The sequence below is a fragment of the Cervus canadensis genome, chromosome 26, assembly GCF_019320065.1.
Source record: "Cervus canadensis isolate Bull #8, Minnesota chromosome 26, ASM1932006v1, whole genome shotgun sequence".
In the NCBI taxonomy this organism is placed as follows: Eukaryota; Metazoa; Chordata; class Mammalia; order Artiodactyla; family Cervidae; genus Cervus; species Cervus canadensis.
In genome coordinates, this window is record NC_057411.1 from 52,366,944 (window position 1) to 52,435,438 (window position 68,495).

The 68,495-nt window shown below is 58.9% G+C and overlaps 2 protein-coding genes across 8 annotated transcripts; one reads left to right on the plus strand and one right to left on the minus strand.

The window, feature by feature from the left end:
* Positions 1–3,297: 3,297 nt before the first annotated feature.
* LOC122428464 (proline-rich protein 36-like) lies at positions 3,298–6,584 on the minus strand. 2 transcript variants are annotated; one of them, XM_043448504.1, is made up of 2 exons: positions 5,804–6,584; positions 3,298–5,475 (listed from the first exon to the last, which is right to left on the minus strand). In XM_043448504.1, the coding sequence occupies exons 1-2, from the start codon at positions 6,439–6,441 to the stop codon at positions 3,336–3,338; spliced, it is 2,778 nt and encodes a 925-aa protein (XP_043304439.1). In that variant the 5' UTR covers positions 6,442–6,584; the 3' UTR covers positions 3,298–3,335. The 2 variants fall into 2 exon arrangements, with proteins under 2 accessions (XP_043304439.1, XP_043304440.1); XM_043448505.1 differs by having other exon boundaries at positions 5,996–6,582.
* A 23,725-nt stretch (positions 6,585–30,309) lies between these two features.
* Positions 30,310–54,108, plus strand: CTBP1 (C-terminal binding protein 1). Of its 6 annotated transcripts, none has more exons than XM_043447870.1 (10): positions 30,316–30,512; positions 37,648–37,840; positions 39,013–39,167; positions 47,185–47,329; positions 48,635–48,841; positions 50,431–50,645; positions 51,569–51,699; positions 52,251–52,378; positions 52,937–53,054; positions 53,224–54,108. In XM_043447870.1, exons 2-10 carry the CDS (start codon positions 37,834–37,836, stop codon positions 53,408–53,410), a joined length of 1,293 nt encoding a protein of 430 aa, XP_043303805.1. In that variant the 5' UTR covers positions 30,316–30,512; positions 37,648–37,833; the 3' UTR covers positions 53,411–54,108. The 6 variants fall into 6 exon arrangements, with proteins under 6 accessions (XP_043303804.1, XP_043303803.1, XP_043303805.1 ...); XM_043447873.1 differs by having other exon boundaries at positions 37,652–37,840; XM_043447871.1 differs by lacking the exon at positions 30,316–30,512 and adding an exon at positions 30,877–31,122.
* The last annotated feature ends 14,387 nt before the right edge of the window (positions 54,109–68,495 follow it).

Below are 68,495 nucleotides of genomic sequence, written 5' to 3' on the forward strand. Positions count from 1 at the left end.
CATTGGGAGCTCGAAGTCTTAGCCACTGAACCACCTGGAAAAGTCCTTTAAAAAATGGTTTTCTAAAGTACAATAAAACTAAATTTATTATCATCTGCAGTTGGATACCCCTTTTGCTTTCTAGGGGTAATTATTCATTCTAGGTTTTCCACATTTCACACTGTGACTCCGGGTTTTTGTTTTTGTTTTAGGCTGTGCTGGGTCTTCATTAGTGCTTAAGGGCAATCACCGGCTGCTCGTCACCGAGGTGCTCAGCCTTCTCACGGTAGTGGGTTCTCTTATTGCAGAGCACAGGCTCTGGGCGTGTGGGCTCAGAAGGTGCAGCCTGAAGGCCCTAGAGAGCGCAGGCTCGGTAGTTGTAACACACGGGCTTAGCTACTCTGCGGCACGTAGGATCCTGCGGGACGTGGGATCCCACTCATGTCTCCTGCATTGACAAGCAGACTCTTAGCCAGTGAGCCACCAGGAAGCCCCAGCAACTCCTTGCTTTCTGATGATATTTTCATGCTAAATCACCACTGCACTCTGACAGGCCTGTTTATTTTATCCACTTTAGCTCACAGGCAGAATTTTACTGAGACAATCTCTTTAGAGCACTAATAGTAATTTTAAATCTCTTTTTGGAATATATAATGAGACAAAGAAGGAAAGAGTTGAGCTGACAAAATAAGTCTCCCAGGTCCCCCCTCCTGTCTCCATGTAAGCCCTCCTACGTGCGCATGCACGCTCAGTCGCTTTAGTCGCGCCACTCTCTGCGACCCCACAGACTGTAGCTCGCCAGGCTCCTCTGCCCATGGGCTTCTCCAGGCAACAACTCTGGAGTGGGATCCCATGCCCTCCTCCAGGGGATCTTCTCAACCCAGAGATCGAACCCAGGTCTCCTGCAGTGCAGGCAGATTCTTTACCGTCTGAGCCACCCTAGAGAAGCCCAGGAACACTGGAGTGGGTAGCCTGTCCCTTCTCCAGGGGATCTCCCTGACCCAGGAATCAAACCAGGGTCTCCTGCATTTCAGGCAGATTCTTTACCAGCTGAGCTAGCTGGGAATCCCAAGCCCTGCTGTACTGATGGTTAATTCAACTTATACAGCCCTTTCCTGCTGGGAAAGTGACCCTGCGTCCAGCATGGTTTGCACTCTCGCTGCCGAATGGAGGCACATCAGACAGCGTGGTCCTTGGCGTCCATCTCAGGCCACGCCTGTCCTGCCCCCCAGACCCTACTGCAGATGCCCACAGCCTAGGAGCCCCATCACCCACCCTGGAGCTGTCCCGGCGCCTGGCCCCCACAAGCCGGGGGTCGGCTGCGGGCCGGTGACAGAGGAGGAGGGCGGGGTGGCCACAGAAGTGGAAGTGGGAGGACAGAGCGCAGACGCGAGGCCTGTCCGTGTGCCCGCTGCCGTGTGGCAGGACGCGTGGAAACGGAGGTGCAGCCTTGGAGCAGGGAGCGTGGGACAGAGGCCGGGGCAGAGCCTCCCTCAAGAGACTGAGGACTCAGCTCGGTCATGATGCCTAGATATGACGCCAAGCGGCAAAATGTAAAAATACAGAGATCACACTTCATCAGAGCTTAAAACTTTTGTGCATCAAAGGACACCATCAAGAAAGGGAGACGGCAACCTACAGAATGGGGGAAACACCTGCAAATCGCGGATTTGGTGTCTAGAATACAAAAGAGCTCTTTCGACTCGGTGACAAGGACAGACTGTAGTGACATTTCTCCAAAAAAGACACAGGGACAGCGACCAGGACAGCAAGGAACGCTCAGCATCGCTGGGGCGGGGCTCAGACGTGCCGCTCCATGCAGTGCGGGTCGCGTCTGAGCTCTTCTGTGTTAAAGGCACTCGAGACATGGCAGGCGCAGGAAGGGCGGTCTCATGGCCATTGTCTTTCTGAAAGCAGAGGTGAGAGCCTGTGTGGAGGACACCCTCCTGCAGCGAGAGGATACCAGAGAGGGGTGACTGGGCGAGGACTCAGCAAGCAGACGTGCATAGACACGTGAAATCTCCCCCACGGATCTTTCCACTTCTCTCCCCAAATCGCCACTCTTCTGTTCCATCTACTTAGTGACACCTAGTCCTCAGCACCTCTCAGGGCGCTGTTCTGAGGACCCCCACGCCCATGTAGAATTTTGTTATAAATAAAACATGCCTGCTTTCCTCCTGCAGAGGTGTCCTACATCCATGTGGCTGAAGGATGAGTAGATAAAGAAGCCTGACCTCCAGTTGCCAGGAACAGAATCCAAAGCCAGGAAGAAACAAAACCATCCAAAAACAAAGTAACAAGTGTCAGCGAAGGTGTGGACAAGCCGGAGCCCACCCACTTTGCAAGCGGGAAGGACACAGGGCCGCTGCTGTGGAAACCAGGCTGGCGGCTGCTCAGCAAGTGACACCGGACCCAGCAATCACTCCCAGGGGAACCCCAAAGAGCCACCCAGAGAACCCGATTCAATGTGGCCCCGCCCATCGTGCCATCGGAGGTGAGTCCTGGAGGGTGGCAGGGGCCGGGCCTCGGAGCTACCAGACCGCCCAGTCCTCTCGGAAAGATAGGTCCTGGTGCACAGCTGGAGGGACCAGAGTCAGCGGGTCAGGGCGTTTGGCTGTTGCTGCCGAGATTGTCCACAGCCATACCTCATCAGTTCTGGAGAATGAATGGAAGCCACGAGCCCACAGGCTCTGTGCCCATGACAGAGACCCCTGATGGGGGTGTGAGGCCTCAAGCCGCGGGCGTACCATGCTCTGTCGCCATGCGGACGCCTGGCCGGGCTGCAGCTCCCCTGGGCTCCAAGCTCCTTCCGTCCCAGGCCTGGCGGCTGGGCTGAGTGGACAACCCAGCAGCTCCCCCAACCCTCCACCCCCATCCTCCGTCTTGGGACTGCCTTGGGCCCCGCCCCCGGGGGCACTGAGAGCGGGCTGTCCGGGCCGTGGCGCCCCCGTGTTCTGTCCCCAACAGAGAAGCCGGCGCCCCGACCCACCTCCAGCCTGGCCTCGCTGCGCCACGCCCCCCCACATTTGCTCCCTGGAGGTCTGCGTTAGCCTGGCACCTGCTGCCACAGCGTCGAGGTCCAAACCCAAGTTCTGCCACCAACTGGCTGGGATGCCTCTGCCAGAAAGGGTCTCTGTTGGAATTCCTGGGTGCGGCCCCCCTCTGCTGGCTTCCCTCCCATCAGAGTGGCCCCGGCACTGGCTGTGAGCCTGGGGGATCTGCAGTTCAGACCCGTCTGGACCAGGCTGGCTAGAGGGTGAGGACACGTGTGGGCTGGAGCAGCCCGCGATCCTGGCGCCACCATCACGGGACACTGCCTTCTAACACAACTATTTATTCAGAACTCATGGTGAAGGTCAGGCCAGCTCCGCCCCCGCTTCCAGGCCTCCTTCCTGGGGTTGGGGGGCGCACGGATGACTGGCCATCGTACTGTGAACCTGTCCTGGGGCACAGGCTTCCAGGAAGCTCCACACTGTGAGGAAGAAGGCCTCCAGCTCTCGAACCCGCGCCTCCTGACGCCCCAGGTGCTCAGCATGTTCTTGTAACGCCTCCATCTCCTCCTCCAGGTGGGAGAACCTGTCCTTGAGCAGCCTCAGCTCAGCCAACGAGTCCTCTGTACGTGGGGCCTGAGGCCTGGGGGCCTGGGGCTCTACCGGGACAAGGCCACGGGTGCCCTGCTTAGCATCAGCTATTCCACTTGACAGCTCTTCCAGCTTCTCCTGTTCGAAGGCAGGGCATCCCTCTCGCCCTCCTGAGAGAATTCTCCAGAAGATCAAGACACCCCAGCTGACACAGAACCAGAAGAGCCAGCTAAACCTGGTCCCAGGCCAGAGGTCTCCAGGCCCGCGGCCCAGCAGCACCTCAGCACTGAGGCCCACCAGGGGAACCACACCCTGCACGGCTCCAAGCGCAGGCCACGAGGCGCTGGCGTTTCTAAGCCTGTCTCCCAGCGACAGAGCCACCACCAACGACTGCACAGACAGCCGCCTACCTGGCCCCAGTGGTGGAAGGCCGAGGCCCGCCTGGGCCAGTGGTCTTGGGGTGCTCCTGCCTGGGTGAGGATGCCTTGCTTCTTTGGATCCAGGTGGCTCTTCCGTCCCCATTTCCCAGTCTCCCGCCAGTCTCACCGAGTGATTGAACTGCTGCTGGGGGTAAGGGGCTGCCGGAGCCGGCCCTTCCCTTTCTGGGGGTTGGGGCGTCCCCGGGGCGACAGGGAGCTGGTGGGGGCCAAGGTTGCCTGGCGGCTTCTGGAGGGTTCCGAGGCCTCCGTTCTCACACTCTGCAGGCTCTGGGCGCTGTTTCTGGGAGGAGCGCTCAGAGGTGGGGCGCACAATGACAGGGATGAGGTATTTCTCTTCCACCAGGTAGCAGCCCCTTCCAGCCAACTCCCTTGGGCCCAACAGAGGCACCGAAGGCCACAGGCAGACAAGGACTCGGGGGACATTAAGGGAAAGCTCTGGGCTGGGTTTCCAGCGTGCATGTGGGTGGTGTCCTGAATGAGGGGGCTTGGGGACTGGCTGCTGCCCTTGAGGGGGTGAAGGGTCAGTGTTGGAAGGCTTGGAGGGAGGGTCTGCAGGGCTGTGGAGATGCAGGTGGGCCTCTTTGTGGGCGGGAGGTTTCCCTTGGCTGAGTGGGGAGCCCACCTTGGGAATAAAGGGGCTGGAGAATGCAGGTGGGCGAGCACACGTGGCATTCTCAGGGCAGGCCAGGGGCAGCCCCCCACCAAAGGCAGAGTCAGGTGCAGAGAGGTTGGAAGGAGGCTGTGCAGGCAGACAGAGTTTCGGGGGGCTCTTACTGTGAGGGGACTGTTGCTCTCTGCTGACCAGGGAGTGCTCGGTGCAGACCCCAGCTTCACAGCCCATGAGAAGATGAGGGTCTATGGGCTTCTGTCTGCTCCTCCTGGATGGCCCTTGGCTGAGAGGAGCCTCAACTGCAGGCAGCTTGGTGGGTGGTGGGCAGGGGTCTGCAGGGGCACTCTCAGCTGGATATGAAGGTGGCCCCTTGTCCTGGGGGGAGACTGGGCCAGAGACCTTGGACTTTGGTTCCCCAAGCTGCCGGGCACCCAAGGGCCTGCTGGTGCTGGTGAGTGGCAGTCTCCTACTCAGCGGGGCATCCAAGGTGGGGACCCTGGACAGAGAACATGCAACTGCCCAGATGTTGCAGAATGGCTGACCTTGGGATGGGGCTTGTCCGGCCACTTGAGGACACTCAAGCACAGTGAGATGAGGTGTAGGGCCCCCAGGCTCAGTGGGGGCCAGGAGAATCCCAGTGTGCATTAGTGGTTGACCTTTGCCCGGCTTGGAGTCCAAGGGGACCTTGGTTTTAAGGGTCCTGGGTGGGTCACGACACAAGAGCCTGCGACCGCTGGTCTGTGGCTGCCCTCTGCTCTGCAAGGAGCCCACTGTGAGGTTTGCTGGCCGTGGGCAGGAGTCCCAGAAACTCTCCCTATGAGTCAGCAGCTGTCCTTGGTGGAGCAGGAAGTTCCAGGTGGAGACCCTGTGAAGGAGGAAACATAACAGGCTCTATTGAAAGCAGGACTCCATCTCGGGCCGGACTGTGGACTTTGAGCTATATGCCCAGTATCTATGGAAATGGCATACCAATGGAAAACCAGACCCCCCCCTAGATGAAGGAGCCTTCGGACTTGTACCTAGACTCTCCTCGCCCAAAAGAATATACTAATTATCTCTAACAGAACAAAGTTGTAAATCCCATTATGCTTATCGGGGTATGACCACAGGCCTATTGATAAATGTCCACTGTTTAACTATCTAGGCTTGTGACACATGAACCATGGGTTAACCTCGATGGTATCTCTCTTTACCTTTTCCAGACTAGTTTCAAGGGATTTGGGGAGGTGGCTTTGCACACGGACACTAGTGTATCTAGGTTTTCACAGAAACTGGTCGGGTCCTTGGCTAAGAGGAGACGGCCTTGGGCCTGCCTGTGTGTAACTCTCCACCATCTGCATTGTCCTTCTGAGTGAGTTGTTTCCTGGAACGGGTGGCTACCACACCTGGACCTGTTGTACGGCGCTGCTGCAAAATCGACGAGCCTCAGAGCTGGGGTTGGAGGCCGCCCCGTGCTCAGCGCGGAGCTGGAGGCCAGGCGCGTTTCGGGGGCGCTCCGCTGGCTTGTGCGGAGCCGGTGTGCGACCCCGGAGGTCTCGGGGTCCCCTGTGCTCCGGTTCTCGGCGCCCGATCTCCCGCTGCGGGAGGGGAACACCAAGGCGAGGAGTCGGGCCAGCTCTGTCGGCGGGAGCGGGTGCGCTAGGCGCCGCGTGCGGATGCGCGGACTCGCAAGCCCGCAGAGAGGAGCGAAAGCTGCCGCGAACATGAACGTGGAGTGCACGGTATGGGCCAGGGGCCCGGGGCAGGAAGAATGGACGCTGGTCGCCAGAAGGGCGGCCGAAGAGGCGGCGAGGCAGAGAAGCAGCAGCAGCCGCCGCAGCACAACCGCCATCTCGCCTCTCCTCTCTCCTCTCCCTAGGAGACTGGGCGGTGCCCCGAATTTATACTCGCCCCAGCGTCACCCCGCCTCCCTGTGACGTCACGCACGCCGCCGGCCAATCGCCAGGCGGATTCCACCGCTACACGCCGCGGGCCAATTGTGGGGCGGTTCTCGCCTTCCCCCTCAAGATCTGGCCCCGCCCCGCTCCCCGCGTTTTCCCTGAGACCCTGGGGGGCGGGGCGGTGCATCTGAGAGCCGGTCGGTGGAGGGCGCTCCAGGGGTTGCCATGGTGACACTGAACCGGCCTGGATCCTGACGCTCCAACGGCTCCCTTTGGTGTCTCAGCTTCTGACAGCGTCTGATAGCGGATGGAGGAGAGGCGGTCAGCGAAAGAGAGGTGGTGTGCAGGGGGATGGGCTGAAGGAGGTGTGGAGAAGGATAGAGGAGGTGAGATGCTGGGAAGAGGGGCGGGGGCTCACACCAGAGGGTCCGGGGCAGCAGAGGAAACAAACGGGTGGCCCATCTGGTCAGGCGGGTGTGTGCTCCCTAGACGGATCCCAGCACTCCGGTGCAGGTGAGTCTGTGTGCCCCTGGCACAGCGAGGCCAAATGGTACCCAGTCCTCAGAATCTGGAGCAGATAAAGGTTTATTGCTGCACGATGCTAGGAGACATGTGGCTCCCACCTTAAAAACCCCAAACTTCCCAAAGGTTTCAGCAAAGCCCTTTCCTGGGAAAAGTGAGAGAAGGCGTGGTAAGTCGTTGCAAACTTCCTGGTGTCAGATCCTTTGTTCTTGAGGTCAGGTCATGGTCAGATAACAGTGTTCCTGTAAATCTCTACCAAATGAATGCCATCCTCTGTTATGACAAGAAAAGACAAGGTCTCAAGGCTCAACTTTCACCCTCCAAGGTCCAGGTCCTGGCTAAGAGGAGGTAGTCCCTGCTAGGGCCGGTCACCCTGCCCAGGAGTCTTCATCCAGCACCCAGTCTGGGTCCTCCCACTAGCTCCCAGGCTGGGCTGAGGAGGCAGATCTCAGCTGGTGCTGCCCTTGGAGCCAGGTCCCCAGACCCTGTCCAGCTGTCATCTCTGAGGGAGCCAGGCACCCAGGACCCAGCTGGTCCTCAGGCCCTCCAAACAGCAGGGGGTCAGGTCTCTTGCACGGCCCACCAGGCAAACTGCTGCTGCCCTTCGGTCCCAGTGTGGGGACTGGGGAGAGCTTCACTGCGGCCTCTCAGCCTGGGCCCGGCCAGCAGGCAGCATTGGCGAGGGCTCTGGAGCCCAGCAGGACAGAGCCCCTAGCCTGTCCCCCACCCCCATCCACTGGCCTGAGGCCGGGTGAGCAGGAGGGCTCCGGAGTGAAGGCTGGGGTCTGCCTCTTACCTCCCTCCCTGCCTGAAGACCACCACCCCCCTGACCATTGGCCTAGCAGTCCTTTAATCACCACCCCGGCTGTTTCTCAGCAGTGGCTGCCTGGTGACTGCTGCCTGGTAACAGTAGTTGTCCTGGCGCTGCACCCATGCCTGTCCCCACCACACACTTGCCCTTTCACTGTCACGCACTCATCCTTGGAGACGTCAGCCCCACTTGCTGGCACCGCGACCCTCCTGTCTGTATTTTCCACCTTACAGTCTGTTTTCTACTTCGGCTTCTGGTGCTTGAACTTCTTGCCTCCCATTGCAAACACTGCTGCTCTTTCCCCCAGCAGCTGTTTCTTCTATGCCTAATGCAATAAATACTAATACATAAAATGTCAGCTGTCCTGGTCTCCTGATGAAATGGGCTCACAGAAAGTAGGCCCTTCCCCAGGGGATGAATCTTGACTGGAGGAAAGCAGGCATGGCCCTCTCCTTCCTCTGCTGGAATTGGTGGGGGTGGGGAGAACACGTGACCTAGTTCTGCCCAATAGAGCTGAGAGAAGGCCTGTTTAGGAGGCAGATGGTGTTTGGGAAAGTTTCATCTCTTTAAAGGAAGGCGGGTGGTGGAAATCAATCATCACCATTTTCCTTCGACCTGGTAGGGAGAATGTGATGGGAGGAGATGTAGCAGCCAAAGTGAGACCGTGAGGAAAGAGCTAAGGAGAATCCCAGAGGAGCTGGTGCAAAGATCCGCCCTTGCTGACCAAATAAACTAATCAACCCCAGAGCCTCTGGACTCTTGTTGGCAAGATCATAACTGCCTGCACTGAAGCCATGTTGGGTCAGAAGTTCTGTTATGGGATCCATTTTGTTCATTAATTCAGAATAATCTAAGTATCTTGTTAAATATTTCTTGTGCTGATTCCACTTTCTAGCCAGCAAAATCTGACATGCACAGAGATGATGAGGGCCAGTGGAAAGGATGAAGGTGCAAGAAAGAGGTCCCGGAGTGGGCAGACTGTAGACACAGCCTGAGGACACGCAGACCCAGGGTGCCGCAAGGGCCCTGAGGTTCTCTCCAGTGGGCTCGGCCACAGCTCGCTCACGGGTGGGAGAGACGCTGGGGGTTGCTAGATGGGCTGAGATGGTGCTGGTGTGGTGCACCCTGGGAGAGAGACTGGGGAGGGTCATCGGGTGGCCCTGGAGACCAGTCCAAAGGCAGAAGATCGGCAGCCTCAGGGCCGACCCTTCAGGGCGCAGGTGAGGTTCTCTTTGGTAAGAAGCCCTTTCCAAGTCCACCCATGAACACTCCTGCTGGTATTTCAACCCAATGCAGGCAGCACTCCTCCCTGCCCTCCCTGCACTGTGCCCTCCAAGCATGTCAGCCTGGTCCTCTGTAGACCCCACGCAGGGCCTAGCGGGGGTCAAATGACCACATCCTGCCCACCACTGCCAATGCCTGGCTAGGAAGAGGCAAGAGGTCATAGCCTTCATTTTCCATTGCCATTTCACCCCCTCCTGTCTCCTTCCCCCTGGCTCCATTCAAAAAACTAAGATCATGGCATCCAGTCCCATCACTTCATGGCAAATAGATGGGAAAAAATGGAAACAGTGGCAGATTTTATTTTCTTGGGCTCCAAAATCACTATGGACAGTGACAGCAGCCATGAAATTAAAACATGCTCATTCCTTGGAAGAAAAGCTATGACAAACCTAGACAGCATATTAAAAAGCAGAGACATCACTTTGCCGACAAAAGTCCATATAGTCAGAACTATGGTTTTTCCAGTAGTCGTGTACGGATGTGATAGTCGGACCATAAAGAAGGTTGAGTGCCAAAGAACTGATCCTTTTGAACTGTGGTGTTGAAGAAGACTGTAAGAGTCCCTTGGACTGAAAGCAGACCAAGCCAGTCAATCCTAAAGGAAATCAGTCCTGAATATTCATTGGAAGGATCGGTGCTGAAGCTCCAATACTTTGGCCAGAAGAGCCAGCTCACTGGGAAAGACCCTGATGCTGGGAAAGATTGAAGGCAGGAGGAGAAGGGGACGACAGAGGGTGGTTGGATGGCATCACCGACTTGATGGACATGGGTCTGAACAAGCTCCAGGAGCTGGTGATGGACAGGGAAGCCTGGAAGCCTGCATGCTGCAGCCCATGGGGTCGCAGAGTCCAACACGACTGAGCAACAGCAACGCCCCACCTGTGGGGACGAATTTGTGGGGGTGAATTTCCCACCAACGTACTTTAACCTTCCAGCTGCCCACAAGAAAATCTTGTCAAACACCCATCTTCTCTCAGCCCTCTTTATCCTCCCAACAGCCCTCAAAGAGGGGATGTCCCTGGCAGTCCAGTCCTCCGCACTTCCACTGCAGGGGGCACGGGTTTGATCTCTGGTCAGGGAACTAAGATCCCTGAACTCCCAGCTGCCCACAAGGAAGGTGCTACTGCGGCCTCCACTGCCACGAGTGGAGAAGCAGGCTCAGAGACCGTGAGCCCCTGGCCACACCTGCTGCTGAGCGGAGGCCTCAGAACCAAATGGGCACGGAGCCCTGGGGCCCATGTTCCACTCCTGACAACAGCAGCTTTCCACAGGACTCAGGAACGTGGACATGGATATGTCAGAGACGCCGGATAACCAACTGGAAAGGAAACCGGAAGTTTATCTGAGCAGAACCTAGGAGCTGAGAACGGGAGCAGAGATTGGAGGTGACAGCATGAAAGGCCTCCTGACCAGCGAGGGATGCAGAGGACAGCACTTTCCAGGGATTTCATCTGGATGTGGGCTCTGCTGGGAGCAGCCGGCGGACCCTGGCTCATCCATGCTCCGTCCCCGTCTGCCCACCGGAGGAAGAGGCCCTCTCCCAAGCCCCGATGTCCACTGGTGCCGCCCCCAGGGCGGGGGAGACGGCGGCATCTCCGGCTCCCGTGTGGTCAGCATGTCTGGTCGCCTTGGTTCCTCGGGTGCTCAGCACCGTGCAGAAGGCTCAGATCTCATCTCACTGAACAATCTAAGCTTGAAATGGGGAAGTGAGGGTCTAAGGAGCCGGGGAAGCTTTGTTGACCCTCCCAGCAAGGGTTTCCGGGGGGAGACAGCAGCTCCCCTGAGCCTGTGGAGTCGCTTCTGCGCCTGACGGGGTGGGGGCAGGGGAACCCAGGGTCTCCCCATGTTCATTCCCGAGTCATGGCCACAGCCATCCCCAGGGACCACCACCCCACGCTTCCTATTGGAGGAGGAGAAGCAATTTCTGCTCAGTGAGAAAGCTTCCCCGCCCCTTACCCTCCCAGCAGACCAACCGCAATGGCACCCAGAGGTGCTAGAGGCCTCTTCCACCCTCCTCCCTTTTGGCCAAAGCCTGACCTGCCATCCACCAGCTCCAGAAGCTGGCCCCCTGGTCAGAGGCCCTGTGTCCTCAGCCTGCCTGGGCCCCTCGGGATGGACTGTAGTGGAAACAGGCCCTTTCTGGGAAGGGCCAACTCCGAGGAAGGCCAGGAAGGCAGCAGGAGCTGCACAGAGGGCTCTGCAGGCAGGCGGGTCCCCGAGTGGGCAAGTAAGTTGGCCAAGACGGATGGCGGGGTGGCTCAGAGGGTGTCTGTGCCGGGGATGGGGGGTGAGGGAACGTGGAGCCTGGAGCAGGAAGGGCCCGAGGAGTGCCAGGCCAGCGGTCTCTGTGCGCCTTCCCCCAGCTTGAGGGGTCTTCCCTCAGGTGGGCCGGGGGGGAGCAGTTTTGGAGAGACGGTCAGAACCCAGCAGCTGGGGACCCTTGGGGTTGCAGGCATGCCCATGCCACAAGGGCTGGCATTCTGGGTGCTACTCTGCACCCGACTCGACCCCCATGCCCTAAACACTGTGTCAGCAGGAGGAGTTCTGTCTGCAAAACAAGAGCAGCTTGGCGTGGGGAAGAATCCATTACCCGCGGAGATTACTCTCTTTTAGGTTAAGCTGGGTTGATTGGAAAGTGTTGCTGAGCAGCCAAGGAGCTAGCAGCACAAGCACACAAAAGTTTTTCTGGAATCCAGTACTTGGGGATAAACAGGTAAGAAAGCAAGAAGGACAAATCAAAGAGCAGCAGCATTCACGCTCTGGCAGCGCTGCAGGGGCTGGGCGGCGCGAGTGGCAGGACCCAAAGGGGCTGGATCCTCCGGAATCCTAAGCCTTGACCAGCAGGCTGCAGGGGCCGCTGGCTGAGCAGGGGGCAAACTGCAATAGAGCAGAGGGGCGGGGGCAGCCCTCGCCCTCCCTCTCCACAGAGGGACACCCTGCACGCCCCACCTCCTCCCGGAGCTGCTCTTTCCTGGCCTTTCTTCTTGGCCCTTGTCAGCGCCTGGCGTTATGGGATCTGTGGTCTGTGCCCCGTGGCCTGGCAGTTCCACGAGCCAGGCTTTGTCTTTCTTGTTGCTGGCCACGTGCCCAGCCCCTGGAGCGGCCCCAGCATAGAGGAAGTGCTCAATTAATATTTTTGAATGAGTGAATTGTGGTAGCATATCCCGTCAAAAAAGCCACTAGAGATCAAAGTCCACTGCCCACAAATGAACAGTAATCTCATTGACAGCAGACTTCTCCTCAGCACCACTGAGCGGTATCTCCAGATGCTGAGGGGAAAGAACACGCAGCTGGAATTCTACGCCCAGCCAAGGGATCATTCAGGACCGGCCAGGAGACGCCTTGTTTCCTGGCATACAAGGATTCCATTTAATGCTCAAGCTCTCTGAAAGAATCATTAAAGCGAAAAGAAAACCAAATCTTGCATACAAGGAGCAACGATGAGCAAAAAATTGCTGTTGTTTACAGTTGAGTTTAAGGGTATGTTAGTGAGCTGGTGGGTTTTAAAAATAAAGTTTTAAACAATTATCTGTGCCTTTAAAAATAATGACTTTGATTTTAATAATGATAATGATTATAGATGATATCAACATAGAAGGGGCACGTGAGCAAAGGTCATGGGGGCAACCCTACATGCATAGAAAGCGCGTATGAACAGTGGACCCCCAGATCGTCTTGCAGTGCTGAGTCGCTGGCCAGTGCCCACCCTTGGACTTCTCCACACCTGGTATCTTCGGCTGGGGCCGGGGACATCTCCACCAGCTCTGATGGACAGCTCTGGAGGAAGATGGATCTGCTGAGGAAGTGAGAGGCCCTCTGGCATGTTGGACCCCAACCAGGTACTGGGGGTTGAATTGCACCCAGCAGTGAGATATGCTGAGGTTCTAACCTCCAGGAACTCGGGAAGTGACCTGAATTGGAGACAGGGTCATCGAAGATACAATTAAGATGAAGTCATACCAGAATAGGGTGGGCCCTTGGTCCAACATGACCAGTGTCCTTATAGGAAGGCAAGAAAGACGAGAGCATGTGTGGCAATGGAGGCAGAGACTGGAGTCTGCAGTGTTTATCCAGGGAACTGGGACTCTCAGAAGCTGGAGGAGGCAGGAAGGACCCTACCTGGGAGAATGCAGAAGGAGTGCGGCCCTAAAGCCACCTTGATCTCAGGCCTCTGCCCTCCTTGACTGCAGGACAATAAACCTGTGTTGTCAGAAGCCGCCTGGCTTGTGGGTTCATTGTTATGCTACCCACATACGGTACCCTGGACTTCTGGAAGCAAACCTGAACCCTCCAGCCCGTGTGTGGTAAGCCCATCCACGGCCCCAGTCGTGGTGAAGGAAAGTGCAGCGTTTATTGTCGGGCGCCCAGCACGGAGCCCCCAAGGAGAGTGGGCAGCTCGGTGGGGGCTGCAGGCTGCCTGCTGAGCCTCTGCATGTTCTCTGATTAGTAGGGGGTGAGGCAACCGGGAGACGTTTCCAGGATCTCAGCGATCAGTTTTCTGATTCCAAGCGGCCTGGGGTCTGCAGTGCATTTCCTGGTAAGCAGGATGTATAACCTCTCCCACCTGGTGGGGCGTTCAGTGTGGGCATGACAGCTCAGAGATAGGGCTCAGGGTGTCACCTGCAGCCTTGGAAGAAGAACTCAAGTTCCTCGACTTCACATCTAAGCTACTCTTATTTTGTCTTGTTGACTGTTTTTGTTTGTGCATTTTGTCACTTCAGTTAAATTTGCTCTTTGGAATTCAGGGAAGGCCTAGGAGGCTGAAGCTTGTCTATAAACAAGAGGCAGGCCAGGGATGTGGCCTCCCCGAGGCCCAGAAGGACCCTGCTTGGTTACACTAGGGAACCAACACACCAGGTCAAGATGGTTTTCTCTCAAGATTTTTGAATCAATGAAATAGCACAAAACAACACTTAGCAGTGAGAAAGAGGGGCTTCTGTGGGCGCTGGCTCCCGAGCGACCTGCTGTCCTGCCCAGCAGCATGCTCCACACCTGCAGCTCCCAGGTCTGTCCAAGTTCTTTAAATCTGCTCAGATAGTACTGTTCTTAATAAAAAAATAATGCAATCTTATGATAGCAACCCAGGAAACAGGGAAGTATCAAACTTCCAAAAGCAGCTGCCAGCTCCTCACCCGCCGTCCGCCTCTCACCCGGTGAGGGTCCTTTTGGATGGCACTAGAGCCCATGTTTAGGGGGCGAATAATGCTGAGGAAAAAAGAGGATGAAGGGGGCAGATAAAAACAGAAGTGACTCCATCACAAGACTGTGGCAAAGCAGGTGCTAGTTTCATAGCATTCATTTTTGTTTTCCATCAAAGTAACAGAAGAAAAAAAGCAAGGGGAATGTAACAGACTGGTGAAAGGCAGAGGTGGGTTTTCTACTACAAAGAGATACTTGTTTCCCCAAAGCCCCTCCAAATTAAGAATAAAGATGATGAAAGGCAACAGGAGAGTGAGCTCTCTGCCAGCCCCCCGCATCAAAGCCACGCAGCGGGGGCGCTCATTCAGCTCCGGGCCCAGAGGTCAAGGCCCCTAGCGGCTCCAGGGCAGGCCCTTCCTGCCCTTTGGCTTCCATGTGCCTGGCGGCCTGGGGCAGTCCTGGGCTTGCAGCCATGGCCTTCCTATCTCCGGCCCCCTCCCCACATGGCTTCTCTGTGTCTGTCTACGTTCCCTTCTGCTCATAAGGACATCTGTCAGGTTGGCTCAAGCCCTCCTAAGGACCTTGTTTTAACTTGACATCTGCAGAGACCCCAGCTTCCAAAACAGATTGCACCTGCCGGCCCACATTAGGTAGAACGTGCCTTTACGGGGGACGCAGGTCCACGCACACCAGTCACTCTGGGTGCCTCTCAGAGCAAGTTTCTGGTGTGAGCCAGCACCTTCCACACTGCCTGGAACCTGTACCCCCCCACCCCCACCCCCGCCATCCTCGCCCCCTCCTGCGGTCTGGGCTCTTTCTAATTTGCTGGCTTCGGGGCCTCCATAGCCTGTGCCACCCCCGTGACATGGCAGCTCTCTGCCGTTGGTTCTGTGCGTGAGTGTTTGATTTCACCTCAGTCCGCTCCCGATAACTCCTGGGCCCGGAGATCCTGAGCTGATCCAGGCCTGCAAGGCCGCCCCACCGCCCTGGGGAGAACCGGCTTCCTGCCCCCGGTGGGTCTGGGGGTTCCTGGGGCACCTGTGCTGGGAGAGGAGCTTTGCTTGCTGAGCCGAGGCCCTGGTGACTCAAGTTGGTTGGGCTCTGAGGAGGGCCCCGCTTCGGCTGCCACCGCCCAGTTCTCTGCGAACACCACCTTACTAGGAAATGCAGTCTTTCCTTCCCTTTGGACGAGCCCTGCTGCAGGAGGCTCAGCTGTTGCTGTGGTGACAGTTCTCGCTCCTCCGCCCTGCAGGCAGGACCGTCCACCTGTCTCTGAAGACCGTCTGTCTTCAGAGCTAAACTGTCTTCAGAGCCGCGGTGCTGAGACGCTCTTACACCCCAAGCTCCTGTCACAGAGGGAGGGAGAGGGGAGGCAGAGGGGGAGGGGGGTGGGAGGAGGGGACATATTTAGCATGATTTTTGTAAAAAATAAAAATGGAGTAGCTATGGTCCAGGTTGGAGGAGGAAATGGCAACCTGCTGCAGTATTCTTGCCTGGAGGATCCCATGGACAGAGGAGCCTGGCGGGCTGCAGCCCGTGGGGTCACAGCGGGTCAGACACGACTGAAGAGACTGAGCCCAAGCACACACATGGTCCAGGCACCCACAGAGCAGCCAGGCGTCCAGTGTGGATGTGGTTCAGACACTTCCTGCATCGCCGAGAGCTTGCAGGTCTCTGAGGCGCGTCAAACTCAAGGACACCACCAGCCCTCTTCGCAGCAGCACCTGTGAGCAGCTGCCAGCTGCAACCTTGCAGCTTCAAAGTCCCCACCCACACTCACTTCACTTCTTCCAGCTCCGACCTGGATTCTTGGGAAGCATTTTATGCCACCAAGCCATGTGCTACATTTCTAAGCCCTCATCTTGTAGGCTGCAGGACACAGTTCCAGTGCTTGGATCTGGGCTGCAAACCCCAAACAAACCCCAAATAAATGCCTCCTTATTACAACCAGGCCTTCATTCTTGGGTACCAGAGGGAAGAAACAAGCAACCATTAGGGCTTTCAGTCCTGGGGGGGCTGACAGCTTTGGCTTCGTCCTGCCTTCTTTTTGGCACTGGGCTGTTTGCCATGGACGTGTGTGACTCTGTGTGGGGTTGAGATTCGGTGTCAGATGATGAAGGAAGCGCATCAGGGAAGCCCCTCCTCCCCTTCCCCACCCTGACCCTGGCCCTGGGAGGACCGCATGGTCCACACACTTGTGACCTGTGACAAAAACAACATACAGGGGTGGGGATGGGATCAAGTAGGAGCCAAGTTCTGTAAGCTATTGAAACTGTGCATATTAATTCAGACTAGATTATTGTAAATTAAGATGTTACTCATAATACACAGAACAACCAATAAGATAGTAAAAAATATATGTATACATTCCCTCCTCCCCAGAACAAAAATACTTAAGACAAATAGAAAACGAGTAGCAAAGTTGGCAGAAGGAAGTCCTTGTTTATCAGTAATTACACTAAATATAAGTGGATTGAATTCTCTAATAAAAAAATAAGCCAAAAAAGTGGAAACCACTCAAATGTCTATCAACTGATGAAGATAACAAAATGTATATCTATACAAGGGAATTTTATCCAGCCAGAAAAGGAATAACACACTGACACATGCTACAGCATGGATGAACCTTGAACACATTATGCTAAGTGAGAAAAACAGACACAAAGACCTACGTATTGTGTGACGCCATCTAGATAAGTTATTAATACAGGCCATGAAAACCATATAGCCTGTATTAGGCTATTGGGCCATAAAGAAAGCTGAGCACTGAAGAATTGATGCTTTTGAACTGTGGTGTTGGAGAAGACTCTTAAGAGTCCCTGGACTGCAAGGAGATCCAACCAGTCCATCCTAAAGGAGATCAGTCTTGAATAGTTATTGGAAGGACTGATGCTGAAGTTGAAACTTCAATGCTTTGGCCACCTGATGCGAAGAGCCAGCTCACTAGAAAAGACTGTGATGCTGGGAAAGATTGAAGGCAGGATAAGAAGGGGACGACAGAGGATGAGATGGTTGGATGGCATCACTGACTCGGTCACAAACTCCATGGGGTCCATGGGGTCAGACACAATTGAGTGAACAACAACATCATTAATATAGGCAAATTCATGGAGATATTAATCTGCAGATTAATCTGAAGTTGTCAGGATCTGAGAGGAGGGGGAAATGTGGAGTGCCTGCTAAATGGACACAGGGTTCCTTATCAGTTCAGTTTAGTTCAGTTGTTCAGTCATGTCCGACTCTTTGCGACCCCATGGACTGTGGCACGTCATGCTTCCCTGTCCATCACCAACTCCCAGAACTTCCTCAAAGTCATGTCCACTGAGTCGGTGATGCCATCCAATCACCTCATCCTGCCTTCAATCTTTCCCGGCTTCAGGGTTTTTCTAATGAGTCAGTTCTTCACATCAGGTGGCCAAAGGATTGGAGCTTCAGCTTCAGCATCAGTCCTTTCAATGAATATTCAGGATTGATTTACTTTAGGATTGACTGGTTTGATCTCCTTGCAGTCCAGGGGACTCTCAAGAGTCTTCTCCAAAACCACAGTTCGAAAGCATCAGCTTCTCAGACAGAGGTGTCTGATACCAGGGAAACGACAGTTGTGTGGCCCCTTACCCCACCCGCTGGCTCTCCATCCTCACCCTGTGTTCACTCCCTGGCCCTGGCTGGCTGTTCACAAGCCCCGTGGCTGTGCATTCCCTATTCCAGCACCAGGACGGTCTTCCAGGATTATGGCCTTAATCTTGGCCTGAACCATGGCTCTTCAAAGGGACCCCAGGAGAAGATGATTCCACTGCTTTTACAGAGAAGCACATCGGAATGTTGAACCCTGGGTGGATGGGCTAGGCCTGACGTGAGATCATCAGATTTATATTCTTTCCAGATGAAATGTGGAGCCGCTAGCGACAGGAGACCAGAGATCAAGCCCTGAGCCTTTGGACTGGGAGCACTGACTCCAGGACCTGAGACCACCAGAAAACTAACCCCAGGGCATGTTACACAGTGAGAACTCCCACAAAGGAAACCACGTCAATACAAGACCCGGCATCACGCGGCCCCCAGTAGTACCCTGTGCAGGATGCCTCATCCAAACAACAAACAAGACAAAAAACACACCCAGTCATCAGCAGACCGGATTACCACCTCACTCAGCCCTGCCCGTCAGAGGAAAAACAAAAAACCTCAGCACAAATCTCACCCTATGCGAAGCTTACACAAACCACTGCACCAACCTTGAGAGGGCAGAAGCCAAAAGGAAGAAAGAAGCCAACCCTGAAGCCTGGGAAAGGGAGACCTCAAACACAGTAAGTTTAAAAAATAATAATAATGAAAAGGCAGGGAAGTACTGAACAAATGAAGGGACAAACTAGGAACACAGACGTCCAAATAAATGAAGGGGAAATAGGCAAACCACCTGAAAAAGAATTCACAAGAATGATAGTAAAGATGATCAAAAACCTTGAAAACAGAATGAAGAAAATACAAGAATCAATTAAGAAAGACCTAGAAGAATTAAAGAATAAACAGACAGAGACAAACAATACAATTATTTAAATTAAACATACTCTAGAAGGAATCAGTAGCAGAATATGTGAAGCAGAAGAATGGATCAGTGAGCTGGAAGATAAAATGGTGGAAATAACTGCTGAAGAGCAGAATACAGTAAGAAGAATGAAAAGAACTGAGGATAGTCTCAGAGACCTCTGAAACAAAATTAAATGTGCCAACATTTGAATTATAGGGATCCCAGAAGAAGATGAGAGAAAGAAAGGGTATGAGAAAATTTTTGAAAAGATTGTAGTAGAAAATTTTCCCAACATAGAAAAGGAAATGGTCAATCAAGTCCAAGAGGTGCAAAGAGTCCCATACAGGCTAAACCCAAGGAGAAACACACCACAGTTCGAAAGCATCAGCTTCTCAGACAGATGTGTCTGACACCAGGGGAAAAACTACAGATGTGTGGCCCCTTACTCCACCTGCTGGCTCTCCATCCTCACCCTGTGTTCACCCGCTGGCTCATACTAATCAAACTAACAAAAATTAAACACAAAGAAAGAACATTAAAAGCAGCAAGGGAAAAGCAACAAGTAACATACAAAGGAAACCCCATACAATTAACAGCTGCTCTTTCAGCAGAAACTCTGCAGGCTAGAAGGGAATGGCAGGATATATTTAAAGTACTGAAAGGGGAAATTCTACAACCAAGATTACTCTACCTGGCAAGGATTTCATTCAAAATTCATAGAGAAATCAAAAGCTTTTCAGACAAGCAAAAGTTAAGAGAATTCAGCACCACCAAACCAGCTTTACAACAAATGTTAAAGGGACTTATATAGTCAGGAAACACAAGAGAAGAAAAAGACCTGCAAAAACAAACCCCAAACAATTAAGAAAACTGCAATAGGAACACATATATTAATAATTATTTTAAACCTAAATGGATTTAATGCTCCAACCAAAATACACAGACTGGTTGAATGGATAAAAAAACAAGACCCAAATATATGCTGTCTATAAGAAAGCCACTTTAGACCTAAAGATGCATATAGACCAAAAGTGAGAGGATGGAAAAATATATTCCATGCAAATGGAAAGCAAAAGAAAGCTGGAGAAGCAATCCTCATATCAGACAAAATAGACCTTAAAATAAAGAATATTACAAGAGATAAAGAAGGACACTAAATAATGATCAAGGGATCAATCCAAGAGGAAGAGATAACAACTGTAAATATCCACGCACCAGATCATGGCTACCTACGGCTACCTTATTTTTGACAAAGGAGGCAAGAATATACAATAGGGCAAAGACAGTCTCTCCAGTAAGTGGTACTTGGAAAACTGGACAGCCACATGTAAAAGAATGAAATTAGAACACTTCCTAACACCATACACAAAGATAAACTCTAAATGGATTAAAGACCTAAATATAAGACCAGAAACTATAAAACTCTTAGAGGAAAACATAAGCAGAACACTCGATGACATAAATCAAAGCAAGATCTTCTATGACTCACCTCCTACAGTAATGGAAATAAAAACAAAAGTAAACAAGTGCGACCTGATTAAACTTAAAAGATTTTGTACAGTAAAGGAAACTATAAGCAAGGTGAAAAGATAACCCTTAGAATGGGAGAAAATAATAGCAAATAAAACAACTGACAAAGGATTAATCTCCAAAATATACAAGCAGCTCATACAACTCAATACCAGAAAAACAGGCAACCCAACCAAAAAGTGGGAAAAAGAACTAAACAGACATTTCTCCAAAGAAGACATACAGACGGCCAACAAACACATGAAAAGATGCTCAACATTGCTCATTATTAGAGAAATGCAAATCAAAACTACCATGAGATATCACTTCACACTGGTGAGAATAGCCATCATCAGAAAGTCTACAAACAATAAATGCTGGAGAGGTTGTGGAGAAAAGAGAACCCTCTTTCACTGGTGGCAATGTAAATTGATACAACCATTATGGAAGACGGTATGGAGATTCTCTTACAAGCTAGGAATAAAACCACTATATGATTCAGCAATCCCACTCCTAGGCATACATCCTGAGGAAACCAAAATTGAAAAGGACAAAAGTACCCCAATGTTCATTGCAGCATCATTTACAAAAGCTAGAATGTCAAAGCAACCTAGCTTGTCCATTGACAAATGAATGGATAAAGAAGTTTTGGTACATATACACAATGGAATATTACTCAGCCATAAAAGGAACACATTTGAGTCAGTTCTAATGAAGTGGATGAACCTAGAGCCCATTATACAGAATGAAGTAAGTCAGAAAGAGAAAGATAAATATCGTACACTAATGCATATATGCAGAATCTAGAAATATGGTACCGAAGAATTTATTTGCAGGGCAGCAATGGAGAAACAGACTTATGGACATGGGGAGAGGGGAGGAGAGGGCGAGATGTATGGAGAGAGTAACATGGAAGCTCACATTACCATGTGTAAAATAAAAAGCCAACGGGAATTTGCTGTATGGCTCAGCAAACTCAAACAGGGGCTCTGTCTCAACCCAGAGGGCTGGGATGGGAGGGAGCTTCAAGAGAGAGGGGACATATCGATGGCTGATTCATGTTCAGGTTTGACAGAAAACAACAAAATTATATAAAGCAATTATCCTTCAATTAAAAAGCAAATCGATTTAAAAAAAGCATCAACTCTTCGGCACTCAGCTCTCTTTACGGTCCAACCCTCACATCCATACATGACTACTGGAAAAACCAAAGATTTGACTATATGGACCTTTGTTGGCAAAGTAACATCTCCACTTTTTAATATGCTGTCTAGGTTGGTCATAGTCGTTTTTCCAAGGAGCAAGCGTCTTCTTATGTCATGGCTGCAGTCAGCATCTACAGTGATTTTGGAGCCCAAGAAAAGAAAATCTGTCACTGTTTTGCTTCCCCATCTACTTGCCATGAAGTGATGGGACCAGATGCCATGATCTTAGTTTTTTGAATGCTGAACTTGAAGCCAGCTTTTCCACTCTCCTCTTTCACTGTCATCAAGAGGCTCGTTAGTTCCTCTTCACTTCCTGCCATAAGGGTGGTGTCATCTGCATATCTGATGTTATTGATATTTCTTCTGGCAATCTTGACTCCAGCTTGTGCTTCATTCAGCCCAGCATTTCACATGATGTACTCTGCATTTAAGTTAAATAAGCAGGGTGACAATATACAGCCTTGACGTATTCCTTTTCCTATTTGGATCCAGTCCATTGTTCCATGTCTGATTCTAACTCTTGCTTCTTGATCTGCATACAGGTTTCTCAGGAGGCAGGTAAGGTTGTCTGGTACGCCCATTGCTTGAAAAATTTTCCACAGTTTGTTGTGATCCACACAGTCAAAGTTTTGGTGTAGTCAATGAAGCAGGTTTCTTTTCTGGAACTCTCTTGCTTTTTCTACGATCCAGCAGATACTGGCAATTTGATCTCTGGTTCTTCTGCCTTTTCTAAATGCAGCTTGAACATCTGGAAGTTCTCAGTTCAGGTACTGTTAAAGCCTAACTTGGAGAATTTTGAGCATTACTCTGCTAGCGTGTGAGATAAGTGCAATTTTGTGGTAGTCTGAATATTCTTTGGCATTGCCTTTCTTTGGGATTGGAATGAAAGCTGAACTTTTCCAGTCCTGTGGCCACTGCTGAGTTTTCCAAATTGGCTGGCATATTGAGTGCAGCACTTTCACAGCATCATCTTTTCAGATTTGAAATAGCTCAACTGGACTTCCGTCACCTCCACTAGCTTTGTTTGTAGTGATGATTCCTAAGGCCCACTTGACTTCGCACTCCAGGATGTCTGGTTCTAGGTAAGTGATCATGCCATCATGGTTATCTGGGTCATTGAGATCTTTTTTGTATAGTTCTGTGTATTCTTGCCACCTCTTCTTAATATCTTCTGCTTCTTTTCAGTCCATACCATTTCTGTCCTTTATTGTGCCCATCTTTGCATGAAATGTTCCCTTGGTATCTCTAATTTTCTTGAAGCGATCTCTAGTCTTTCCCATTCTATTGTTTTCCTCTTTCTGTGCATCGATTCCTCTTTCTGTGCATTCATTTCTTATCTCTCCTTGCTATTCTTTGGAACTCTACATTCAGATGGGTATATTTTTCCTTTTCTCCTTTGCTTTTCACTTCTCTTCTTTTCTCAGCTATTTATAAGGCCTCCTCAGACAACCATTTTGCTTTTTTGCATTTCTTTTTCTTGGGGATGGTTTTGGTCATCACCTCCTGTACAGTGTTATGAACTTCCGCCCATAATTCTTCATGCACTCTGTCTACCAGATCTAATTCTTTGAATCTATTTGTCACTTCCACTGTATAATCATAAGGGAATTGATTTAGGTCATACCTGAATGGTCTAGTGGTTTTCCCTACTTTCTTCAGTTTAAGTCTGAATTTTGCAATAAGGAGTTCATGATCTGGGCCACAGCCGGCCCTTAGGGTGTGATGAAAATGGTCTAGAATTCTATAGTGTGATGGTTGCATAGCGCCAAATGTACTAGAAGCTACTGAATTGTCCACTTCAAAATGATTGAATTTTCTGTTATGTCTATTTCCTCTTGATGGAAAAATAGTGTTTGTTAGATTTTATAAATGTTTCTTGTATTTATTGTGATGATTCAATGAAAAATTTTCACTCATTGTTAATGTGTTAAATGTTAATATGTTTTCTAATGATACATCACTCTTACTTCCCTGAAATAAACTTAATTTGGTGCAATTATTTTTTATACATATTGACAGATTTTATTTGTTAATATTTTATTTGATAATTTCATATTTCTGTTTCTAAATATGACTAGTCTGTATTTTTAAATTTTTCATTGTAACATCTGGGTTTGATGTCCCAAGATTATTTGAGTAGCTTTCCTACTTCTTAATTACCTGAAAATTTATAAGATTTGGATTACCTGCTTGTTAAATATTTGATAGAACTTTTCCTTAAGCCATCTGCACTTTCGGATGGGGGTAGATCTTTAAACTGGTAATTCATCTTCTTTGCAGTTATTGGGTTATTTGGGTTTTCTATTGTTTCTTGAGTGAGTTTTTTGCTTTGTTTGTTTTAGGGTTTTTTTTGACGCACAGCTTGCAAGATCTTAGCTCCCCAACCAGGGATGGGACCCACACCCCCTGTGTTGGAAGTATGAAGTCTTCAACCACTGGACCACCAGGGAATTCGCTGAGTTTTGATAAGTTTAATTTTTAAGAGAATATTCTGTATTTGATTTAAGCTTTGAATTTGTTGGCAAAGTCAGTTATAGTATCTTCTTTTGATTTTAAAATCTCTGTTTTGTCTATGGCATGTCTCACTGTTCATCCCTAACACTGCTCAGTAAGGCCTTCTTTTCTCACCTCTTCTTCAATCTCGCCAGACTATGACTTCTGTAGCTCATATTAGTTGTCAATTGTTGTGTAACAAGGTTACATCCAAACTCAGTGACAGAAAATCGCTAACCAGGGTTATGAGACGATGGCACCCCACTCCAGTATGATTGCCTGGAAAAACCCATGGACGGAGGAGCCCAGTGGGCTGCAGTCCGTGGGGTCGGTAAGAGTCGGACTCGACTGAGCAGCTTCACTTTCACTTTCCTGCATTGGAGAAGGAAATGGCAACCCACTCCAGTGCTCTTGCCTGGAGAATCCCAGGGACAGAGGAGCCTAGTGGTCTACGGGGTCGCACAGAATCAGACGCAACTGAAGTGACTTAGCAGCAGCAGCAGCAGCAGCAGGGTTATGAGATAGCTGGATTTGGTTTTCCTTATCCAATCTGACAAGCGATTTTTTTTAAAAAATGGCCAATTTTCTCTGTTTAATTTTATTTATTTATTTATTTATTTTTAATTTTTGTAATTTATTGTATGAGCATACTTCCAGTCTTCTTTTTTTTGATGCCATCAAATTTTGTAGTAGCAACAATGGGAAATGAAATTCATTCTATTTCCTATAATAGGCAGATTCTTGAAGAAATTGGTCTCATAAACTGCCTTTCTTTATGGTTACACAAAGAAGAGAAGGATGAAACAAATCAATGTTTAAAAACATAACCCCTGGTTATTGTACCCTAAGCACATGAAAGCATCAAATAAAAGTTTGGTACTTAGTATCATGTTTCTCTGTTTAATTTTAATGTGATTATTGCTTGTTATTGCTCTTGTTCAGTCCCTAAGTCGTGTCCAACTTTTTGCGACCCGGTGGACTGCAGCATACCACACTTCCCTGTCCTTCACCATCTCCCAGAGTGTGCCTAAACTCATGCCTATTTAGTCAACGATGCCATCCAATCATCTCATCCTCTGTTGTCCCCTTCTCCTGTCCTCAATCTTTCCTAGCATCAGGGTCTTTTCCAATGAGTCAGCTCTTTGCACCAGATGGCCAAAGTATTGGAGCTTCAGTTATAGCATCAGTCCTTCCAATGAATATTTGGTGTTAGTTTCCTTTAGCATTGACTGGTTTGATCTCCTTGCTGTCCAAGGAACTCTCAAGAGTCTTCTCCAGCACCACAATTCGAAAGCATCAGTTCTTTAGCACTCAGCTCTCTTTATGGTCCAACTGCAACAGTCCAACTCACTCAGTGGGACATGACTGAGCAACTTGAGCGTGCAGCTCCAGCAAAGCCTGAGCCCCTGGTCTCAGCAGCCCAGGCCCACGGGCCTGCTTTGAGTTCCTCCCAAGGGCGTCCCCCATGAGGGCTCTTGTCTCAGGCGGGCCGGCATGGGTGTCAAGGCTGACAGCCTGAGGTTCTGAGAGCAGCGTTCCGGGCCTGTCCATCCGCGTGCACTCTGCTTGTGTCTGGCTTCCTCATGAGTCGGCTCCATGTTTCGTCTCTGCAAGTTCTGCGGCAGCAGGTCCTCGTCATGGGTAATGTCAGAGCTCCAAGTCTCCTTTGCTTTACTTCTAAGATCACCCTCTGGTCTTCTCTTCAGCACGTTCGCCATTCCTCTCTGTATGGGCTTTCTAGGGTTGCCATATCAAAGCACCGCAGACTGGCTGGCTTACAGAACAGACGTTTGGTGGCTCAGCTCTTGAGGCCCAGGTGGCAGCAGGTGGTGCCTTCTGAGCCGTGAGGAGCGGAGTCCGTCCCGGCTTCTCCCCTCGCTCTGGGGGGTGCTGGAAACCTTTAGCTTCACTGATCTCTGCCCACATCCTGACCGTGTCTTCTCCTGGGACGTCTGTCTGGTATCTCCATCCTCTCTTCTTATGAGGACACTGGTCAGGGCCCACCTTGCTGACCTCACCTCTCTCCAAATAAGAAACCACTTGGTGGTATAAGGGGTTGGGACCACAGCATGTGACCAGCGGGCCGGGGCACAGTTCCGTCTGTAAGTGTCCCTGTCACCCAGACTCAGCGGATAACTCATGAGTTCCAGGTTTTTGCTGAATTCACCCACGGGACATTTCTCAAGAGGAGCTGTACGGCGGGAACCCTTCTCCCTCACCATCCAAGGTGGCATCCCCACACTCAAGGAGAGCCTCCTCAGGGCCGGGAGCTGGGCAGGGGGCTTGCTGTGGGTGGGCCCTCCACATGCCTCGCACACCAGGGCGTTAGAAGCAGCTTTGGGGCAACACGCCATGTTTCGTGGAGTACTAGCCAGCCTGCCAGACTGCCAATTTTTACCCCCTTATAATCGAGGAGATGGGCCCTGTCTGGCAGGGGAGAGCACCACCCCGTGGCTGCAGCCCTCCCCCTCCTCGCCCCCGTCCACCCCCGTGGAGCCCCCTCACAGCCGGCAGTCATCCTGATGGGAGGTGTCACAAGCTTCTTCCTCTCACGGCTGAAACCCCGAGGCTCGTGGAGTTACACAAGTTCTGGGGCGTTTTTCAGGCTGGATCACAAGTACTGCAGCATCTGTTTGTTTCTGCTTCAAGTGCACCTGCAGACTGGCTTTGTTGACCTGGCTGGTGTCTGGCTCGCAGCCTGGTGCTCCCTTCCAGCAGCTCATTGAAGTTTCCAGGCCCTGCATCTGTGGACCACGAGGTGATGCCGAGGCGGTACGGACCAAGACAGCTGAAGCCTAGGGTGCAGTGATGGGCCCTGGGGCAGCGCTGGCCTCGGGAGGTTGCTCAGGCATCGGGAGCGAGGATGCAACGTCCCTCCTGGTCGGCTCCAGGGTGGAGTGACCAGGAAGGGAGTGCGGCTCCCACACATGGCCGGCACAAGTATTTAAGTTGAATTCAAGGCTGTGGGAGTGGGATGTCCACGACAACCACGAGGTCCACCTGGGCCTCGTGATCACAGCTGTGGGCACAGAGTGGGGAGCCCAGGGCTTTGGGGCCGGAGCCGCAGTGCAAGAGGTGCTCGGGACAGAGGGATGGGGTCAGGAATGCACCCCTGGGCGCGGGTGGAGCTCAGGGACATGCGGCCTGTCTCAGCTGGACCTGGTCCCTGGTGCTGGAGCTGCAGCATGGAAGCACGGTGAAAGGGCCCCTCCTGCAGGAGTCCAAAGTCCACTCAGGCTGTGGGAGCCTCCGCTCTCTGCTGCCCTCTCCCCGCTGCATGTGCAGGGGCTGCGGTTTCTCCCCTGCTGACCTGCCGGCCCTCCAGCTCCCGGTGGAGGCAGATGGCCTCCCGACCCCAGGGTCCCAGCCCCAAGTCCTCCAGGCCCTGCTGCCTGCAGCCTTGGCCGGCCTCTCTCTCCCGCTGCTCTGGCCTTCTCCTGGAGGGCCGGGCGCGGCCCCTGCCCTGTGCACCGCCCCTCCCATCCAGGAGCAGGAGCCGGACCCAGGCCCCAGCCTTGCGAGGTCTCCTGCCTTTCCCAGCCACGCCCTGCCTCCTTTTCTGCACTGCCTTCCCGAGATTCCTGTGGGGCTGCCCCTTCTCTGCCGCAGACACCACACCTGCCCCCTCCTCCCACCTGCCACAACCCTCTGCACGGCTGTTTCTGCTGCCTGCCCTTGACCCGTACCCTCCTGAGCCCACTATCGGCCCATCAGCCTCCAGGTCTGCTGCAAGCAGACCCTCAGGCACACTGACCTCAGTGGTGGTAAAAGTGGGGAGCCGCCCGCGTGCCCTGATGCTGACAAGAGCAGCCAGAGCCACTCCTGTTCAGCCAGGAGCTGCATCCGAGCCTGCCTCTCAGGCCTGCCGGGGACACAGCCTCCCTGGGGGCGCCCACGACGCGCCTGCAGGGATCAGAGCCCAGGGAGAGTGGATGGCCCACAGCAGTGATGGACACGGGGCGCATCGCTGGTGTCCACGCTGCCCACTGTTTTAGAAATTATGCAAGATCTGAACAATGTTCAGTGACTCAGAGACAGGGCCTTTTCTTGTTCACAGAGAGAAAAGTAAAATATTAACTTCTGGCATTAGAAAAATTCTAGCATTAAGAAGCCCGGACTGCAGGGGCAACCCCTCTGGTGACCTGGTGGGGGGGGGAGGGGTCTGGTCTCTTCCTGAAAGAACCAACATATTCCAGTCTTCCTAGGCCCACCTCTGTGGGGGGCACAGTTAGGGAGGCAGAGCTGAAGCCCCAGGACGTATTCTGGGTACACACGCGGGTCCAGCTGAAGGGTTGGGGCTCCTCCCGGGCCCTCCTTCCAGGGGGTGAGTCCTCCTGGGAGGCGGCTTCACCAGGAGGCGGCAGCAGAGCTGGCTGGGTGGGGTGGGTGCTCTGTCTTAGGTCCAGGCCCGCCCTGCACTGTGGGGATACAGGTGAGCTTCTCCAGGCCTCTGTGCCCACCAGCCCAGCCTCGGTCTGCAAGGCGGTTCTCTGCAGGCGATTCTGGGTCCTTAGGGCCATGCTCGAAGCTGGGGAGGGGTGAGGGGGCTGGCGCATCAGAGGTGGGAGCCTGTGGCTTGGGTGCCCTGGACTGGTCCTGAGGATGGAGGGAATGCATGTGGGACAAGCACGTGCGGAGGGCTGGTCAGTTCCTCCCAGGCCTCCATCCAGAGGTCTCCTACCTCGAATGCAGAAGGGCGGGGGTGCAGACCCCCTGTCCTCAGGGCACTCTCAGGGCAGCGGAAAGGAGGCCCAGACAAAGCCGAGTCTGATAGCAGACACAGGACGTGGAGGAGAAACTGACCACGGGAAGCGGGGGACGGGAAGGCAGCAGAAACAGCAGAGGCTGCGGCAGGCGGGAGGAGGACACAAGGATGGAGCACAGGGCGGGCAGGGAGAAGTGCCTGGCCAGGGGACGGAAGGAAGGCTGGGGGAGAGGCAGGCGGCCGGCCCAGGGCTCTCTGACCAGCCCAGTGCGATGAGAATCCAGCAGGGTTCTGAGCAGGGCACAGTGGAATCTGATTTCTGTTCTCACGCTCACTGTGCAGCTTGCTAGGCTGGAGAGGGGCAGGTAACCCCAGGCTGGGGGCCGGGGACAGAAGGAGAACCTTGATCTCAGACAGGAGAGGCTGGAGGAGTCGACTCAGGGGCCCCATCCCTGGTTAACTGAGAGGAGAGGGGTGTGCGGGCCAGACACGTGCTCAGGTCTGGGGTTCCGGGCTTTCCCTTGTGAGTGGTTTTGTGTCTGTGTTCAGGAAAGTTCTCTCAGAGACTCGAATTTCACTTAATCCTGTTTTCTCATTTTCCCTAAATGTTCTAATTAATCCAATGTCGGAGATAATCTCACAGGTGAGTATCAACTGCGAGTTTAAAAGCATGTTTTGTGGATAGACACCCAGTTCTCCTATCATCGTTTATCAAACCCACCCACACTTTCTCCCTGGCTTGTGGATTTGGAGGATGCAGAGCCAGTGGACCTCAGGCTGGCTCCTCGCGGTTCACCAGCCCACTGCTGCCCTGTTCAGTGTGCCCGTTACCTCTGAAGACAGTGGCACTGCCCGTCCTCAAGGCCACCTGACAGCATTCTCACTGCCAGGACACCCCTGCCCTAGGCATCACGGTCTCCCAGGGTCAGCCTCGGTCCTTGCCCATGTCCAGAGCACTTTGACCTTGGGGCCTGGCGACCTCCCACCCTGGAGAGCCCTGCTGACCCTCGAGTGCCAGGCCCCCTCGGGAGCTCTGGAACGAAGCACAGGTCGCTCGCTGGGGCTGGGGGTGGGGGTGTGGGGGAGGTCGGATTTACATCCACTTCGGCCACACACCTGGCCGCTGCCAGGGACCACCTCCACCGCCCCGGTCTCGGGCAAGCCGCCCCGCCCAGGCCTCTGCCCTCATTGGCCCCTGGATCTCAAGCACAAGGGCCAGTTATCTCAGAGGAACCCTCCGGGGGCGGCTCCGCTGCCTCCCCCGACCTCGTGGCCGCAAGGAGCCCAAAGGACCCTTAAACCCCTGGTTCGCAGGCGCCGCTCGCTCGGCGGCCGGCGTGTGGGTGCGGGATGGAAACACGAGGGAGGGTGCACGAGGGGCTCAGCGGGCTCCAGGCCGGGGGGCCGCGGCGTGAGTGCGCCCGGGCGGAGCCCGCGGGGAGGCCGCTGGGAGGCCGGCAGGTGCGGCCGGCGGGGCGGGGCGAGGAGCCGGGTCCGGGGGGCGGGCGGGGCGGGCGGGGCGGGCGGGCGCGGCCTGCAGCCGCCCGCGTGGTCTGCGCGGCGCCCGCGCCTGGAAACAGGAGGCCGCCGCGCCGGAAGCCCCGCCCGCGCGCGCGCCCTGTCCCCGCCCGGTGGAGCGGCTGCTGGCGCGGCGCGGCGGCTCGGCACGGCGGCGCCCGGGCGCAGGCTAGCGGGCGGAGCGGCGGACGGCGCCCAGGCCGCGCCACGCGCCGGGCTCGCGGCGGAGCGCGTCGGACTGGTCGGGGCCCGCGGCCGCCCGCGCCTTTCCATGGGCAGCTCGCACTTGCTCAACAAGGGCCTGCCGCTCGGTAAGGCCGCGCGCGCGCATTTCCGGCCGCGGGGGCGGGGCGGGGCGGGGCGGGGGCGGGCGGGGCGGGCGCGGGCGCCGGCTTTGTGTGCGAGTGCGCGTGCGCGCCGGCGTCCGCGCGCCGGGGGCCGGGGCCGCGGGGGGCGCCGTGCGCATGCGCAGGCTGCTGCGTGCGAGTTGGCCGCCGCTCCGCCCGGCGGTGCCGCCGTGCGCGTGCGCGTGCTGCTGCGCGCGTGTGCGCGCCGGCGTCCGGGGGGGCGGGGCCGGGGTCAGGGGCGCCGTGCGCGTGCGCGTGCTGCTGTGCGCGAGTGCGCGTGCGCCACCGCCCCGCCCGCCCGCGCAGGTGACACAAAGGGGTGCGGGGCCCTCAGGACCGTCGCGGCTGGGACTCCGCGCCCAAGGCGCGGGCCCTGTTGGCCTGTCCGCCCTGTGGTCCCGGCTGGCGGGGTTCCTGCCAGCGAGACTCCGCAGGGAGGCCGGGCGCGCCGGTAGCCCCTAGTCCTCTAGGGCCGGGCCGTCCGGGGCTCTGCGCCCGTGGGCGATGCGGACCCGCTGTTGAAACGTCTGACTTGATGGGGCGGCGGGGGGCGCCGTGCCGGTCACCGGCGGAGGTGACACCCGCCCCTGGCCCGTGTCCGTCCGTGACCGGATGGTTGTGGCCGCGTCCGTCTCACCCTGTCCCCCCTTGCTTTGTCAAGTGTGGGGGGCAGGCACCCTCCGTGCCCGGGCGGCGCCCCGAGCCTGCGACCGGGGGACGGCCCGCGGTGGTGATTTGCTGGCCGCCGCGCTCCGCCCCCGTCGGGTCGGGCCGTGTCCACCTGTCGCGCCCCCCGAGCAGGTCTAGCTCCCGGCCGGGGTCCCCTCGCGGTGGGGGCGCGTCCGGTCGGCAGCGGAGGGGCCGCCCCCGCGGCTTCCCGCGCCCCCGCCCTGCCCCCGGGAGCCCGCAGACCGGGCCCCGGGCTGCGAGGTCTGTGGACGCAGGAGAAGCCGCGGGTCCGGGCAGGGCTCCCTCTGGCCGGTTCCTGGCCGGTTCCTGCCCGCCTAGGGGCCCGTCGGCCCTGGGCTTGCCGGGAAGGCGGCCTGTGGCGGGCAGCCTCTGAGCCGGGGAGCTTGGCGGGCAGCCTCCTTTCCGGTGATGATCTTCTCTGTGGTTGGTTAGGACAGGCTCGCTGTCGGGACGTGCGATGGGATTGGTTTTCTTCCGAGTCCGCCCTGAGGAGTGATACCACCCTTCCTGCTTCTCTGCATGACTGGACAGTTGGGTCTGCACATGAGGGGTCCAGAGTGGGGTCTGCAGGTCCTATCCCATGCGGGCACCTTCTCCCTCTCCAGGACCCCCTTTCCCCACCCCGTCTCACGTGTATGTATGCAGAGACGGATACTCAGGAGAAAGCCTGTTTCCAGCAGTGTGGACGCTTGGGGTGCCCTGTGGGTCAGCATCCCTGAGCCTCTGGACGAGTGGCCGCAGCGGGCAGGAGCATTGGCCTGGCCCTCAGGGCACACGCGCTGAGCCCCTGACCGGTGCACAGTCGTGGACTCCTGGCGCTCCTGTGTCATGGCTGTACAGTGGGGATGGAGCGTGAGAAGTGGGGTCACGTGACTGAGCGGGTGCCACCTGTCAGATGGAGGGGCAGGGCGGGGGACGGGGAGGGTGCTAGGGCCTGAGGGGCAGAGGGCAGGGGGCAAGCTCAGGGTCAGGGTCTCTGGAGTGCAGCACTGTCTCTCTGGAAGGCAGGAAGGTGACCTTCGGAGTCACGGTTTGCATCACAATGAACCTGCCCCCCCCACCCCGTGTTCTTTGATGTGGATGAAGTTCTTCCTGGGACTGTGAGCAGCTTGAAGGTAGCAGGACACTTGCACACAGGTGGGCACGGGGGAAGGTGGTGGAAGAGGTGAACTCGCGTGGGGAAGAGTCTTCGTGACGCACTCACGCCTCTTATCATGGCTTTTATCTGGCACATGTACACCTTTTGGTTTCTGAGGAGTTGAGAGGACACTGTGGTGTGAGGCTGACTCTGGCGGGTGGTCCTGCTGCGGGTGCTGTGAAGCCCTGCGTGCCCGGGGGGCCCCTGACCTTGGCTGCAGGGGCTCGGCACCCACCAGAGGCAGACCTGGCCTGTCGGTATGGCCAGAGCCCTGCCCAGACGGCTGTGCTGGCGGTGGGGGTGGGCTGGAGAAGGCCTGGCTGCTGCTGGCGCGCAGACAGCGACGGGCGGGCCGGGGGCCTCGGTGTGTCAGAGCTGTGGCTGATGGTCCGCCAAAGGGCACGTCCTGACCGATGGGCCGGCTTCTCAGAGGAGGATGGGGAGGTGCCAGGGGCAGCGACGCGCGCATTTCCTGCTGCTGAGGCGTGGGCACGGGACTGCGGTGACCAGGGAGCCACAGTGTGCAGGCCGGAGGCCTGGTGGAGCGTGGGGGGCGCGGGGCCAGGGAGATGGCCGGCGGACTGGACTTGGGACCAGGGACCCTGTTCGTGGCTACAGAGTTTGGAGCTTGAGTTTGAGGAGGCAGTTCCTGGGGCTGGAGAGGAAGCAGGGGCTGTTTCGTGGTGAGCTGTGGGTGTGTTTACTTTGCAGTGCTCGGTAGCACTGCACCAGGAGGTGTGAGCCAGCCCGTGACCCTGACCTGGTGCTGTGGGAGCGGTGAGGCCTAGGGCCGGGTTCTCAGGAACCCTAGGTGTCCTGCAGATGCAGGGATGTGCTGTGATCAGTCTGGAGGCTCAGCGACTCCGGTGACCCTGGAGTCTGCCAGCCACAGCCCTGGTCCCTCCTAGAGCAGCCGCACCCTGGGGACTGTGCCCGAGGACGCAGCTCAGGGCGTGGTGGCTGGGGTGGGGCGGGGCAGAGTGGCCGTCCAGCGGGGCGCCGCGCGACCAGCGTGTGGAGCCAGGCAGGAGTGAGCGCAAGACGGTGCAGGGTGTCTGTCCCCCACACAGCTCCCCGCTGTCGGCATCGCCCCTCAGCATGGCTGTCAAGTCGCAGCCTGAGTCCCCTGCCATCCTCTCTGGTCCCTTCCATTCCTCCATCCCCTTTTGCTGCTATGTGGTGTCGCTCCAGGGCACCATCTGCCTGTCCCAGGGTCTGGGAGGGGTGTCAAGGTGGCTGTCTGCTGGGCCTTCAACAGTGCCCTCCGTCCTGTTGGGCCCAAGCTAGGCAGCGGCTGGTGTGGACGTCCCCTCGGCCCCGCGGGTTCAGTCATCACCCTCTCCCACCATTTGCCTGGGAGCCGGGGGAGCTCAGGGCCGTGTCTGGCTCTCGGGGGGCTTCCTCTCTCACCGGCCGCTGCGTCCCCTGCCTCTCACCGTGCCGCTGGATGCAGGCTTGCGCGCCGGGCACTGCCCCCGGGATTGGCTCCTGGCTCCCGTGGCCACGCCGCCCGCGCGCCTGTCCTCTGTCTTCTGCCGTGGGGCCAGTGCCGTCCCTGCGTCAGGCTGGTCATCAGAAGTCCCTCCCTCCCCACGTGCTTACCGAGTGCCCCCAGCAGCCCCGCCCGGCAGAGCCTGTGTCCTGCTCTCAGGGCCCCAAAGATCAGCTGGCACCTGCGCCCATCCCTGAGCAAAACCAGAGAGGGCAGGAGGGGACCAGGGAGGCTGGGGGGGGTGGTGAGACTGGGAGGAAAAGGAGAGCGAAGTCTAGTGGGGAGGCTGCGGCCCAGCAGGTGCGGCCCCTCCCCCCAGCAGGTGCGGCCCCTCCCCCAAGCAGGTGTGCCTGTCTCCCTGCCCCCACCCCTCCCCCGGGCACACCCACCCCGAGCGCCCACAGCACCTCCGCGGTCAGCAGGTGCAGGGAGTGAGGGGGAGGGGGCTGGGCCCTGTACCCAGGGCCCTGGGTCTGGGGCTGACCAGGACGGCGTGTGGGTACCTGGGAACCCGGGGCTGTCATGAGGTGACCCGCCTGCCCCTCGGCTGCCCCGCCACTGAGGGGACAGAGCCTCTGCCTTGGCAGGTGCCCTGGCTGTCAGTCGCTTGCCACCCAGATGGCCCTTCCCCACGGTCACTGGAGTCACCCAGGGGGCATGGGGCGTCCCCATCGCCTCTGTCCCCAGAGTTTCTTTGCAAGGAGCCAGCTGTGCATCCCACCTCCAGACAGGGCCCAGTTTCTGGAGAGGGTGAGGGGCAGGTGTGTCTGGAATCTGCAGAGTGGGGGACCTCTGGCCATGACCCCTTCCCCTGAGTGTCACTCCTACCCCTGCTCCCCTGGCGGGGAGGGGCGCAGACCCCCGTGGCTCTCCTGAGATGGGCGGGCGGAGAGCAGGAGCCCCTGAGACTCGTCCAGTCAGGGTGGGGTCGGGGGCCTGGCAGGACAGCCCTGCACCCACAGGGGGTGTGGGACGTGTCTTGGTGCCACGCGCGGGGCCATGCCTGCTGGCTTCGCTCCCTGCAGGCGTCCTCCATCCTCTTTAAAAGGGCGCCGTTTCCCCGGAGGCCAGGGGGCTCCTGGCGGGGTGCACAGGGCGGGGTGACTGGGGGGCCCTGAGGCTAACTGCTGGTCTGCCCCGGGCGTGACTGCGACCCCCAGCCTGTCCCTGCGGCCCTGTGTTGGGCTGTCCCGTCAGTATCCTGAGCTCTGAGGTCACTTATGGGTGCTGTTTGCCTGTTTCTGGAAACCAGGTGGGGCTTAGCGTTTTCACCCCACGAGCGTGCCCAGCGCTAGCCTGGAAGTTTTTCTCGACCATGGTCTTGCATTATTTCCAGCGCGATTGGACAGTCGAATCCCCAAGTTTCGGCCGCTGAAAGCTGCCATCCTGCCCACAGGGTCCTGGGGCCAGCACGGAGCAGACTTGCGTGGTCCACCGGAGGGCGCCTCCGGTCTGCGTTGGGCCTTAGCTCTGCCCGGGGCTCTCCGCCTGTCCAGATTGGCGCCCGAGCCCACAGTGGGTGGACACCCCTGCCCCGCGGGGAGGGACGTGCCAGCCCCTTCAGGCTGCTCAGCACAGCAGGGCTTCCTTTTGAGGCCGTTTTCACTGCGGGTGGGCTGGCGGTGGGCACAAGAGCCCAGGGTCCCGGCTGCCGCAGCAGGGCCAGGAGAGCACTGCGTGGGGCCTTGCTTGAGGGGCGGAGCCCGGCCCTCGGTGGGTGGGATGCAGGTGACTGGGGGCCCACTAGTGACCGTGTAGGCCCATCGGGCACCCCCCGCTTCCTGGTTTCTCTGGGGTTTAGGGAGGAGGCTGGGGGAAGCCTCCTGGCAGACGGCTGGCTGTAACCCCCCTGGAGTCCCACCACCTGCACACGCGGGTCTCTGTGGGCAGAGGCAGCACACAGGCTGGCTCGACTCGGCCGTGCGGAGGTGACCGCTGTGTCTGCCCCATGCCGCCCCTGCAGTCTGGCTGGCTGAGTGTCCTGAGTGCCCTCTCCCGGCCCTGCCTGTCGGAGCACGGGGTGGGGCAGGGGGCCATCGCAGCCGGCAGAACACCCCCTGCCCCTGGTTGTGATACCATCATTGGGCGTGAAGCTGAGGCCCCAAGGCAGCTCTGCTGAGCCTGGGACACCCCAAGGGGGGCCAGCATCCCTGGCAGCCAGCTTGCCACCTGGCTGGGCACCCCCCCACCCGTCCCTGTCCCCGAGCACCTCCTGAGAGGCTGAGGCCCGGAGGCCTGGGGGCTGGCGGTGAGGTTGCGGTGGTTCTTTGGGGTGGTGTCCTGTCCGGGGCCGTGTCTGTGGTACTGGGGGGACACCTGCTGTCTGACAGCTGATTGAGGACAGTTTTCACGGAGTGAAGTTAAGGCAGAGGAGCATCGCCGTTTGCACCACGGAAACACCGATTTCCCGTGTTTTGTGGTTTCAGAGAGGAGCGCGGCTGCTCTATGTGAGGGGAAGCCAGCGTGTGTCTCAGGCTCAGGTAGCACGGCCCTGGGGCACCGAGTCCTTTCACGATGGGGCTGCCGTCCAGTATGCGGGGATGGGACCTGGACCCAAGGCATCGTGACCCCCACTTGTGGGCATGTGGCAGGTGGCACGCAGGACCCAGGTGCAGGGGGGCTTCAATCCATGCGGCCACGTGGGGGTGACCCCCAGGCCACACGGGAGCTGGTGATGGGAGCGGCTTGGCTGCTGGACACCCGTCAAGTGGTGGGCCCAGAGGGGAGCAGGCTGCCGACGGAGGGGCTGTTGACAGTGGGTGGCCCCTGCGCCACGTCCTGGGTTCGTGGCCTGGCCGGCTGGCCAGGACTTCTTGGGAGGGGCTGGATCGGGACGGACTCGGGCACACCCAAGGTGTGGGTCGTGACTGGTCGTCCTGCCCTCAGAAGGGCTGTGCGCAGATGGGAGGTGGGGGTGGGGGGCCTCTGGATGTCACTGTCCGCGGGGCCTGGAGCCTGTGGGGCCGGCCTCGTGCGGCCCGCCACAGCTGTACAGCCTGGGGCAGGGTGAGAAGGCCTGGGTTCGTGGCCTGGCCGACTGGCCAGGACTTGTTGGGAGGGGCCGGATCAGGAAGGGCCTTTCCTGGTGGCTGGTGTGAGGGGGATGGGCGCCTACGGTCCGCCCCATGCTGGGGGTGGCCTCACCCTGAGAAAGTGGGACGGGGGCTGGGCGGTCTACGCTCACCCCCATCCCCTGATCCTCAGCCCACATCCCCGATGGTGTGTGACCCGCGTGCAGGCCCCATCATGGCCCAGCCATGCCCCTTGGGCAGGGGCGTCTTGCCCCCTGGAGCTGTTTGGGGAAGGCCGCTCCTGAATCCAGCCCGAGCCGCAGGACACTACCCAAGGGGGCCGATGTGCACACTGGCCTGGGGAACCCCCACCTCCAGCTGTGAGGGGGGTGTCCAGGTCGGGGTATGCACCCCGGGGGCTCTCCCCAGCAATCTCCATGGAAGCCCAGTCTGCTTGCCCCATCCCAGGCCCAGGAAGCGATGGGCCCCATGAGACAGAAGCTTCCAGAACTGGCCACAGACCTGCTCCCTGAGCCATCCACCCTCCACCCCTCCCAGCTCATGCACAGGGTGACGTCCGGGGGGGTCCCGGGCATGTGGATGCGACCTTCGGGGTGAGCCTCTAGCCTCTGAGTCCTGGCCGTGGCCGGCCGGTCGCTCCCACGCCAGGTGCTGCCTGGTGCCGCGGGTCGAGGCCGCGGGGACCAGGCTCGGGGGTCCAGTTGGGTCTCAGGAGTGCTTAACGTGTCTCTTGTGTTTGATTTTTAGTCAGACTTTGACCCGGTGCGGGCTTCGGTGGTCGCCGTGGACGGGCGCCTAGGCGCTTTGGTTCGAGACAATTAAAGACGTGGGATGAGGACGCAGTGACAGGCCACGGTCCTGCCAGGGGATTCTGAAGACAGCCGCTTTGAGCCGTTGAATTCATGGTCGTGGGAGCCGCGCCCATACTGAGAGATGGCAGGTTGGTTCGGGCTCGGGAACGTGAGGCTGCCCAAGGAGGAGGAGCCGCCCCCAGTCACCGAGTGCGTGGGGTCAGGCCAGGGACGCCCCAGGGGCCCTCACCTTGGCCTTGGGCTTTGCTTCTGGTGAGGGCCCCGGGGGAGGTGCCGGCCAGGCTGCAGGAGGGAGCAGGCTTCTCGGGGCTTGCCCACAGACTCGCTGTGGCCGGGGGTCACTGCCACCCCGGCCCTACCGGGCCGTGTCCTCTGGCGGGGCTCCCGTCCACGTGCACCCCGATCGGTGTCTGGCGGGGCTCCCGTCCGCGTGCTCCCCGATCGGTGTCCTCTGGCAGGGCTCCCGTCTGCGTGCCCTGCCAGCTGGTTCACTCAAGGCTCCGCCAGCGCCTTCTGGCTAAGAGGCCCCTGGACCCGAGGGCGTGGTTCTCGGGGCTGCGTAGGTCGGGGTTTGCGAAGTTGAAGCTGAGCGCGGCTGTCGGTGGGCGTGTGTCATCCGTCGTGAGTGATGTTCCTCAGTGAGACATTCTGTTCTCCAGGGGAGCTGGAGAGACCAGGGCTGTGGTGACTGTGTCCCCCGCAGACGGAGGGGCCTGGCGCTCTGCTGGGGGTGCGGGGTTGGGGTCCGACGCAGGCCGTGGAAGCGGCCGCCTCGCGTGTCTGCCTGGGCCTCAGGCGGAAGGAGGGAGTTTCTGACAGCCGTTCCCGGGCTTGTTTCGGGAGGGGAGGCGCTCAGGCTGCTTTCCCGCGTCTTAACGCTCTGCTGCTTTTGCTGTTTCCTGCTTTTCAGACCTGCGGGCAGAGGTGGTTCTGGCTGCAGCCGGCTGAGTCCCTCTCGGGTTCGGGGCAGTGACGCTGCAGCCTGGGCTGAAAGAGAAACATGAGGCGCGCCCGCGAGATGCCACGGTCCAGCCTGCGTGTCTGACGCTGGCTGGAGTGCAGGGGGCCTGGGGCTGTGTTCCCTGGGGCCCTGATTTGCGGTGGGGGCGTCACCGCCGTCAGCAGCCCCTCAGGTGGCAGTGAGCTGTAGCAACCACCCCTGGCTTTTAGTTTATTTTTGACAAAGATTCCAGCGGCTGGTTGCACAGAACTGGAAGTCCTCGGGATGGGCTGCATCATGTCCGCGCTAGGTGGGCTGAGGTCCCAGCAGGGAGCTGAGCGTCTGGCACTGTCGTTGCAGGCGTCCGACCTCCGATCATGAATGGGCCCATGCACCCCCGGCCCCTGGTGGCGCTGCTGGACGGCCGGGACTGCACGGTGGAGATGCCCATCCTGAAGGACGTGGCCACGGTGGCCTTTTGTGACGCGCAGTCCACACAGGAGATCCATGAGAAGGTACGGCGGGCAGGCTGGCGGGGAGCAGGCACCTCCCGGCCTGTCGGGAGGTGTGGGGACGTCTCCGTTGTAAACAGTTCTTCCCCAGAAAGTGGCCCCTGGGGCTCAGCTGCGGTGGGCGGTGCTGGCAGGGGGTGGGGTCTCCCCCCCACCCCACACTGATGACAGTGGCGGTGGTCGCCGGGACGCCCTGATCTGTGCCGTGTGGTTGCAACTCTCACGAGTCGAGTCCTGGAAGCTCCAGGCTCCCCGGGATGGGAGTACGTTAATCTGGTTTCTGTCTATAGTAACAGCCGACCAGACTTCAGAACCGCCTTTCCCCTGAGTCAGTTGAGGAAGCTGGAGAGCCCACAGGGTTGGGAGAGGCCCAGATGCTGCAGGGAGAACAGGCGGTGCTCAGCCCGCGCCTGCCAGGCCGGGACACCTGTTGGGCTGGAAGTGGCTGCTGAGAGGCTGGGTGGCTTTGGCACCTCATGGGCCAGCGAACATGGAACCCTGCTGGATCCCAGCTCTGGGCTGGGCTACTGAAGAAAGGCTGTGCTGGAACCAGACCTGCCCTCACGTGTCCACATCTGGCCTGGACCACCCATAGCAAGCCTTGAATGTGGATGATAGAGACCCCCACCCTGTGCCTGGGAGGCCGGCAGGAGGAAGAGGATGGTTCTCTGTGGGGAGAGGCCGTCAGCCTGGGCCCCAGTCATCGTGCAGATCACGGGCTAGTGCGATGCCCAGCACACAGACGAAGATCACTGGGCCGCAGAGGAGGAAAGAACTGAGCGAGGGCATCCGGCTCAGACAGTAAAGCGTCCGCCCACAACGCAGGAAGCCCAGGGTCAATCCCTGGGTCAGGAAGATCTCCCGGGGAAGGGAATGGCAACCCACTCCAGGACTCTTGCCTGGAGAATCCCATGGACAGAGGAGCCTGGCGGGCTACAGTTCATGGGGCCACAGAGTCAGACTCAACTGAGCGACTAACACTTTCACTTTCACTTTTTGGTCTTCCCAGATGGCATTAGTCGTAAAGAATCCGCCTGCCAGTGCAGGAGGCGTTAAGAGACACGGGTTTAATCCCTGGGTCAGGAAGATCCCCTGGAGAAGGGAATGGCAACCCACTCCAGTATTCTTGACCGGAGAATCCCATGGACAGAGGCTGCAGTCCATAGGGTTGCAAAGAATCAGACACAACTGAGTGAATTAAAAGAACCCGAGTGAAAGCAGAGACAGAGTCGGGATAGGGACCCCACGAGGCCAGCAGGGCGGTTGCTGCCACGGCCACGACGTGGAGACCGGGCCTGAGCACTCAGGAGGGGCCGAGAGCAGAAGAGGTGTGGGGAGGACCTAGAGCTGAGACAGCAGCGCTGACGTGAGAGAGAGCAGACTTGCCGGCCACCTGGGCAGCCGTGGGTGGGAAGGCGGCCGGCCGTGGGTAGGGGCTCCGGGTGAGGGCCCGAGGCGGGAGCCAGCTTCCCGCGGGAACCTCAGGGACCCAGGGCGGAGACGGGCCAGGAACAGAGCTGACAGGGTGGCAGACATCAGGTGAGAGGGGGCGGCGGCCCCCGGAGCTCAGGTGGGTGGGCCCCCAAGCAGAGCAGGCCCGGGCCGCCTGCCTGGCGGGCCAACAGCTGGTCTGTCTCCTCGAGAAGCAAGCCCCATGTCCACACGGACCTGCCCGAGAGCCCCCAGCGGCTGGCTTTGTGCCTCGTGGCTGGAACCAGAGGGAGCCGGGCTGCCTTCAGCCCAGGGCCCTGGGCCTGTGGTGCCCACTCGGCCAGGAGAAGGAAGAGCGAGCCGGGCGCTGGCCTCGGCCGGCAGGGGCGGCTAGTCATCACCCTGGCCTGCCTCCGTGACTGGGAGGCCGAGGTGCCGGGTTCACGTGCTGATGGGAGGGTGTTCTCTCTGTGGCGACGGCAGTCCTGTGTGGAGGCGGCGGCTCCTCCGGTAGAAAGTGACCTGTGGGCAGCTTCCAGTGAGTCTTAGCTGTTTCACACTGAAAAGATATGTTTAGAAAAACCAATAGAGATAAAAAAGAGATAATACAGGTAGAAGTTTTAAAAAATCATAAGCAGCTCTTCCCTAGTGGTCCAGTGGTTAAGATCTGCCTGCCAGTACGGGGGACACAGGTTCAGCCCCTGGTTCGGGAAGGTCCCACATGCGTGGGAGCCCGCGCACCACTCCCGGAGAACAGCCCGTTCGCTGCCACCAGAGAGAGCCCACACACAGCAGCAGAGACCCAGCACAGCCGAGAGTGAATCACCCCATCAAACCTAAAACTGTGAGCAATGTTAAAGCAAGTTTTGCCAATGAATTGGAAACCTAAGATAAAACGTGTCTTCTAAAATTGTAAGTTACCAAAACTATTTCAACCAGTTACTATAAAACCCAAATAAGCTACTCAGTAGGCCCCTGGGCAGGGGCAGGGCCCTCAGCTCCACAGCGAGCTCTGCCCGCCCCCCAGCCCCTCCAGGCAGGCGGCAACCCCCACCAACCAGCCCTCTACATCCTGAAACCCACGGGAGCCACGCCAAGGCCTCGCCTGTCCGAGAAGAGGCAGAAGAAGTGTCCGGGGAACAGAACCTTCTGCTTCAGACAGAAGAGATGTTAGGACCATGTGACGTGCCCTTAAGCCTGAGGGACGCCTGACTACAGTGCACAGGACACAGCGAGAAACGAGGCCCAGGAGAGCCAGAGGCGCTCTTGGAAACTAAATGCAGGAGCGAAAGATTTACATTTTAGCAGGAAGCTTGGAAGACGTCGTCCTGGGAAGCCCAGAGGGAAGGTGGAAGCAATGAGGAACATGGAGAGACGCAGACTGCCCGGGGCGCCAGGCCCTGTGCAGCCACCCCTGGGGGCTCCTGTTTCTGCCCCCTACTTTGAGCCAGGGGTGCCCAGGTGCCCCAGTCCTGCCGGGGGCTGCAGCCTGCGTGTGCAGAGCCACCGTTCCTCTTCCTGCCGGCCTGGGTGGCAGCTGCCAACACAGCCGCGGGTGACGCTGGTCTGATGTCTGGGTCGGGAAGATCCCCTGGAGAAAGGAGCGGCCACCCGCTCCAGTGCTCGTTTGCGAGGTCCCGTGGACAGAGGAGCCTGGCGGGCCACAGTGCAGGGGCCGCAGAGTTGAGCACAGCCCAGCAGCAACCAGATGTGACGGCTGGAGCCTGGGCAGCCACCCAGACCTTGAAGGGAAGCTATGGGGAGCCTGGGAACAGCAGGGCGGCAAGACAGAAGTCCAGGACCCCAATGGCTATGGAGCTTACGGGGTCCCTAGACCACCTGGCTGCAAGGCACTGGGGAAACACCAGCTTGTCTTTATAGCTGGTTGGATGTTGGACATTTTCACCACAACGTGAGAGAAACTTCAGAGCTGAATGGAGGCTCCCATGTTCCCACCATGAGCCCAGGACAAGTGTGAGGGGCCCCCGGAGGCCCTGGTTCAGGGTTCAGGCTTCACCAGCACCAGGGTGGGGGACGAGAACCAAAGTGGCCCCAGGCGGGTGTGCTGATCCTGGGAGAAGGGTTTCAGCTGGGATTGCTCCCCCCTCCCTGGCACACGGACCCTGAAGGGGCGTCTCGCCCCTTGGCCGCTCCCTCTGAAGCTCTTAGGGGAAAGTCAGGCCCCCATGAGGTGGAGGTGGCCATGGAAGAGGGAGGCCTCGGGTCCCGTTGAGGGCTGGGCCAGCTGGGAAAGACAGGCGTGCTCGGGGGGGTGGGGGTCACAGGGCTCCAGTGGGGGCCTGGTCAGCGGAGTCCCAGCACGGACGTGCCGAGGCCGCGTGAGGCAGGACTTAAAGTGCAGGGAAACTCAGAGCAAGCTGTGCCGGTGGGGGCCCCGCTCGGGGACCTGAGGGACGCTGGTTAGCGCCCCGTGCATGCGCCACACCTGGGAGTGAGAGGCGTGTCCACAGGGGCCGTCCCCCTCCCCACCCCAGCCAAAACCAAGTGCGGCCGCTCTGCAGGTCACGTGTGGAAAGGAGGGGCCGTCTGGCTGTGAGGCAGTCCAGCAGTCTCCCCACAAAACAAATCACACAGAACAGGGAAGAAAGGGGGGTGATGGAGGGGTGCCGCAGTGCACACACTGCGGGATTAGCAGCAAACAGACCCCTCAGCGGGCAGGACTGAGACAGTCCCAGCGGAGAGCAGGCGACAGAGGGGTCTGGACAAAGCCCAGCAGCCTGCAGGAGCAGGTGACCCGTCCCCACCCTGGGGGCTCAACGGACACCGGGGCAGCTCCCCTCGTGCTTATCTGGTGGTGCTCCAGCAGGCCCCCGAGAATCTGGGCTGCAGTCTTCAGCCCACCGTCCTTCCACCTAGGCTGTCGTCCAGAAACCCCTGGGGCCATCTGGGAGTCAGCCCTGAGCCTCACTGAGGGTTTGTGCACACACGTGTGTGCGTGCATGTCTCTGTGCATGCGTCTGTGCACATGTGTGTCTCTGTGTGCAGGCGTCCATATGTGTGCGTGTGTACATGTGTGTATGCATGTGTTTCTGTGGGCAGGTGTCTGTATGTGTGTCTGCGTGCATCTGTGTGTGTGTGTCTCTGTGCAGGCGTCCGTATGTGTGCGTGTGTACACGTGTGTGCGTGTCTCTCTGTGTGCGTGCATATATGTTTCTGCGTGCAGGTGTCCGTATGTGTGCGCACGTCTGTGTGCGCGTGCATCTGTGTATACACACATGTGTATGCATGTGTTTCTGTGGGCAGACGTCTGTGTGTGTGTGTCTGCGTGCAGGTGTCCATGTGTGTGCATGTATACACGTGTGTGCGTGTGAGATGCTAGGAGGGGAGCCTCGAGGTGAGGAGATGCCTAGCCCCCAGCCATGCCCTGGCCACTTCTGGGCTGGTGCCCGGTGAGCGGCCTCTGGGCCCCGCCTCTCCCAGTGCCTGGCCAGGCAGGCCTGTTAGCCCCCGTGGATTTGACATCAAGTCGGTGATGAGCTGGTCACACAGCAGGTGGAGGTTGGTGGGAGTGGACCCTGGGAGGTCGAGGGCATACCCGGGAGTGTTGTGGCCACTTTGCAACCAGGAAAAGGGTCACAAGGAACCAACAGGAGCGGGGCCCAGGGCCTGGATGGGGTGCAGTGGCCCTGCGGTGGGCTCGCCCTGAGGTTGGTGCACTGTGGGGCTGCCCTGGGAGGCGTCCGGGCTCCCTCCTGAGAACGCTGCACCTAGGACTGGTTCCAGGGATGCTTGGTAGGAAAAGGACCAGGCGTGGAAAAAGGGATTAACCCATAACCGTATGTGGGTGAGCCATACCAGTAGTTCAGTTCAGTTCAGTCGCTCAGTCGTGTCCGACTCTTTGTGACCGCATGGACTGCAGCACGCCAGGCCTCCCTGTCCGTCACCAAGTCCCAGAGTGTACCCAAACCCATGTCCATTGAGTTGGTGATGCCATTCAACCATCTCATCCTCTGTCGTCCCCTTCTCCTCCCACCTTCAATCTTTCCCAGCATCAGGGTCTTTTCAAATGAGTCAGTTCTTCGCATCAGGTGGCCAAAGTATTGGAGCTTCAGCTTCAACATCAGTCCTTCCAGTGAACACCCAGGACTGATTTCCTTTAGGGTTGCCTGGTTGTATTCCCTTGCAGTTGAAGAACTCTCAAGACTCTTCTCCAACACCACAGTTCAAAAGCATCACTTCTGCACTCAGCTTTCTTTATAGTCCAACTCTCACATCCATACATGACCACTGGGAAAACCATAGCCTTGGCTAGATGCACCTTTGTTGGCAAACTAACGTCTCTGCTTTTTAATATGCGGTCTAAAGTTAAAGCTAAAATCACGGTGCCCATTGGCGTGTGCCTCACGCGGCACACGTGGTGTCGGGACCGCCAGGTGCTGGGTGGGTGGTACTGAGGGGCGGACGTGCCCGGGGCGGCAACAGCAGGGCCAGAGCCCGAAGAGGTTCGCGGGGAGCCACCTGTCACCTCAGGGAGACGAGTGGACACATGGGGAGCTGCACGGTCTCCCAACTTGAGAACCTTCCAGACAGCCCCAGACCATGCCTGCTGCCTCGCAGCCCAGGACGCTCAAGGGCCCCTTCCCACCCCGCCTGCCTCAGCCCACCCCCCGACACACCCCCCTGTCTCAGCTGTGGGCCACATGCGTCCCGCTGTCCAGGCCAGGCCAGGCTTCACGCGGGGCCTCCCCTCCTGACGCTGGCAGCCATGTGTCTGCCTCTCCGGTTCCAGCATCCACCTGCCCACAGTGGGCACTGACCTCTGTCCACACACAGCCTGCCCCCAGCCCTGGGGGCCTCCTCACAGGCTGGCCACACGGCGCAGGGCGGCTGGAGGGGCCTTCCTGGGGACCTGCTGGCTGAGCCCGCCCCCTCGCCATCCATCCCGCCCCGGCCGCATGCCCTACCCCATGCCCCTGCCCACCCCACGTGCTCCCCCAACCCCTCTGCTTCTGATGCCCGCCCACTGCCTCATGCCGTGCTCACCAGGCCTGCGTCTGACCCCCTCCTAGGAGGCCGGGGCAGCTGTCAGGACTCGGCATGGTCCCGTCGGCCCATTCGTGTCCCGGGGCTGGGATCCCTGGGTCCTCTGAGCAGGGAGGGCCTGAGCTAGTCTGGCGGCACCTGTCTGCTCCCTGCAGGACCAGGCCCCTGACCCTCTGCCCTGCTGATGGCCGTCTCTGCCTTGGACCTTTCTCCCCCTGGGGGGTGTCCTCTGGGCCCCGTTGGCCAGTAGAATGGGAAGGAAGGCCACACCAGCCTCAAGGAAACTGCATTCTGGGGGGCCCCGTGATCGTAGGAGAGATGAGCCCAGGGCTGTTGCCTGTCTGAGAGGCTGCTGGCTCCTGCCTGGGGTCCCCCCCTCAGCACCTGCACCCCACGCTAGCCGCATCTGCCATGGGCCAGCTGCTGCCTCAGCCCTGTGCAGCCCCGGGAGTCCAGCAGCCTCCACCCCACGGGGGAGCCCAGGTCAGCACAGGACACTCGGTCCAGAGAGGGGCGGGTGGCCGACAGTCCCACGGGTTCCCCATGGCCTCTGAGTCGTGGATTGTACCGGCCCGTTAGGGAGGGATAGACCAGGTCCCCAGCTGCGGCAGGTCCTGGAGTCCATGATGCGTTGGCTCCAGGTGGCCCAGCTCCAGGGCCCCGCCCTTGGGTCCCTGGCTGTTCTGAGCACATCCGGAGTGGACCCTCGTCCCGGGCTCTGGGCTGTGGCCCCAACCCCAGCCAGACATGTCTCGCTGGTGGCCTGGTGCTAGCAGCAGCGGCAGGGTGGGTGGGGCCGTGCACGCACGCAGGTAGAGGCTTTGCATGGGCTGCAGCCACGGGCAGACCCCATGGGTGGGGAGGTCTGTGCACCAGGCTCTTAGGAGACCCTGGCAGCTATCTGCTTACATGGGTTTCACCTGGGGCGGCCCTGCTGAGATGCACACGTTCTCCCTGCAAGCATCCTGAGCCCCCTTGGATGGGGCGATGCTCCACAGGGCACAGAGACGGAGCTTTCAGGCCCCTCGCGGGGTCTGCGCTGGCCAGGCCAGCCTCTTGGCCGAGCGCACATGAAACCTGTGCCCGCCCTCGACGCCCCCGACCCTTCTGGGGGGAGCGGCCTGTACGGTGACAGCGAGGGGGGGCCACGTCCGCCCGTCCCGGCGTGAAAGGGTGCTGTGCTCACTGCTGCGTGTTCACCGCCTGGGGGCTGGGGGCCACTGCCCGGGGGTCCCCGCGGTGGCTGCTCTTCGGGGAGCAGGTCGTGCGTGCGGCATGGCTTCCCTCTCCATCGGGGGTGCTGGGGGTCTCGGGTCCTCCCAGTGCCCTCGTTTTCCATCTGTTGCAGCATCCGGTGCCCAGGGAGAGGGCAGCCCCCTCCCCACCTCCCTGTCAGTCAGGAGAGCCCTGTCCCCTCTGTAGACCCGGCAGGTGTCCTTGGCGTGTCTGCTGGGTCGCCGTCACCCTCGGGTCACGGCAGGGGCTCACACGGGGACCGGGCCGCCTCCCACCTGGACAGCCTGCTGTGCTCACGGGGCGCAGGCTGCTGGGGGCAGTGCCGGTCACCACGCTTCCCTTGCTGCAGGTCCTGAACGAGGCCGTGGGCGCGCTGATGTACCACACCATCACGCTGACCAGGGAGGACCTGGAGAAGTTCAAGGCCCTGCGGATAATCGTGCGCATCGGCAGTGGCTTCGACAACATCGACATCAAGTCAGCCGGGGACCTAGGTAGGCCGCTGGGGACCCTCCCCCACAGCCCTGCCTGCTGCCCCAGGCACGGCCTTGCTGCTTTCGGTCCCGTCCGTTGATTCTCAGCGCCTGCCCGCGCGGAGGGGGCTTGGGGCCTGGGGGCTGGCGTCCACGCGGCTGTCCACGTGTGGGCCCCGTGCCAGCTCCCCTCGGGCAGGTGCGGGCTGGCGGCACTGTCCCTCAGGAGGCCCGGGCCTTGGGCAGCGCGTCTGCCCTCCTGCGGTAGCCCCGGGACCCGGGCAGGGGCCTCCGTCCAGGGGCAGCCGACACGTCTGTGTCAGGGTTCTCACGTCCTTGTTCATGAGACGGGCCGGGAAAGGAAGTGTATGTTGTGACTCCGGACGCATGGGAGTGTGTACACGCTGGTGTGCGTATGGGGGTGCCTGTGCTCGTGTGCACACACCCTCGAGCACTTGTGTGTCTCACACCTGTGAAAACAGACTTACTTGGGCTCTGTTGGGGAGTTTCCTGCCGGCTGTGATGCTCAGGCCTCTCCTTTTCCTTTGTGTTGGTCACCACCTTGCGGGAGGTTAGGACTCACTCAGCCACGTCACCTGGTCACTGACAGCTCAGACCTGCAGAGTGAGAACCGCTTGCATTGTCAGCGGCCTTGCCTCTCAGGGTTCACCCTGCCTGTGCCTGTGGAGCTCTGTCACCCCAGTGTCCACCCCACGCAGTATCTCCTGTCCCCACGCGGCGTCCATGCACCGTATCTGGCAGTGTCCACCCCACTGTCGCCTGGCAGTCCAGGTGCTTTCTGAGCTGGCGTGTCCCTGGGCCTCATGCCTGCTGACGGAGCTGGGCCTCTGTGCCTCTCGATTTCACCAGCCGGGGCTCTGTCCTTCATCTAGGGACGTCTGGGCTGTGCTGGGTGGTCCTCCCCTCCAAAGCCCCGAGGGGCCTCCTGTCTGTTGGGTGGCCGGCCGCCTTGCTTCCGAGTCTGATGGGGACTCCAGCTCTTCTTGCTCAGTCTCCCGCGTACCCCCCACCCCGTCCTCCCTTGTGCTGAAGGGGCGGGGAGGCCGCTGCTTGGGGTGGAGTGGCCTGGTTGAGACCCGTTCCAGGAAGGTCCAGTGGCCTGTGGTCCAGGCGGGCAACCCCCCGCCACCCTGGCCTCTGTCATCCCCACCTTGTCTGCCTGCTGGACCCATGGGCAGCCTTCCCCCAGGGCAGGGGCAGGTACCTGCCTTGATCTGGCCTCCAGGCCAGGACATGTCCCTGGGGCTGCCCCCGGCGACGCCCAGGACCATCCCAGTGATGGCCCTGTGTGTCTCGCATCTCCAGGCATCGCCGTCTGCAATGTGCCGGCTGCATCTGTGGAGGAGACCGCCGACTCCACCATGTGCCACATCCTCAACCTGTACCGCAGGACCACGTGGCTGCACCAGGCGCTGCGGGAGGGCACGCGCGTCCAGAGTGTCGAGCAGATCCGGGAGGTGGCCTCCGGAGCCGCCAGGATCCGCGGGGAGACCCTGGGCGTCATCGGACTAGGTGCGCTGGCCTCCGCCCTGCAGGGGCCTGTGGACCGAGAGGCCGGCTGGGCTGTTGGCGGGTCCCCCACCTGGGATGTCTGTCCAGGCAGGGAGCAGCACTGGGTGGCCAGGTCTCTTAGCTGCCCCAGGAACAGCAGGCGGGGCCACACGCCCACCCGGGTGTTAAGTGCCCTTAGGGTCACACGAGCCCTGTGGGCGGGGTCACATGCCCCATGGGCGGGGTCACAGCTCCCTGTGGGCGGGGTCACGTGTGCCCCATGGGCAGGGTCACAGTGCTCTGGGAGGGGTCATTTGTGCCCTGTGGGTGGTGTCGTGAGTGGCTTGTGGGCATCCACTCTCCCAAAAGCTCAGGGCTGTCAGGTGGGGGCAAGGCGGCTGCCCTGAGTCCTGCCCGGGGTGGAGGGAGGCTGCTCGCTGTCTCCCTCGCTGGCTCTCGTGCCCTGCAGGCCGGCACCCTGAGCTCAGGTAGCAAACCAGGGAGCAGAGAGGTGCTGGGGTCAGAGGTGCTGGGGTGGGGCGGGCCTCGGGGGTTGGGGAAGCGGGGGAGGGCGAGTGTGGACAGAGTGGCCTGCCCTGCCTGGGGGCATAGCTCCTGTGCCCCCATCTGTGATCCCCAGGGTTCTCCACGGCAGAGGCCCCGCCTGTGCAGCCGTGGGGAGCTGCAGGGCAGAGACGCACCTGCGTTAGCTCAGATCAGGACCATGAAGTCTGAGGACGTGGGGATGTCCCACTCCTGATGTGACTTGCTGTCCTGCTGGACTGCTCATACAGACACCAGGGCTGGTCAGAGCCCCATAGCCACGCGAGCACCCTGCACCCAGCAACGGGGCCCCTGTGCCTGGAACCAGCCAGGGTGGGACCGGTGGGTCCACTCGGCGTGATTGATGGAGGAGGAGGAAGGGGTGCCGGGAGGGTGGGGCGGCTGGGTGTCTCTGGCCAGTGGGTTTGGGGCCACATCCTGTCTAGGCTGTGTTGGTGCAGACACCGCGGGGTGGTCAGGCCCTGGAGGCCGCATCCTCACAGGCTCCTGGTCGTCCTTGGAGGCTGTCAGAGCTGCCCTGGGGGCCGTGGCCCTGGCCGTCTGCTCCTGCCCTCCCTGCGCCCCTCTCGGGACCCCCAGAGCCTGTGTTCCGGTTCCCTCGGCCTGAAAGCAGAGCGGTGGCCCCGGGGGCGTGAGCTGAAGCAGGGATCTCTGGTACCCGTGTCACTTGCAGAGGCCAGGGTCGCAGCCGTGGTGGCTCCACCCTGAGGCGCTGCGTGCAGCTCCCGGGGACCCAGGAGCTGTGCAGTGGCAGCTGCCAGACACACAATTCCACTTTCCACGTTTGTTCATAAAAATGGAAGTCCTTTTTGGGCTTCCCTGGGTTTGAGGAGCCGGGTGCCTCAGTGAAGTGGCCGAGCAGGGCTCCTGGCCGCGCTGCCCGCCCGCAGAGTGAGAGGCTGCTCCAGCCCCGCGGTGCTGCCTGCGGCAGGTCCGCTGGGCTCCCGTGCTCCCCAGGCCCCGGCCCTTCTCCCTGAAGCCTCGTCCCCCACGCGCCCGCTGCCTGGCCTCTGAGCAGGAGCCCGGGTGACGCCCTCTCCCCCCAGGGCGCGTGGGGCAGGCGGTGGCGCTGCGGGCTAAGGCCTTCGGCTTCAACGTGCTCTTCTACGACCCCTACCTGGCGGACGGCACGGAGCGGGCGCTGGGGCTGCAGCGGGTCAGCACGCTGCAGGACCTGCTCTTCCACAGCGACTGTGTGACCCTGCACTGCGGCCTCAACGAGCACAACCACCACCTCATCAACGACTTCACGGTCAAGCAGGTCTGCGCCCCGGCACCGCGGGGGGCGGGGCGGGGGCGGGGCGGGGGCGGGGCCGGCCTGGGCCCCTCCCCGGCCCGGGCCTTTCAAGTGGCAGTGTGTACACAGGCCTCTGTGTTGTGAGCACGTGCAGTGCACACACCTGGGTGTGGGCAAGTTTGGATGACGGTGGCCCTCCACTTGTGTGCACATGTGTTGTATAGACATGTGTGTGCACATGGTTGTATAGATGTGTGTGTATACGTGTTTCTAAGCGTGTGCAGTCGCGCTTTGCATTTGTGTCTATCCACACGTGTATACATACAAACGCACATATGGTTGGGCTTCCCTTGTGGCTCAGCTGGTAAAGAATCTGCCTGCAGTGCGGGTGACCTGGTCCCTGGGTTGGAAAAATCCCCTGGAGAAGGGAAAGGCTACCCACTCCAGTATTCTGGTCTGGAGAATTCCATGGACTCTATAGTCCACGGGGTCACAAAGAGTCAGACACGACTGAGCGACTTTCACACACGTATGCGGACACATGCACATGTGGTTACATATACTTCTGTGTGTGCACATGTGTGCGCATGGGAGTGCATGCACATTCTTGTGTGCACACTTGGAGCCCTGACTGTTGTCTGCCCCAGGCCCCCAGCCCCATGGAGGGTGAGACCGGACACCGTTCCCACGTGCTGGGCTGGCCTCTGGGGGTCAGGGAGTTGGTCAGGCCGAGCAATCCGTGAGAACCAAGTGAGGCCTGAACAGACAGGAGCCTGCCAGGGAAGAGCCCTGTGCCCATGGACGGCCTCCTGAGCCCCTCGAAGTGGGGGGGGGGCTGCCTTGGGGTGAAATCAGGGTCACAGGGAATGCCCCATCTGGAGCAGGGGGAGCCTCCTTCCCAGAACCAGCGAGGGGGCGCCTTCAGGCCCACCATCTGTTCTTCCCAGATGAGACAAGGGGCCTTCCTGGTGAACACGGCCCGGGGTGGCCTGGTGGACGAGAAGGCACTGGCCCAGGCCCTGAAGGAGGGGCGGATCCGCGGCGCGGCCCTGGACGTGCACGAGTCGGAGCCCTTCAGGTGCCTCCCACCGACTCCTGGGGCCCCTGGCATGGTGCCCGCCCCGCTCGTGCCCGGCGCCGGCCTGGGTCTGGCCTGGGGGGGGGGGGGCGGCGATGCCCACACACAGTTTCCCGGCCCTGCCTTTGTGCAGCCTGAGGTTGGCTTAGGGTAAACCTTCCTCCAGGGCCAAGCCAGGCCTCAGCAGGAGGGGAGCTCAGCTGTGCGGGCCAGGACAGCCCGGGGTCCTGCACCTGGGGGAGGGGGAGGGCTGAGACCAGGGCCCCCTGCCAAGTGTCCGAGGCCGCAGGGCCCCAGGTGGCTGTGTGTAGACGCCCCGGCCGAGAGGCTGTCGGGCAGCAGGGCCCGGGGGGTCCTCACCCCTGGAGCCTGCAGGGGTGTTCAGGGGTCCAGGTCTGAGAGCTCAGTCACCTGCAGGGGGCTGGGCATGTCCCCAGTTGAGACCCTCCCCACTGCGGTCAGGGAGGGCCTGAGCAGATCTGACAGATTGAGGGAGGGGTGGGCTCCGGCCAAGATCAGGCTCTGACCTTTAGCCTCTGACCTCTGTGCAGCTTTAGCCAGGGCCCCTTGAAGGATGCGCCCAACCTGATCTGCACCCCGCATGCGGCCTGGTACAGCGAGCAGGCCTCCATCGAGATGCGTGAGGAGGCGGCCAGGGAGATCCGGAGAGCCATCACAGGTGGGCGGGTCGGGGCCGCGTCCGGCAGGGTGTGGGGCATGGGAGTCGGGGCGGCCCCAGGCTCTTGCAGGGGGCCACGTCTGTCTGCGGGCGGGGCCGTGGGGGCGGGGCACGGGGGGGGGCCGTGGGCCGTGGGGGCGGGGCACGGGGGGGCGGGGTGGGGCGCGGAAGGAGACGAGAGCCACCAGGGCCTGATGTTCCCACGCCGCAGACCCTGAACGCAGGGCCTCTTGGCGTCGCGTCTGTGATGCTCCTTCGCGGTCCTGGGGGCTCATGTGTCTTTCTGCCCACCTTTGAGGAGGTCTGCCGTGCGTGTGAGCGTCCTGGGTGGGCCCGTCAGCTCTGAAACGTCCGGTCTGAGCAGGCACCAGTGAGCTGAGGTCGCCCGCCCGAGGCTAGGGGTCCATGAGCTTCGAGGGGGACCCTGACCTGACAGGCGGGGCCCACTCTGCCTGAGGGCCGTGCGCCCGTGGGGGCGGCCCCGTCCCCGTCCGAGCACCCCTGGGTCCTGCTGGCTGCCAGACACAGGCCCCATCCTTCGCTCCCCGCATTTCCCAGGCCGGATCCCCGACAGCCTGAAGAACTGCGTCAACAAGGACCACCTTGCAGCCGCCACCCACTGGGCCAGCGTGGACCCCGCCGTGGTGCACCCCGAGCTCAACGGGGCCGCCTACAGGCAAGCGGGGCTCTGGGCCCCCTGGCCGTGGGCGGCTGGGGCATGCGCGCCGGAGCGGCCGGCAGCCTTCGGGGTGGTGGACGGGGCGCCGTCCTGGGTCTCGGCGGTATGGAGCGGGGCGGGGCTGGACGGGGCGCCCCCCGGGCTCACGCGCCGCCTCTTCCCCCAGCAGGTACCCCCCGGGCGTGGTGGGCGTGGCGCCCAGCGGCATCCCGGCCGCCGTGGAGGGCATCGTCCCCAGCGCGATGTCCTTGTCCCACGGCCTGCCTCCCGTCTCCCATCCTCCCCATGCCCCTTCTCCCGGCCAAACCGTCAAGCCCGAGGCGGATAGAGACCACGCGAGCGACCAGTTGTAGCCGGGCCGGAGCTCTGCAGCCGGGGCGCCAGCCAAGCCCTGGACAGGCGTGTGCGGCGCGGTGCCTGCGGTGGCCGGGTCTCTGGAGACGGGCCGGGCGCCAGGGCTGAGCTGGCGCCGCTGCCCGCGTCGACTGTAGTTGTCCCGTCCCGAGGGCCGGCCGCTCCCCGAGTCCTCCGCGTCCTCCGCGTCCTCGTTCAGCAGCAGAAGTTAGTAGTTCACTCTCCCCGAATGTCCTCGTCTGTGTACAGTCTCTAGAACATCACAGGTGTGTTTGCTCAGCTGTCGGCAGGAGAGCCGGGGCGGCCGCAGCGCTGCTCCCGGCCGTTCCTTCTGCGTGTGGAGCGCCCCAGACAGGCAGTTGGCAAACTTCTCAGGACAATGAATCCTTCCCGTTTTTCTTTTTACGCCACACAGTGCATTGTTTTTTCTACCTGCTTGTCTTATTTTTAGAATAATTTAGAAAAACAGAACCAAGGCTGTCTTTCCTAACTTTGGCATGAACCCCTTGTTTCCAACGAAGACGGCATCGCGAGGCAGCCGGGTGGAGCGCGCGGCCTCTCTCTGGCGCGGGTGCGGCGCCCGGCCCGCGGTGCCGTCCTGCTGATGTGGTAGGCTAGCAATATTTTGGTTAAAATCATGTTTGTGACCGTAACCATTTGTATGAATTATTTTAAAGAAATAAAAGTCCCAGAAAGAGCCGGCACGCCCAGCCTCTGTTTTAGCGGCTTTGTCTCATGGGGACGCTGGCAGGGTCAGCCCTCTTCCCGGCCAGTGGGGGTGGCCTCGGAGCTGGACCGGCAGCTCTGGGGTGGTCCATGCTGGGCTCTGCTTCCTCTTGCTTCCGGAGCCGCTTGACCTTTGTGTCCTTACTGGAACCTGGGGGTCCTCACTGCTCTGTGTTCAGTGCCTCCCCCTCCCCCTCGGGGTCCTGAGCGACGGTGGAAGTGCAAGGTACACAAGCGGGGAGCACCTGAAGTAACCGAGCTGCTGGAGCAGCGGCTTAGGGGAAAACCGAGCAACTTAGTGTGAATTTTAGAAAATAATATAAAGGCTGGAATAAAGATATGTTTATTTGTATCTTAACTAGAAAACTATGAAAGCTAAAGTTTTAAGTCATAGGTGGGTGTACAAAATAAATATAAATTTGGAATTAATCAAATAGAACACAAACACAGTATCAAGCAATTCAACAGTTGGTTCTTTAAATTAGTAAAATTGTTACCTTCAGATAAAGGAAGAGAATAAGACAGCTACAATTAGGACCAGGACTCAAGAGGAGGTTGCTAAGCAGTTCCCAATGTCAATCAAATCACAGAGAATGTGATGAAAACTTTCTGATGCAAATTTGAGAACACTTGCTAAACCAACACAAAGTAAAAGATCTGAATTGCTCTATAACTTTCCAAGAAATTAAAAAACTTTCTCAAAGAAAATTACAAATGGCTTCAACCCTTAGTTCTAAAAAATACTTAAAAAGTAGAAAAAAACCATTGATTTCCAATTCACTTGAGAGAACAAAAAGGAGGTGCACTTTCCAATCATTTTGAGATTAACTTTCCAAATCCTTAGAGGAAAAAAGATAATCCAGCCTCATCTTAAGGAGTGAGCCAAGTGGGTGACCCCTATACCCTGAGCAAACGTGGGGTGACTCCTACACCATGAGCTAAGGTGGGGTGACTTGTACACCCTGAGTTAAGGTGGGGTGAATCCTACACCATGAGTTAAGGTGGGGTGACTTATACCCTGAGCAAGCGTGGGGTGATTCCTACACCCTGAGCTAAGGTGGGGTGACTCCTACACCGTGACCAAGGTGGGGTGACCTCTACACCATGAGCTTCGGGGGTTGACTCCTACACCGTGAGCCCAGGTGGTATATAGGCCGCATATGGGGACCAGCCCCCAGGTCTCCCCCAGGTAAGGGGTGGGCCCTGTGGAGACCAGGTGACCTCAGGACCCTCCATGGGTTTGAGGGTGACCGTGTGAGGTGGGTGCCTTCACCCTCAGGCCCAGGCCTCACTCCCCGGTCGTGGAGCCCCAGCTGCTGTGGGCCGGGCGGGGCCCTGGCCTGATGCTTTCAGGGCGGCTGCGCTGAGTATGGGAGCTTGTTTACAAATGCTGCCCCTCTGACTCCACTGAGGATGGTGTTGAAGGGAGGTCCTGAACCCCGAGTCCCCGTGGACCCTCTGACCCTGGCCCATCGATGTTCCCGCCAAGCTGTGCAGGGGTTGGGGTGAGCATCGTTTGCCAGGAGCCGTGTGCAGAACCACCCAGCGTCCACCCCCAGGCCCAGTAATCACCCCCCCCACCCTGTGTCACCACAGAACTGAGACACGCGGGGCTGGCACACAGGTCTAGGGACTCTGCAGCAGCTTCTCACAGTGATCAGGACAGGGCCGTCCTGTCCATCAGCCCTGCCCTGGGCTGGCCTCTGCGGGCCTGGCCCAGCAGTGGAGCGGGACCCCAGGTGTGTGCATGGAGCTCCGTGCGCCTGTGTCAGCTGGGTCCCAGTGACCGTGGGCAGCAAGGCCTGTTTCCCGGAGCCGGCCGCTCGCCTGCCCACCCGGCCCCCAGCAAGCCCCACAGCCCCCGGACATCCCGCCCGTCTGCAGCTGGATGCGGCCGTCAGCCCTCCCTGAGACTGCGGGGGGTGCGTGGCCCCCTGACCTTCGTTCTGCATCCAGGAGACCCTGTTGATTTCTCTTTGCTGTCAGAGCAGGGCTGAGGACTTCTGATCTCATCCCCTGTCAGAGCTGAAACTTTGTATTTTACTTCAAGCTTTTCTTGGTTTAACTTCCTTTGCAAAAGTGTGAGTTTCAGGAGGCCCGCCCAGTGGCCAGAGTGTGAGGGTGAGTGAATCAGTGACCATGGCGTTTCCTCAGACCGGAAGCTCAGGTTGGCTCGGGACCTCCATGCTGGAGCCCGGTTCCCACCCCCATGACTTCCTCCTCCTGGGTGTTCACACTCCATGTGCTGAAGTAGCTCCCTGAGAATGGGCTCTGGGGACCTGATTTTGTCAAACCTTGTGTGTCTGACATACCCTCCCGGTCTCGTGGGCATGTGGGGCTGGGGCTTAACACTGACATCCCCAGTGAGTTCCCCAGCAGGAACGGAAGTTCAGGGCAACTCGGCCAGAACGCCAGCTGTTTACCGTCAGTAAATTCTTATCTCCAAATGCATATGGACTCACAGGGGTCTGCGAACTTGGGACTACACTACTTTGAGTCTCGTCAAAAAGCAGACATAGCAACAGAGACAGACGGGGCCAAATGGAAGGGAAGCCGGAGAGAGCTGGTGCACGTGTGCGTGCGTGTGCGCTCGTGTGAGCTTGTTTGGGGAAACTTGAGCCGTGACGGGGACACCAGTGCGTGGAGCAGGACGGCTGGTCTGTGCCCGGAGTGTGAGTAGAGCAGCCTCTCTGACGACAGGACCACACAGGCACAGATCTCAAGGGGGAACCTGGCTGGCTCCACCTGCCCTCACGGCGGGCTCAGCCTCAGAGGGGCTGGGACAGCGAGGGCCAGGCACGCCCAACGGCGGTCCTGCAATCCTCAGCGCCAAGCAGAACCTGGCCTCCCCTCCATCAAGCCGCCCCCACTGTGGTCCCTTCAGGAGCACAGGGTGGCTGCCTCAGCCCTCTGCCCTCAACCTGGGGCCCACGGCCAGGATCTGTGGGCTTCCTGGGCCCTGGGCAGGGCGCTGGGGGGACAGAGGTCTGGGGTGACCTGAGCAGGACAGTGGGCAGGGGTAGGCTCTCTGCCTGCAGTCGCTGAGTCTCCGCCTGGCCAGCCCCCTCCCGCCTGGGCCCAGAGAGGCCTGGGGCCTGCGTTTGCCGTAGCGCCAGCCGGACCGCCCCCAGCTGCTCTGGGCCCAGGCCCAGCTGGATTCGCAGAAGTGATTTTCCAGCAAAAAACAACATCAGGGGGAAGCGCGGAGAGCAGGGCCAGCTGCAGGCTCTTCCGGGCTCTCTGCCCCGGCCGCCAGTGCTCCCCCGTAAAGAGAACCATCTGGTCCCCTGGACCAGCGGCCGGCGCCCAGTGGAGGCCCTCAGGCCCCTGTGACCAGCCCAGCCCCCCGGCTCACCACACGCAGCCCTGGAAGGGACACTCCATTCCCGTCCTGTGTCTCTGACCCTCTGGCCTCAGACCTGAGGCACGCTGAGTTCCTGGGGGGAACTCATGCTCCCCGAGACCCCCACACAGCTGACACTGCTCTTTCTTCTGGTGACGGCCACGTGGGGCTGCATCGTGGAGATGAGTCACTGTTTACCCCCCCTCCTCGTGCCTTCCGCCTTTCGCTGTTACAAACAGCAGCTCAGCCTGGAGCTTGTCCTTGGATCACTGTTCTGGGGGATTCCCAGGAGTGTCATAGCTCATGCAACATCCACGGCACATAGTCTGGGGAGAGATGCCCACACTGGCCAGTTTAAACGTGTGCCAGCTCTGCTTCTCCACAGCCATTCGGACACGCTGGTTATCGAGCTTCCCAGGTCACCGTGATGTCGCGGTGCGACGTGGACCCTCCGTGTGCTTGTCCCCCGTGAGGCTGCCCACTGCCACGGCTCCCTGTCCTGCGGTGTGTCTTTGTTCATTTCCTATTTGGGAGGTTATGGATGGTCTTTTTCTTATTGATTTCTAAGAGCTCTTCATATTTTAAGGAGTTAACCTTATCAACAACATGAGTTGTAAATAGTTTCTTCTTTTGTTGTTGGTTTACAAACACATTGGGCTTCCCTTGTGGCTCAGCTGGTAAAGAATCCACCTGCAATGTGGGAGACCTGGCTTCGATCCCTGATTTGGGAAGATCCCCTGGAGAAGGAAAAGGCTCCCCACTCCAGTATTCTGGCCTGAAGAACTCCATGGACTGTATAGTCCATGGGGTCACGAAGAGTCGGCCACAACTGAGCAACTTTCACTGCAAACATGTTTACTGCCTTTCCTCGGGAAGGTCGGCCCCAGGGAGGAGTGTCCTGGCTGCCCCTGCACATGTTGTCTTCACCTGTGAGCTGATCCCACCCAGGCCAGGGGCCCAGGCTCAGGTGAGACCCTCCTCCCCTCGTGCCAGGAGCTTGCCAGGGGTGGAGGCCAGGGGAGGGCCCCCCAGGAGACCGCACTAAGGAGGAGAGACTGCCTCCTCACTCTGATAGAGGCGAGGGGCTTCAGTCCAGGGCAGTTGATGTCTGATGGTCCTTCTCGGTCCAGAAACTAAGATCTCCCATGGGGGAAAACAGCCCCCAACCCACAGCCGAGTCAGGGCTGGCGTGCGGCACCCAGAGCGCAGAGCCCTGCATCTGGAGGGGGAGAAGGGGCAGAGCTCCTCTTTCCTGTCCTTGAAGGCAAAACGCACTGTCCTCGGCAAATGTCCTGTCTTACAGGACACGGGTGGTCCCACCTGCTGTCTGCGTGTCTCCTGGCTGTCCCAGGGTGTTCCCCCCAAGTCCACACACACACACCCCATCATCCTACAGTGGCTCCCCCCCACGGCCCTGCTGGAGGAAGCAGCCCTTCCCAGCTCCTCCTCCTTGCCTGCCCCCGCCATGGCTGACCCGTGTGTTCCGTCTGGCGTGAGCTGGGCCTGTCCCTTGGGTTGCTGCTGCAGCTGCAGTGGTCGGGGGTCAGACCTGGGGTCAGCCCTGCCCCCTCCCTGAGCACAGGGATGAGGCCAGGGGCTGGGCGGGGAGGGGCGGGCAGGGGGGTCCCCGTGAAGGGGGCCAGGCTGGGCCCTTGGGGACGAGAGACGGGAGAGAGGCCACCTCCTTCCCCCTCGGGGAACGTGGAGGGTTTCCCGGAGCCAGACCCGCCCGCGTCCACCCCCACCTCCTGCCAGTCTCAGCGCCCCCACCTGAGCCCCACCCGAGGCCTTGGCTGGCCGCCCAGTGCCCCGTCCCCAGGGGCCTTGTCACCAGGCGGGGGCAGGCCGGGGAGGCAGCCCCCTGTCAGGGCTGGGGGCCAGCCTGCCAACAAAAGCTGTGAGTGTTTTAACAAATGGAAGATCCTGGAAATTGCTGAGGAAAGACCTGTTCTTGGACCCATGAGGCTTGGCTGGTGCAACCACAGGAGGAGCAGGGGAAGAGGGGCACAGGCTGGATGTGGGGGGGTGTCCAATGGCCTGGCCCCACCCCGGGCCATGCTGTGTCTGCAATGGAATTCCTAGGCCCGGCGGTCATGCCCCCCAGAGCCCCCCGGAGCCCCCTGGAGCCCCCCAGGACCCCCAGCCAGTGCGGGGTGTTGGGCCCGTCCAGCTGCTCCCCACAGCCTGGGGCACCCTTCACCCCACTGCCTCCAGGCCCCTGATGGGGGTATTTGGGGTAACCCGGTCTGTGCTGCCACTCAGCTGTGCCCACCACTTGGGGCCACCCACCCTGGGCCAGTCACATGGACCCCATGGACCCCATGTCCCTATTCGGACCAGGGCGGCCTCTGTGCCCCCAGCCAACTGACCTTTGACAGCACTGCCCCTCCTTACCCCCTCACCTCCCAACCTGTCCCGTGTCCCATCACCCTGCACCTCCTCACTGTACACCCTCACCCCACACCCCCTCACCCTGTACCCCATCACCCCACACCCCCTCCAGCCCACACCCCTTCACCCTGCATCCCTTCCACCCTGCAGCCCCATAACCCCACACCCCCTCACTCTGCACTGGTGGCCCAGCCACCAGCTCTCCCCAGCCCAGGGCCAGGCATTGGTGGGCATGCCCCCTGAGATCCTGGGGGAGCTCCAACCTCACCTCCTAGGGCACCCCAGCTCTCTGTCCCATGACCGAGACCCCCCAGGCCAGGCCTGTGCCCCCAGAGCTGGGCCCAGGGCTGAGCCGCTGTGGCCCCTGCCTGGGGTCCGTCTCAGGAGGAGACCCGTCTTGCTCCGGGACCCCTGTCAGCCTCAGGCTCCCCTCCCCTGGGGGGCTAGTGGCCCCCCCGGGCAGACCATAGCTCGGGGGCCGATGTGCCTGCTGCGGTCCCCAGGCCTGCAGCCGTCGTCATCAGCTGACTCATCAGTGCCCTGCCCCTGGGTGTGGTCCCCACGGGGTCTGTGAGGTCACTGCTGAGGTCACCCCTGGCGGGAAGGACAAATGGACGGACGGGGTCGCAGAGCAGGCCGGGGTGGGGGCGGCTGCGCGATGCCCAGCCAGTCACACGCCAGCAGGTGACTTTGGCTGTGGTCAGCCCAGGGAGCGGGGCCTGGCCATGGAGGACACGCCCGGGTCTGCAGCTGGGCCGCCCGTGGGGGACGTGGGCGGGCAGTGCCACCCCGCCCCATGCCAGGTCCTTTAGTTCCCGAGGCTGCCCTGGATGGCCCTCAGGCACCTGGAAGCTGGCCGAGGCTGGGAGTGGCCCACCAGCTTGCGTGGTGGGCAGAGGACACCTCCCGGGGGGGCCCTGTGTCCACTCAGAACCAGGACCGTGTGCTGGGGCACAGCCGTTCCCAGGCTGGCTCTCTGCTGTGTCCCCAGCCCCTTCCTGGCCAGGGCACGGGGTTTGGGGGTAGAGAGGACAGGGTGGGCCGTCATGTCCACCTGGTGCCCCCAGGAGAGCTCAGGGTGTGGCCAAGGGCCAGAGGGCTCCCCAGCACCCCCTCCAGGGCCTGGGGACCAACTCCTGCTGGCCGCCGGGTCTGAGCCCCCAGCCTGTGAAAGGCTTGAGTGGTGGGAGCAGCCCCGCAGGGCCTGCGGTGGGGGGCACCACGTGGGGACCTGTGCGCTGGGTCCCCGGGTGCTTCTGGCAGGGGCGTTAAGTGAGGGGGGCATCCAGCCCCTGGGTTCACCCAACCCTCTCTGAGGCCTGGCCAGGCGGGGTGGACCCAGCAGGTGCCGATGGGGCCCCAGGGTGGTGGGTGCTGGGCTGTGACCTGGCTTCCCCGAGGGAGATGCAGGCTCCTGTTTGTGACCCCAAATCCTGACACTTGCTGCACGTCCCCAGAGCAGCTCCCATAAGGATGAGGAGGACGGGCCGGGCCTGCCGCCCCCTCCACTGGTGATGCCAGCCCGGACCCAGGCCTCCCCTGGCCCAGCCTTCAGAGCCCACTGCGCCCCGCAGACCACGTGGACGTGCACGTACACACACACACACACACATACAGGCCCCGCTGCAACCGCTTGCAGCCCAGGAACCAGCAGAAACAGAAGCCACAGGTGAGTTACGAGGAAATCCGTACACAGAACTAACGTTCAGACAGCAAAGCAACTCCCAGGTAGAAACGCTGACAAGAACATGACATTTATGACAGCGATACATGTTGTAAATCGTCAAAGCTCAAACTTCTCGCCGGATCTCCTGGGAAAAAGCCCCAGGAGGCGGCCGGCAGCCCGCTGTCCCGGGCAGGAGTCCCCACCACCCAGAGACACCTGGGTTGCTCTAAATGCCACTGGGGCCCCGTAAAGCAGAATAAGGTGGAAACAGCTGAGAGGCCTGCAGGGCCCGGGCGGGGAGGACCAGATGTCAGCGCCGGTTCCCCGCCCAGGAGGTGGGTGGAGCTGACGCCCAAGGGGCTCACGCGCCTCGGGGAGCGGGGGGCGCCGTCTGCCCTCAGCGGGGGGCAGGCCACCCTCTGAGGTTCCAACCCAGCTGACGCCCCTCAACCACGCCCTGTGCCCCCTGCAAGCAGGGTTCAAGAGGTCACGTGACTATCTCTGGCCAAGAACCAAGGCGATACTTGTGAGGCTGTTATAAACCGACACACCAACCATCTCCTGCAAGTCAACAATAAATAAATGAACAGCTGAGTGTGTACACAGCCCACACGGGTGCCTGATGATCTACACGAACAGCCAGCAAGCACATGAACGGTCACACAGTGTCTGTGGTCATCAGGGAAAGCGGATCAGTGGGTCAGGGCTTCATGCCCACCAGGACAGCAGCCGCTGGGGGCCCAGGGGGGTGCTCCGAAATGTCAGAGAGCTGCCACCCAGCCCCGCAGGCCTGTGCACACACGGGTGGCCACACGAGGCACAGGTGTCCTCACAGGTGTTCCAGCAGCCAGGAGGCAGGAAGAGCCCGCTGTGGTTGGCAGATGAATCGATAAACAAAACGTGGTCCGTCCACACGAGGAGCACGACCCAGCGCTAGAGAGGAGGCCAGGCCTGACGCCCGCAGGAACAGGGGGGAACGGACCTTGAAAACACGACGTGGTTGAAGGTGAGTCCCAAAGGCCACGCCTGCGGCTGCACGCGTGTGAACGCCCTGCACGGGCAGATCCCGCGAGGCAGAGCGCGGGCCCCAGGCAGGGAGGGTGGGTGGACCGCTAGAGGCGACGACCACTGTGATGCACACGGGGACTCTCTGGGGAGCAGGGGGAAGGTTCTGAAATTGGGTAGAGGTGACAGTTGCATGACACTGAGCAAATTGAAGACCAGTGAAGCGCGCGCTTCTAAAGGGTGGACCTATGTCCCTTGAGCTGCATCTCAGAAAAGCCGGGGTGCTTCCCCCATCCATCTTCGGGGGCCTACGGGGCCTGCAGAAGGGGGGAAACTGTGCTGGGTCCTGAGCGCGGCCCCCTTCTGGGAGGACGTGCAGAGAGCAGTGGCCCCCGAGGCCACGTGGACCCCGGCTCTTCTGCCGGTCAGGCCAGTGTGCCCCCTCTTCTCTGAGGGCCTCCGTCCTCCCCCATGGTTTCTGAGGCCTGGACTGTGGGGCAGAGGCCTGCGCCCTGGAGGATCTGCGGCCTGTCCAGAGGAACAACCAGGCAGGGGAGGCCAGCCCCACGCTGCAGGCCAGCAGAGAGCCAGCCGGGTGGAGAGCAAGGCCCCCCCAGAGTGGCTCCAGCCAAGGGAGGGGCATGGGGAGCAGAGCGGGGACCTGGGCCCTCCTCCTCCCGCCCTCGCCCCCGCCCCCCAGGGCCCTGTCTGTCCGTGTGTCCTCCCAGAGGGCTGCCCGGGCTGGGGTGGGCGGGAGGGGCACCCACACCTGGCTTGCAGCTGCAGGGCCTCAGGCTTCCTGCTGAAGAAGGGCCGCCTGGCGGGGCGCGGCGGGAGCCTCGTCCCTGAACGCTTAGGCTCACGGTTCACACGTCCTCCGCAGGCCGCCATGTCGTGGGCAGCTGGCGGTGCAGTGCTGAGCTGGCGAGCCGCCCGGGACCTCCTCCTCTGATCGGCGTCCTCGCTTGTGCCCAGGGCAGCTCAGTCTAAGGCCAGACCTCCTCATGGCAGCCTCAGTCCCTCACTCGGTGCAGGGCACCCCACCGTTCAGCCCCTCCGCACCCCAGCCATGTCCCGTCCCGGCCGCTGGAGGACTGCTCCCAGCTCCTTGCACAGGATGGCGTGTGTGTGTGTGTGTGTGTGCGTGTGTAGGCTCAGTCATGTCCAACTCTGTGACCCCATGGACCGTAGCCCCCCAGGCTCCTCTGTCCATAGAACTCTCCAGGCAAGAACACTAGAGCGGGTTGCCATTTCCTCCTCCAAGGATGGCATTTATGACTTAATAAAACACTGTTTTATGCACTGACTTTCTATGTGGCTTTGCTCACATATTCCAGAGTCCTGCTCTGGGCTCCAGACAGCTTAGTCTCTGCGTCACCAGCACACGGATGGGGTTTCTGTGGTTGCAGGTATGTTCTGAGTCATGTGAACACTGCCCCCAAGATGGCCTGATGTTCGTCAAGCCCTTGCCAGGTGTCGCCTGCTGCCGCGGGTCCCCACGCCCACCACACCCCCTTGACAGCTGCAGGGCCCGGGGCTTTGGGCTCAGTGGCACCCAAGGCCAATCAGGTGGATCTGGACCACTGCAGCCCCTTGCCTCCCTCCCCCCACATCTGCCCTCCACGGAGACCGTAGGCTCCATGGCGGGAAAGGCTGGGATCTGTCAGGAGCAAGTGCACCTTCTGCACTGGCTTCCCAGACCTCCAGGAGCCAGGACTCTTCCCATCCGGTCAGGTCTCATTTGCTCCGCGCTCAGCAGGTGTGGTCTCCTCCTGTGGTTCTGACCTGTGGGGAGACTGCCGCTTATCACGTTTGGCGCCTCTCCATGGCATTGTGTCGTCCTCACCATGCACATGGCAAGGCTGTGCCCGGGGCCCTGGCAGCCAGGCAAGCACTGACCGAGCGGTGACCACAAGACCCCAGTGGGCTGGCGTGGCCACCTCCAACATGCAGCCTCAGAAGAGGTGGCAGCCACTTCCTCCCACTCTCCCCTCCTGTAGGCTGGACCCTGCAGCCCAGGACACAGCCCCAGAGGCCAGAGGGGAGGTGTGGTAGAGGGGGAGTGGTTCCTGGGCCTGGGGGAGCAGAGAGGCCATCAGATGCAAGAGCTGTGAATACCTTTGCCTGTTCCATCACCTTTATGCTTGGGGCTGATCAACCACACGGTTACTGCTGCAAATGGAATTTCTGCTGCCTTTGCTTCTAGGTGCTCATTGTTCAAGAAATTACTGGCTTTTCTGTATTTATCTGGTATCATTTTATTATTCATTTTTAATTTTTTAAACTAGGAGGTATGTGGAAATCTCTAGATTTATAATCATAGCAACATTAAAATTTTATCTATTTTTCCTAAGGTTAATGTCATTTAATTTTCTTTTCTTATTGCATTTGCTACAACCTTCAAGAAAATGTTAAATTACAACAGACAAAGGGGAGTTCAGTGCTTTTTCCTGCATTTTTGAGAGTTTTGTGTTTTCCATGTAGCATGATCTTGGCCTCTTGTGGGCAAAATTTTTACCTTTTTTTCCCCCGTTTTAATTAATATCATAATTAATAAAATTGCTAAATTTTGTCACATTTCTTTTCAGTACTTATTGATTTGGTTTTATTAATTTTCTCTGCTAATTTGTCCATGAAATTATTTAAATGAATCATTGAGCCACTCTTGGAAACCTGGCCTAGGCCCATTGTAACACATAATCCTGCAGACTCTCTAGTGGGTTCTCTCTGCTACTTATTTAGATTTTTTCCTCATCTCCATTTATAAGTGATATTTGTCTATAGTTTTCTTTTCTGTAATACATCAAGTTCTTGTATTAAATTTTACTGGTTTCATGAGGTGAATTAGTTTTCCATGTTTTTATATGTCTCAGAAAAGTTAAAATAACATTGGAATAGCTTTTCTTGTAACTTCAGGTCAGCTCACAGTCAGTTGTGAACATCTGTCCCTGGTGCTTTTCTCTACTCGTTCATTTTAGATCACCTTCCCAGGTTCTTGCATTTGCTTGCTCATGTTTTCCTTACTGTAAGTTATTTTGGTGATTTGCATTCACTAGAAAATTACCAGTTTGCTCAGGTTTCTGACAGCTGCCCCAGACAGCAAGCTGTGGTGTGTGTCATCCTGCCCACCTTTTCTGTCCCCGAGTCTCCTTTTTCATTCCTAATTATAGGCGGTTTCTGAATTTCATACGCAAAGTCTAAATCGAGACCGCCATCCCTGCATCAGGCTCTTGGGACCAGTGGCTCCTCTGATTCTCTTTTAGAAGAAACACTTTATCATTTCTCTTTTTTACTTATTCTCTACTTCACTGATTTCTGCTTTTACCTCCATAATTTCCTCTTTCTACTTTTTGAACGGTACCTTATTCGAATTCTAATTCCCAAAGATGGTCAGGAAATCCCTCACTGCTGTTCTTTCCTCTGAGAATCTGAGCAACAGTCATCAGAGCCCACGGGCTCAGCTGAGATGCTGAGATTTCCAGAGAGCCTGTGTGCTCAGATTTCATTTCCTGCTTTATCTAAGTTTCCCTGGAAATGTCTTTCTTAGTTTCTGAGTAATCAAGATTGGGGGTGTGTTTAAAATTTATTTAAAATTTTGTTGGATTATAATAAGATTTTTGTTAACCTACTTTTTTAGCTCAGTGAGGTTTCCTTTGTGGGCGAGTCAACGTCACAGCCTCATAGTACAATGTTTTCTCTGTGGAGCGTGAAGACCGGTTTCTACACCCACTTCTGCTGGTTTTCTGGCTGCCACAAGACCTGGCCATGATGAGAGCCGGGAGAATCCCTGCCTGTACCCACGGTTCCTGTGTTACCTCTCAGGGGCTTTCTGAAGTGGCCCCTGGCACGTACGTCTGCAGTGCCCCGCCACGTGCTAGCTCAGGGAACAAAGGCGTGTGCGAGTGTGTCCAGTCTTAGGTCAGCCTCCTTGCTGGACCTGCGTCCCGCCCCCAACCTCTTCTGGACATCATCTTGTGCCTCCGCTCTGCTTCATGGGCAGCACTGGCCTTTTTCTGGAATTCTCCTTGGAGGGGCCACGTGGGTGCCAAGCTCACAGCAGCTGCTCCTGGGCTCGCCAGGATCCTGGGCGGCGTCCCCCGCCCCCGTGACCCACGGGGATGACATCGCACTGTCCTCAGCTCCCGGGTTGCTGATGAGAACTCCAGGCCTCTTCATATTTTCTGTCTTGAAGTAACATGTTCCGATGACAGGCGTGAAAATTTCCCTCCTGGGGGTTTGTGAGAGCGAGGAGGGCGCCGGCAAACCCCCAGCAGCTTCCGCGGGCCTCTGCCTGGTACCCGCCGGGTGGTCCCCCACCTTCCTCTGCGCTCTCGCGGTCAGGGACCCCCCACTGGACATCGTGTGTTTGCCCAGTGGTTGGTGGTGAAGGTGAGAGGTTGCGACCTTAGAGGGCTGGGCCTAAGAGGGCTCCTCAGAGCCTTGCAGACCCCGTGTCTAGACAGGGGAGGAGAGGCCCCGAGGGGCAACCTCCCTGAGGGTGCACAGCTGGTGCACGACGGGCACTGCGTCCCTTACCCCAGAGCACTGGACCTCCTTGGGCAAGACCCCGTGGGCGTGGTCCCGACCGTATGGGTGTGGCCCCCAGTGGGCGTGGCCTCCCCGTGGGTGAGGCCCTATGCGGGCGTGGTATCTCATGGACAGGGCTTCCTGTGGGCGTGCTCCCACTGGGTGTGGTGTCCCGTGGGCGTGGCCCTATAGGCGAGGCCGCACATGGGTGTGGTCCCATTGGGAGTGGCTACCATGGGCGTGGCCTTATAGGGAAGCCGAGGCCCCTCTTTCCTGGGCGCATCCCAGGCCGGGTTCCCTGTGGCTGCCCCTTCCCTGCCCACAGAGAGGACAGGCAGAGGACGGGTGGGTGAAAGGACTGGGTCAGCGGGAGAGCAGGCAGCCTCCGTGGGCCTCCTAAGGGGTAAGAGTGCCGGGAACTCCCCCAAATGGTCCCTTCTTGTATTAGTCAGAGGAGCCCACTGAGACTACCACAGCAAAGGGGACACTCACTGCCTTACAAGGGGAGTGGAGGGCAGCCCCCACCCGGCCCGGTGGGACCCGAGTGTACCCCCTCCCCTTCACTGCTCTCCCCAGGGAGGGCTTCCCGGGAGGGCTTCTCCCCTGGAACAGCCCTCATCACTTGTCACCCTCCCAAGCCCAGTGTCCTGACATCCAGGACATCAGAGGCTCGAGCGCCAGCCCCTAACCCACCGAGGACAGTGCCCTCCAAACAGGGTGAAGCCCGGAGAAGGGGGGAGGACAGGGTTGCCCTGGGGAGGACCTGGAGAGGTAAAGCCCATCTGCTCTGCCAGGAGCTGTGGCCACTGGGTTCTCACCCCAGCAGCTCTAGGCCCAGGTGCCAACCCCCAGGACACGTCACCCAGGTCTAATGCAGGGGTCCACATGTTAGCCTGCCCCCTGAGAGTGATGGCCGCCTCAGCTGCTCCCCTGGGATTCCCGCCCAAGCCAGCCTCACACCTGGGTCAGTGGACACACGTGGACCTGGACACTGTGCCCCATGCCTGGTCATGCCCTTCAAACCGCCCAGGACTCATGGGTTCTCCAAGCAGTGTGGGGTCCCCCAGGGGTTCTGCATGGAGGGACCCAGCAGAAAGCTGCTGATGTCTGGGCCGGTCCCAGGCTGGGCTAGCAACAGGAGCCGGTGTGAGCATCCTGGCTCTGACCAGTGTGTGGGGCGGAGGGTGGAGGGTACAGGCAACTGGACTATTTCTGCAACTTTTCTGTAAGCCTAAAATTATCTCAGAAGCAGTCTTTTTAAACAAGTGTCCCTGTGGTAGGGTCGGTGGGGGTGAGGGTTTGTGATGTGCCTGTCACGCACGTCCCGCTGGCCACCCCTGCTTCTCCCCAGAGGTCACCTGGGGCCCCTTGGCTCCCCGGAGAGTGGGTGTTTGCTCCAGGCCCTCCTCGTCAGACACAGGCCCCG

Coding starts and splice junctions, on each gene's coding strand:
- LOC122428464 (XM_043448504.1), bottom strand. CDS start 6,441: ATGGCGGTTGTGCTGCGGCGGCTGCTGCTGCTTCTCTGCCTCGCCGCC. Junction 5,476..5,803: donor TTGAAACTAGTCTGGAAAAG/GTAAAGAGAGAT, acceptor CCTCCTTCACAG/GGTCTCCACCTGGAACTTCC.
- CTBP1 (XM_043447868.1), top strand. CDS start 30,473: ATGGGCAGCTCGCACTTGCTCAACAAGGGCCTGCCGCTCG. Junction 39,168..47,184: donor CACAGGAGATCCATGAGAAG/GTACGGCGGGCA, acceptor CCCTTGCTGCAG/GTCCTGAACGAGGCCGTGGG. Junction 51,700..52,250: donor CACGAGTCGGAGCCCTTCAG/GTGCCTCCCACC, acceptor ACCTCTGTGCAG/CTTTAGCCAGGGCCCCTTGA.